Raw genomic sequence first — 61489 nt, 5'->3', positions numbered from 1 at the left:
TGTAATTTGTTTATATGTGGGGCTGCCTTTAAAGACTGTATGGAAACTGAATTTATGTCACATCCACACTGCACGCTTAAAGTACATGCTTCCTTCCCTCACCCAACCCCCGACCACAAAGAATCCCGGAAACTCTCATTTCCCCCTTGCAATGCTACAATTCCCAGCACCTTTAACGAACTACGGTTCCTAGGATTTTGTGTGGGATAAGCCAGCTGCTTTAAATGTATGTGTGGGTGTGACCTTAGTCCAAAATAAAGCTGCAGAGCTGTTAACCCCAACTGGGTGCTATGATCACATTATGCTTTTGCTTCGCCAATTGTACCAGCTGCCGATTAATTTTCAGGTTCAAGATGTTGGTTTTTATGCGAGGCTTGAGGGAGGGAGACTGGAGGGGCTGGTTGCCTCCACAATTGCCTGCCTGCATGCTGAGATCTTCAGCAAAGGCCCTCCTTCAGGTGTCCCCGCCATCTGAAGCGCGGCAAAGAGCTCTGCGTGAAAGGGCCTTCTCGGTGATGACCCCTTGACTATGGAATACTCTCCATGAGGAAGCCCTCCTGATCCCTACCTTGATGTCATTTTAGTAAAGACCTTTCTGTTTTAATGCACTCTATGTTGCTATTATGGGGCTTGGTGTTTGTTTTCAATCTCGTTGAGTCTGACAATCTCTTTGCTGCTCTTTTCTACTGTAGTATTTCAACATTTTATTTTATTGGATTTTTTTTGTAAAGGGAACCTGCTGAAGGGCCAGCTATGAATTTAATAATACAGTGGTACCTCGGGTTAAGTACTTAATTCATTCCAGAGGTCCGTTCTTAACCTGAAACTGTTCTTAACCTGAAGCACCACTTTGGCTAATGGGGCCTCCTGCTGCCGCCACACTGCCAGAGCATGATTTCTGTTTTCATCCTGAAGCAAAGTTCTTAATCTGAAGCACTATTTCTGGGTTAGCAGAGTCTGTAACCTGAAGTGTATGTAACCTGAAGCGTATGTAACCTGAAGCGTATGTAACCTGAGGTATAATAATAATAATAATAATAATAATAATAATAATAGTAAAAAAATGCAGACATACGATTAAAGGGCACACATCCAATGAAGATTTATTCAGTGTTAAAAGCTGTGGAGTCCAGAGGGGCTTTAATGACTCCTTAGGAGGTGTATTTAGGATTATGATCTTACACAGTCGGATTCTTGACAGGTTTTATGTAAACGGAAGTGAAATAATTACCTAAATGCAGTAAGTAAATACTTCTCCTCCCTTTACCTCTACCTGCATTTTATTGCCTTTCCCTTGCTTCCTCTCTTTCCAGATTGAAAGCCCTGTTTGTTGGTTTGTTTGTTTGTTTGTTTATTGCAGGGGTCAGCAACCTTTTTCAGCTATGGGCCGGTCCACCATCCCTCAGACCTTGTGGGGGGCCGGACTATATTTTTTGGGGGGAAATGAACGAATTCCTATGCCCCACAAATAACCCAGAGATGCAATTTAAATAAAAGGACACATTCTACTCATGTAAAAACACGCCGATTCCCAGACTGCCCGTGAGAAGGCCCACGGGTCTTAAGGTTGCCTACCCCTGATTTATTGCATGATTTATTTATCACATTTATACCTCACTTTTCCTTTAAAGAGGAACTTTACATGGTTCTTATGTCATCCTCCCAACAACCTTGTTAAGCAGGATAGGCTGAATGACTGTCTCAAGGTCACCCAGTGAGTTTCATGGCAGAGAGGGGATTTGAACCCTGATCAGCCAGATCCTAGTCTGACACTCTTAACCAGTAGACCACAATTGCTCCCTTGATGCAGTGCCATGTCATCTCCTTGTTTGTAAGGCTCCATGTCCATGGATTATATAATAACCTGGCAAATAGAAGGGGAAGAAATGGAGGCAGTGAGAGATTTTACTTTCTTGGGCTCCATGATCACTGCAGATGGTGACAGCAGTTACGAAATTAAAAGACGCCTGCTTCTTGGGAGAAAAGCAATGACAAACCTAGACAGCATCCTAAAAAGCAGAGGCATCACCTTGCCAACAAAGGTCCGTATAGTTAAAGCTATGGTTTTCCCAGTAGTGATGTATGGAAGTGAGAGCTGGACCATAAAGAAGGCTGATCGCCGAAGAATTGATGCTTTTGAATTATGGTGCTGGAGGAGACTCTTGAGAGTCCCATGGACTACAAGAAGATCAAACCTCTCCATTCTTAGGGAAATCAGCCCTGAGTGCTCACTGGAAGGACAGATCCTGAAGCTGAGGCTCCAATACTTTGGCCACCTCATGAGAAGAGAAGACTCCCTGGAAAAGACCCTGATGTTGGGGAAGATGGAGGGCACAAGGAGAAAGGGACAACAGAGGACAAGGTGGTTGGACAATGTTCTCGAAGCTACTAACATGAGTTCGACCAAACTGCGGGAGGCAGTGGAAGACAGGAGTGCCTGGCGTGCTCTGGTCCATGGGGTCACGAAGAGTCGGACGCGACTAAACGACTAAACAACAACAACAACAAAGAATTCTGGGTACTGTAGTTTATTAAGAGTTGCTGGAAATTGTAATTCTGTAACACACGTTTACTAGTCTTTAAGGTAGGGGATGGGAGGAACAAGCTCCAGTTCCCACCATCACTAACCACCAGGCATGTCACCTGGGGCTGATGGACGTTGAAGATCCGACCATCGTCATCCTCATTTATATCCGGGACTCGAGGCAGCTTACAAAACTTACCACATGCATGCCATAAACCACAAAAAGCTGAAAACATACAAAAGAGAATAGTCAAAAAGTAATTGCATTGTAACAGAACTGAAACAATATTTTTTTTAAAAAACGGAAAGATGTACAAACAGCACAGAAGTAATAAAAACAGAGGTTGTGCTCGAACACAGCAAAGGCTCGTTCCCGCATGCATACAAGGCACTACGCCTACATGCAATACACTTTGCTGGGGATAGACAAGCCTCCAAAGCAGGGCTGGAAGAATGGCAGATGAAGATGATGGATTTTTCGGAGCTAGCCGACCTAACCGGAAGAGTCCGCGCCCAGAAGGAGGAGGAGTATCAGGAAGAGTGGATTAAATTTAATGATTACTTAGTTAAATATGTTAAGTTAAATTAACTGAAAACAGCTTGCAGACACTTAATTGGCTTAGGATATTATCTATGTTAAGTGTCGAATTAATATGTTTAATTTCATAATGTGAAGATCTAAGGATGTTAATGTTTAAGTTAAATTTTATAAGAACTGTGATTTGGAAAACAGTTAAAAGGATATGCAATGAAATTCAACCAAGGGGAAGCGAGGAAGTCACGTAACAACGTTAATAAGTGTCATTTTCAGTAAGGCTATGATTTATGTTTGTTTGTCTTATGTGTTTGTTTGCTTATAATGTTGTGAAAACCAATAAATTTTATTTTTTTAAAAAGCAGGGCTGGAGGAACCTGCCTGGCCTTCCAGCCGTTGCTGAACTGCAACTCCCAGCAACCCCAGCAGCCAGCAACACCCAAAAGGTCGAGGAGGGCATGACGGGAGTTGTAGTCCCGCAACTCGCAAGGCAAAAACATTACCCTCCTTTCCAGGTGGACGCGCGCCTCTTCCTCATTCCTATCTCTGCGGCTCCATTACGCCTCGCCCAACCCACCGCACGTCCGGCGACGCCAGCACACGGCGCGTTCTTACGTCGCCTTCCGTCCCTCCCTCCCTCCCCCATACGTGCCGTACGTGGCGTGCGTATGTGCGTATGCTGGGCGCGCGTCGATCGCGAGCGCAACGGCGACGGCGACGCATGCGCGCCGTCACTCGCCCGTTCGCTCGGAGCAGCTGGCTTCGTCCCTCAGTTCGGGGAAGTGGGGAGACGAGGAGCCGCCGCCGCCGCCAAGACGGACTTCTTGTGGGACAAGCGCACCGGGCTGGCGGCCAAGAGGGTGCGGGAAAGTGCGGGGGGAGGGCTGTTCTGGACGGGGTGGGGCGAGGGGAGTTCGCCCTCCGCCCCTCCCCCCGCTGTGGGGGGCATCTATGGGGCAGGACGGGGGGGGGGGCTCATGAGGGGCAGACCAGGCCCAGGGGATGCTGTGGGAGGGGGGTGACCTGGGGCAGCTCTTCCCTCGGTTGCCTTTCATTCTTATTATTCTTATTAATCACCTCTCATTAATTACCTCTCAGTTAATTACATCACAATAATGGTGGGTCGTGAACAGTTATTGCATTATTATGTATAGTTATTTCGTGAACAGTTATTACATTATTATTATTACTATTATTATGATTATTATTAATTATCTCTCATTAATTACCTTTCAGTTAATTACATCACAGTAATGGGGGTCGTGAACAGTCGCCCCCACAACCACACTTAGGCCTTGGGAACAGCCAGGCGACCCCAACAGGATGGGCCTCTGAGAGAGCCCTACTGGCAGCCTTATTTAGTTTCCTGTATAGGCCGCTCGATTGTAAACACAGGCACCCCTTGGAGTGGCTGGGGGAAAAGACTGGAAAGCAGCGAATAGCTCCGTTGGTAGAGCATAAGGTTCTTAATGCCAGGGTCGGATGGGCAGGAGGTTGTGGGGGGGGTCTAGATGACCCTCGTGGTCCCTTCCAACTCTGCAAGTCTGTTATTCCGTGAAATTGTGAAATTGTCCTCCTGCTGCTGCAGTTGTAGTGGGTCAGGAGGGGCAACTCTTCACTTGGCTCTCTCTTTCTTTGCTCTGGTTGTCGTTTATCGCATTTGTATTCCAGCTTTACTTTGAGGAACTGAAGGTGTTATTGCTGGCTTGTGGGCGCTCTCTCTCCCCCACCATTAATCACCTTCCCTAGCACTACATCATCACCCATTGTTGTTGTAGGGGTGGTGATTAACATCAACCACAACCACACTTAGGCATTGTTTACAGCGCAGTCCTAATGCAGGCAACACCAGGATGTGTGGATTGTGTTGGGCTAAGAGCCCAACGTCAGGGTGTTATTTGTTTCATATAATTTATTATCTGCAGCTTGATTGTAAAAACCAAATAAACCTCAAAAGGGTTTACAAAAAGAGTAAAGCAGTGAAATTATCAGTAAAGAAACCTCAGCTATTTAAAACAAAAAACCAGAACCAGATTAAAATGCATGTCAGCATTCTGCGTATCTGGATATGCTTGTCTAAGCAAGAAAATGTTTTTAGCAGGTGCTGGAAAAAGTACAGCGAAGTTGTGTAGACCTGCTGGAATCGGGAGCTGTGTCTGTTAGGACTCACCCTCTTTTGACTATTTTAAATACTGAATTTTAAACAGAAGAGCCTAAGAAAGGGCCTGTCTAATCCAGCATCCTGTTCTTAACAGTGAGCAATCAGATTTTCACGTTCCTGTGAGAAACCTGCAAATTATTTTAAATTGTTGTAACCCTGTCCTGGGACCTGCAGGTGAAAGACAGGCGATACCAAGAATAAAAATAATATTCAAAACATTTGTATACCACTTAATTATTTGCATTTCTATGTGGTGCCTAGAAATGACAATCCACCGAAAACAGGACAACAAGCAAATTTATCATAAAACCAAACGTTTTATTTATTAGTTGCTTGTTACCGAGGGTGGTTTTCATATACATTCAGAGAGAGAGAGGCCAACTTAAAATCTGTTGACTTCTGTGGGTTTACTCTGAGTAGGACTTGGTTTGATAAAATTCCGTCACTCCAGGGGAGATGGGTGACAAGAGCAGCTCCTTTGGGGTGGCTTTTCATTGCAATAATAATGGCAATGCCACTGTTATTTCTTTATTACATGTATATCTCACCATACCTCCAAGGAGCTAAAGGTGGCATACATGGGTCTCCCCCTCCCCATTTTTATCTTCACAAGAACCCTGTTAGGTAGGTTAGGCTAAGAGACAGCAGCTAGCCCAGGATCACTCACAGCTGAGCGGGGAATTGGACCCAGGTCTCCCAGAGTTCTAGCTCACCACTTGAACTTTTATGTGCCACACTGGCACACTAACATGGTTAACAGCAGTGCTTGTATTTTTTAGGGGGGAAAGGTTCTGGTACTCACCGTGAGATAAAGGCATTTGAAAGCAGCCCTCTATCAGGAAGTCTTCAATGCTTGATGTTTTATTATATTTTTATATTTTGCTGGAAGCTGCCCAGAGTGGCTGGGGAAACACGGCCAGATTCGGGGGGTGGGTGGCATAAATAATAAAATTATTAAAGTAATTATTAATATCATGCCCTTTATATACCCAACACCAGCATTGTAGGGTGACTACTGTAGCTTTTCAGGGGAGGAGGCTGACTTTCTTTTCATTACCATGACTTTGTCATTGAATATGAAGAGTAATGACATTGTTGAGTAATGTGTCTGTAACAGATGCAGCACAATTGTGTGTGAAATGTGTTACACTGACAGCAGGGTAAGAGGCTGGCTCCTGCTAGCATTATTTATTAGTAGTATATGAGTAGTAGTAATAGTAGTAATGACTTAACAACGGTAGCATTGTTAATAGTGTATTTGCAGTATTTTCAACACCATAATTGTACCTGAGGTGGGTGACGAGAGTAGTTTTTCAGTGCAAGTGTTGTTGTTGTTGTTGTTTAATAATGGTGCTTATATTATTCAATCCTGTAATTCATAATATATGTAGCAGCGTCACTGATGGTGGATAGGAAGGACAGATTTTCAAGGGACAGGTTCTGTTTTTAAAATTAGTTTCATTAATATTAATGATAAATTAACAGCAGCTTTGTTAGCAGTGTGTCGTCCCCCCCCCATGGGTGGTCCGGAGGCTGACAAGAGAGCATTGCCTTTTCAGAGGTGGCCCCTGCTTGTGGAATGCTCTTCCCGGGAAGGCTCACGTGGCACCATCTTTATTTCTAGTTGCTAGGCAAAGGCTCTCCTCTTCACCTGCACTTTTGGCCCTTAACTTGAAGGGTTTCAGGCATTTCTGGCCTCTTTGAGTGGGGCAGGATCTGTGAACACTGGCGGAGGAAGAGGAGCATGGGGGGGGGGGGAAGCTCCATGAAGCTTTGCCACTGTCTGTGAGACCCATCTTTTCAAGATGTGGTTTTAAGGCTTTTACCCAATCTGTTTTAATGAAGGTCGCTTTAGATCACTTTTGTGAGGAAAGTGACTAACGAATATAAATAATATTTTTATATGTCATCATTTGTTGGCAAGGCGCCTAATAAATGTGTTCTAGGTGCTGTAAAAAAAGGTGTGGTGTGGATGTGACCTAAGAAACTGATTTAGATACAGACTAAGAAATGGATGTAGATAAATAATTCTGGACTATTTGTATATTGAATTATTTTTATCCTACTGGGTTGTTGTTTTTTAAGTCTGTAATGAATCCTGCTGCCTATGTGTGTCCTAGCTGTCTTATTCTGCTCCTTTTACAGTTCCTTGTTTTTTTAAAGTTTGCTTTGTAAATTGTTAGTCTGAACTGAAAATGGAGCTGCCTTTTTGTGTGTGTCCTTGTTCTTTGTCTCCAGCTCAGCTTTGAGTTTGTTTGTTGTTGGTGCCGTTTTTTCTTTTCTTTTCCTGCAGGGTTTCTAAAATGGTTTTCTTTGTAGTTTTTATCTCTTTCGCATGCTGCTTTGAGTGTGTGGAAAGGTGGTGGGTTGCATAGATTTATGAATCTCAAGCTCTTCTTGGCATGCTCAAACTCTGGAATGTGCTCCCACCTGAGCAGGTATTGAGGGCCGCCTACTTGGATGGCTTCAAGTTTAAAAGAGAATTAGGCAAGGCCATGGAAGAGAAACTTGCACAGCTTCCTGTGTATCAATGAACACAAGGATCTCCTGGCGTAGAGGTGGGCAGAAAGACTGGGGCGTGGGGTGTAATTTGTGACAGATTGGCAAGGATTTGTGATTCTCAGCTGTTTTAACAAGAGCAGTAACGAAAGCTCCCCTCCCACAATGGTGCATTCCATGACCTCTTTTATTTAGGTGTAAGTCCCAGTGTGGCAGTTGGAATTTCCTCCCCAGATTACAATGGCTGTGAATTCAAAGCAAAGGCATGGGCAAGTGCATGCTCTGAGGCACTGGTCAGGAATGGAGGGAACTGTAGCCCTGCAAGATCTGGAAACATACAAGCTCCTCCATCCCCGGGGGATAGGAAGAGCTATTTTAAGAGCAATTTGGAATCTCTGTATGGTCTTTTAAATAGCTCTTGTAAATGGCTCTTGATTGGATGTAACAGCATAATGGCAGGGCTTTTTAAATTAATGAAAACTTTGTATAGATTAGTTTGTGTCAAAACACTATTCTGTTGACTGCTGGGGAAAACCCTTTGTTTCGTTTTTTTGCAATTCAAAACAGGCTCCTTCCCCCCCATTAACGTTTTAATTGCTGCTCACCTGGGTGGCCAGTTTAGGTAGCCCCATTTAACCCTTCCCTCTTTTCCTTGCAGATGCCTCATTCCAGAAGGTTCCGCTCTTCAGAACGCAGCAGCCGGGGCAGCTTCCACGAGCGCTACAGAAGCCGCAAGCACAAGAGGAGGCGGAGTCGCTCGCGGTCGAGCAGCAGCGAGCGGCGCCACCGCAGGGAAGACAGCTATCATGTCCGTTCCCGCAGGTGAGCACGTGAGCAGAAGGTAGCAAGAGCCAGTGCTGGCTGTGGCACCTGAAACAGGACCCTAGAAAAGAGTGGCTGTAGGTTGAATGGCCTAACCTTCCCCAACCTGGCGCCCTCTAGATCAGCCCTCTAGATTCAAACGAAGTGGGTTGCCAAGCCTATGCAAAGTCATTCGTAATTGTATTTATATGCTGCTTTTATGCACCAAAATAATCATGCTCCAAGTGGCTTAAAACAAAGAAAACAGGACCATACGCATTTCAAAATCAAAACAATAGCAAATATAACAACGTACAAAAAGCAACATTTCATTGCTGTAATTTTAACTATAGCATCCTGTAGTAAAAATAGCAAGGGAGCTTGAAAGTTTCACCTTGGTCCTAGAAACAAGCCTCCCATTATGTTGTTGCAAGTTTTATAAGCAAATCCCAAATCTTTATTGCTTGTAATCCTTTAAGTGGCCTTTTTTATTTCGTTGGCCACTTATGATGCTGTGTTGTCAATTGTGGCAATAAATTGGTTGGTCACCATTCCAGGATGCTTTGGACTTGCAGGTCGCCATGCCAAAAAGATTGGGATCCGCTGTTCTAGATGACGTTAGACTCCAGCTCCCATCATCCCTGACCATTGGCTGTGCCTGCTGGGGCTGAAGGGAGTTGGAGTCTGGAAGGCATCAGTTCAGGGAAGGCTGAAGGTCCCTGAAGCTTCGGTCTATATGGTGCGTGTGTGTGTTCGCAATGCCCATTCTTCCACGTTTTTGAGATGTACACCTGGGGGGAAAGAAACATGGTAAGCTCCCTGATGAGGCCTTTTTTGTTTGTTTGTGTATATGCACAGCTGTCAACTTTTCCCTTTTCTTGCGAGGAATCCTATTCGGAATAAGGAAATTCCCTTTAAAAAAGGGAAACGTTGACAGCTATGGTGTGTGCGTTTGTGTATATGTGTGTGTGTGTGTGTGTGTGTGTGTGTGTGTGTATATATATATATATATATATATATATATATATATGGAATTCCAGAGGGGTAGTTGTGTATGATGCAGCGTACATAAAGGAAAGTACTTCTTCACACAGTGCACTGTTAAACTATGTAACTCGCTTCCACAAGGGCCAGGCTGGCCACCAGCTTGGATGGTTTTAAAAGAGGATTAGAACAATTCCTAGACGATGAGGCTATCAATGGCTAATGGCACAATGGCTATGCTCTACCTCTACTGTCAGAGGCAGCAGGCCCCTTGATACCAGGAACTGGGAACCACACATGGATTGAGTTGCTGCTGCCCTGAGGTCCTGCTAGCAGGCGTCTCAATGGGGCATCTAATTGACCCCAGTGAGAACAGGATGCTGGACTAGAGAGGCCATTGGCCTGATCCAGCAGGGCTCTTCTTGTGTTCTTGCTTCCTCTGACACTTTCATAAAAACTGCTTGGTGCACAATGAGTGGCTGAGAAGAGTGAGAACAGTGGCTGAGAACAGATACGTGCACAGCACAAAGGACGGTTGCAAACAGGGGCTGGGGACAACTGTTGATTAAATGCGAGGGGTGTCGCTTGTCACTGAGATGCAACAACTTTGCATGCCGCAGCTCTTACATGTCACAGCGCTTGGGTCCGGGGGGCTGGGCGGGCAACAGGCAGAAGCTGCAGGTCGGGGGGGGGGGCAAGCCTGGCCCAGGCGGCACTGTGAACCAGCCTTGCCCAGTGCCCTTTGCCTCTGCTCCTGGACGCTGGCTGAACTTTGCCATGTGTCTCCCCCTCTGCCCTTCTCCCAGCTACGATGACCACTCCTCCGATCGGCGCGCCTATGACCGGCGCTACTGCGACGGCTATCGGCGAGACGGGTACAGCCGCGAGCGGGGCGACGCCTACTACGAGCCTGACTACCACCACTCCTACGAGTATCAGCGTTCCCGGGACGGCAGCTACCGCAGTTGCAAAAGCAGCCGCCGGAAGCGACGGCGGAGACGCCGCCGCAGCCGCTCCTTCAGCCGCTCCTCATCGGTGAGTAGTTGTTGCGGCCTCCGAGCCTCCAAAGGCAGCCAGAGTTCTTCCGCGAGAAACACAACTGCGTGGTGGATGCTTTCGAGGCCCTGGTGTTAGTCCCGAGCCCCCTTCCCTTCCAGAAACGTCCATGCTGCTTGGAGGCCTGTCCTGCTCTGTTGAGAGTCCTAGATTGCTCCCGCCCTTGTCTTTTGGTAAGGATGGTTACTAGTTACAATGGCTATGCTCTGCCTCCACAGTTGGAGGCAGTAATGCTTCCGAATACCATTCCCAAGAGGGAGAGCGCTGTTTTGCTCAGGCTCAGGGCGCTGGACTCGATGGACCATTAGCCTGATCTGGCAGGGTTCTGCTTGTGCTCTTACGATGGACTGCAAATGCTGCTGCATTAGGGAAGTAAAAAGAGTCCTGTCCCCCCCAGTGGCCAAGCTGGTCCTCCTGTGATGCCATCAATTGGAGCGTGATGGTAATAGTCCTCTCCCTGGCTAATGTTTTCTAGGGGGCAGGCTGCCCCCGATCTCAGAGGTACCTCATATCCGTCATGACAACCAGCCACTGATGTCCTTCCCCACCTCATGAATTTGCCTGCATCCCCTTTTAAGGTCACCTGAGGTGCTCTCAGAGGGCTCAGGCCAGCCAGTGTCAAGGGTGGACTAACGCGTCCCAATCTGAGAGTTTTCAGACTGCTCTAGACACACAGGCAAGGCCTGTGATTTTGTGCTAAGAAGAAGATTCACAGTTTGACTTCTTGCGACAACAGCCTCGCTACGGGTGGGTGTGAATGATTTCAGCCTATCCCTTGCGGTGGGCTTCCTCGGCTTGTTTGCTCCCAGGGGGCTTTCTTCACCTCTACATGCAAGTAGGGAGTAGAGGCCTCTGGAACCCTGCTGGCTCCATAGTCTAAATTTCAGGACCATGGTCCATCTAGCTCAGTATTCCCTACACTGACTGGCAGTGGCTCTCCTGGATTTCATACAGGGGGTCTCTCCCTGTCCTACCTGAAGATGCAGCATCAGCAAAGCAGATGCTGTGCCCCTGAGCTATATGTCTTTCTCCCCACCCTGTTGTAAGCTCAACAGGGATGCCAGACTGGCAACCTGTGAAAGTATGAAATAGGAAACCAACTTTGTATTCCATCTATCTAGCCCAGTCTTTACATAGTCTGACCGGCTGTATCTCTCTAAAGTTTCTTTGGGGCAGAGGACCTTTCCCAGCCCTACAAGGAGGCGCCAGCAACTGAGCAGGGGACCTTTTTTCTACTTGCAAAGGTTGTAGTTCTTTGAATTCTCTGCATATGAAGCTACTGAATACTGAGTCAAACAGCTGGTTCATTTTGCCCAAGACCAGCTCGCTTGATAGAATTTGAAGAGGTTTTTAAAGTGATCAAGCTCTGTGTTATAGGAAGAAAAAACAGGTAGACCTTTTGTATACTCCCAGAACAGTGGGTGCCTGCCAGCTTTTTAACAGTTCTCATGGGGAATCTGTGGCTTTCCTGATACTGCTGGACTACAGCACGACCAGTGATTATGGGAGCTGTTGCCCAGCAACTTCTGGAGGTTGATAGGTTCTCTTGTCGCTTCCGAGGACAGGCAAGGGGCTTTATTGTAGAATTGGTGTGTCCCCAACGTCTGATAGCTGACACACATACCTTTCCCCGAAGTAACAAATGAGGATGTCAACAATTGAGGACACAATTCCTTCTTGCACCTAAAAAAAGGTTGACTTTGAGGTTCTGTAAGAGTATGAGCCAACAACTCCTTTGTTTCCTGTCGTGTGTCTGCTTGTCCTGGTCATACCTCTCGATTGGAAGGCCAGAGCAGTGACTTAGTTCAGAGATGCAAGAGCTCTTGCCTCTCTGTATCAGAAGGAATTGAAATCACCCCATCACACACTGTGCAAGCATGCTGCAAAATTATCTGCTCCCCCCAAAGCAGAGGCTGTTCAGAAGGAGGCATGGCCAGAGCGCCAAATGGTGCAGAGAAACAACAGTCAGGCTCTTCCACTCATGAGTCCTTTGGACTTTTGGGAGCCTTGAACTAGGAAATGTTCTGGTACATGGTGTAGGTACATAACTGACCCAGCTTTTTTGGTTAATGGATAGAGCTCAGCCAAAGTTCCACCTTACGGGGAGCTGTGTGCTTCAACCTAATTTCTCTCGTCTTGGTAACTGGGGAAAATGCGCCCTGAAGTTATAGCTTCTGGGAACATGGGGGATCTTCCTTAGACCAGTTCAGGCCTTTTGCCCATTTAGCCCAGTAGATTCTGACTGTCAGTGCTTCTCCTTGATCTCGGGCAGAGAAAGGTCTTGCCCATCACCAGCTGCCTGGAGTTGCCAGGGACTTAACCCTGGGCCTTCAGTCTACAGAGCATGTGCTCAGCCATCAAAGTCCAGTTCCTTCCCTTCTCTGCATATTGGGGGTAAGCAAGTCTAGGAAGCTGGAAAGGATGAGGTTGACCATGGAGGATTTCCACCCCTTGCCACTGATCGCCTGGTGGGGTCTGCTTCCAGCAAACCCCATCCCTTTCCTGTGGTTGCTGAGCTTCTGGTTGGTGAGCCACGCTCTGTGTGCTCTTCCAGCATATATACCCTATCATGCGAGGACCCAACTTTTCTCTCTGCCCTGTCCTTTTGTACTGACTTGGGTGGGTCTGTTTTGTGGAAGACTTTCTCCATATATATATATATTTATATATTTTACTACTACTTCTTTGATTATACATTTTATTTTTATTTTTTAAAAAGAGAGATTTCCTGAGCTAGTGTGTGTGTTATCTTGACTTTTTTTTCCCTTGCAATATCCCTTATCGTTTATATATATATGCGCCTCTGCGCCGTATGAATTGGCCTGGGAATCGTCCCTCCTTCCTTCCTCAAATCTGCCAACGGGCCTACCTACCATTTCCATGGGTGACGCTTGGCTGGCTGGCTTGCCCCTGCGCTGGTTTGAAAACGCCCCGAATTGGCCGGGTGAATGAATGAATGAAAACACGAAAACCCTCCCCTCTTCCGCCTGTGCCTGCGTTTTTGGGGACCCCCCCGCAGCGGAGTCAGCAAAGCGGCCGGAGAGCCAAGAGCGTGGAAGACGACGACGAAGGCCACCTCGTCTATCGCATCGGCGACTGGCTTCAAGAAAGATGTACAGCCAAATCGTAACATAATCTAGTCTCTAGTTAAGCTCCCGTTGCAGTCGCGCAGTTGCTCTCTTAGATTCCCCCTCCCTCCCTGTTCCTTTTTTATTTTTCTTCGCAGTATTAATTATTGTTGTTATTTTTTTTAAGGGAAAAAAAAAGCCCAGCCCTTCTTCTGTTTCCTTTTCTTTAAAGAGTCTCCCTTCCCAACTCCTTTCTCTGTTATCTTTTCATATTGTTACCCAAAGTGTCAGGGATTGAATTAGTTTGCAGGGGCCTCCCTGTCTTGGCTCTTTGAGCTGGCAAAGGCAGCCTTTGTGATGGTGTGTTATGCACTGTGACCAGACACTGCTTGTTCTCTTACATTCTCTTTCTCTCTTTCTCTGTCTCTCTCTCCTTTCTCAGACGAGATTATTAGCACCCTCGGAGAGGGCACTTTTGGCCGGGTGGTACAGTGTGTGGATCACCGCAGGTGAGTGAGCAGAAGGTGGCAGAAGGAAGCAGCATTTGGGATTCTTGTCTGAGCGGCAGCTGTGCGGGCCACTTGCAGCAAACATAGCAAATGTGTTCTGCTTAAAGGCTTATGGGGCTGAATCTTGCATTGTGGGTTGAAATTGCTTTTCTGTGAGGAACAGCAAAAGCACCTGGGCATCCTCCAGCTTAGAAAAAAGGGGTGACTCAAGGGGTGTGAGGGACGCGGGTGGCGATGTGGGTAAAATCTCAGTGCCTAGGACTTGCTGATCATAAGCTTGGCGGTTCGAATCCCCGCGGCGGGGTGAGCTCCCGCCGTTCGGTCCCAGCTCCTGCCCACCTAGCAGTTCAAAAGCACCTCTAAGTGCAAGTAGATAAATAGGGACCACTTACCTAGCGGGAAGGTAAACGGCGTTTCCGTGTGCGGCGCTGGTGCTGGCTCGCCAGCGCAGCTTAGTCACGCTGGCCACGTGACCTAGAAGTGTCTTCGGACAGCGCCGGCTCCCGGCCTCTAGAGCGAGATGAGCACGCAACTCCAGAGTCGGTCACGACTGGCCCATACGGGCAGGAGTACCTTTACCTTTACAAGGGTTGTGGGGAAGGGCCCTAGCTCACTGCTAGAGCAGCTGCTTTACATGCCGGAGGTCCCAGCCTCAGTCCCCAGCATCTCCAGGTAGGGCTGGGGAAAAGGCTGCTGTCTGAAATCCAGGAAAGTCAGCATAGCCTGTACTGAACAGAGGAGACCCAATGGTCTGACTCAGTAGAAGGCAGGTTCCTAGAGTGTCTCTGTAATGTTTGCTTGATACAGCGGTAGCTCAGTTGGCCATAGGTCAGTTGTAGAGCATCCGATTTGCATACAGGAAGTCCCAGGTTCAAGCTGAAGCATCTCCAGGTAGGGCTGGAAATGTCCCCTGCTTGAAACCCCAGAGAGCCTGTGCCGGTCAGTGTAGACAGTAGTGAGCTAGATGTTCTAATGGTCTGACTAGTACAGGGGTCAGTAATAACCACTTCTGGAGGGCTCCACATGTTCTCTATAGTCAGAAGTTGAGAGGATGAATAGCATTTCAAGCATCTCTCCTCTTCTTCCACCCAAATACCTTGATTCTGAGATACTTCTCCTGCATTCCTCCCAAGGGGCAATACACGGGTGGCTCTAAAAATAATCAAGAATGTGGAAAAGTACAAAGAGGCAGCTCGGCTGGAGATCAACGTGCTGGAGAAAATTAACGAGAAGGATCCGGAGAACAAGAAGTGAGTAGCGCTAACACATCTGGAAATAGGTGTGTGCACCCTCTGCAAAATCTCTTGTCACGGAGAAGAACTCTGGCCCAGCCTTTCCCCCCCTGGTTTGCCTTCCTAGACCAGGTCCAGGAACTCCTGGCTTTCTCCTACAGTGCCACCTAGTGGAGATTACTTATATATCTGTAAAATAACTCAAGGGCAGTGTAGAAATGTTTTTACCAGCGGTAGCTGGTGGCCATTGGCTTAGGCAGGTTAGACTGAGAGACGTAGCAGCCAGCCTATGGCCCACCTAGTAAGCAGAGTTGTTGCAACAGCCAAGGGGGGAGCTGAGCATCGCTGTTCTCCGAGCACAATTCAAAGTGTTGCTGCTGACCTTTAAAGCCCTAAACAGCCTCAGTCCAGTATACCTGAAGGAATGTCTCCACCCCCATTGTTCAGCCCGGACACTGAGGTCCAGCGCTGAGGGCCTTCTGGCGGTTCCCTCGCTGCGAGAAGTGAGGTTACAGGGAACCAGGCAGAGGGCCTTCTCAGTAGTGGCACCCGCCCTGTGGAACGCCCTCCCACCAGATGTCAAAGAGAAAAATAACTACCAGACTTTTAGAAGACATCTGAAGGCAGGGAAGTTCAGGGAAGCTTTTAATGTTTAATAGACTATTGTATTTTAATATTCTGTTGGAAGTCGCCCAGAGTGGCTGGGGAAAACCAGCCAGATGGGCGGAGTATAAATATATTATTATTATTATTATTATTATTATTATTATTATTATTATTATTATTATTATTATTATTTATTTTCTCAGCGGAGGCAATGGAGAGGCCTTGACTTCCCTTCTCTCTCCTGCTTTAACCTGATAAAACGGCTGCAGCTAGTTGAGGGTGGAGGGTTTTTGAAAAGAATAATCTTTTGTTGGATTGTTATATATAATAGCAATTATATAACACGACACACCCCCCCCACCCCTGTAACAGGTATCAGGTTTCACATTAATATGAATGATTCTTATAAATATCTACAAGTTATCTAAATGTCTGGCATGTAACGTTCTGGAGAAAGCACAAAAATTGTGCTATCTGTCCCAGTAATTCCCAAGGAAGAAATATAGTTCAAGCCGTCCTCTTCAGGAGACCAATACATGCAAAGATGCTTTGTGGAGAGTTTTATCTTCAAGACCAGTTTCATTCATATATGGGCCACCATATTGCAACCCTCCCCCCTCCACCCTATTTTATAACTTCTGAGTTATTTTCTCAGTAGTGGCCAATTACTAGACATTTTTGTATTCCGAGTCGTGGGATAGTCCTTGTGTGATGCCCTCAGGGTTTCAGCCATAACTAGCCGAGTGGCCACTAAAAGAATAGGCAATAAATATTTGCGAGTCCCATCACTCTCCTCCTCATGTAGCCTGATAAAACAACTGCAGTGAGTTGCATGGAGGAATCTTCAACTCCCTGTGCCTTTCTCTGTCCTCCAGCCTGTGCGTGCAGATGTACGATTGGTTCGACTATCACGGTCACATGTGCATTTCCTTCGAGCTTCTGGGACTCAGCACCTTTGACTTCCTGAAGGACAACAATTACCTGCCTTACCCCCTCCACCAGATAAGGCACATGGCCTATCAAGTGTGCCTGGCTGTCAAATGTGAGTGCCAAGGGCAGACACGGGCTGGGGTGGGAGGGCAAGTGGGGACAAGACGCTGCAGGAAGACGCAGGCCTGCTGGATCCGGACGGTTTAATGCATTTGTTTATTTAGACCATTTCCGTAAAAAAAAAAAAAAAGGCTGCAGCTCTCGAGTTGCAGCTTCTTGTAGTTTAGAGAAAAGCTGAACAAGAGGTGACATGAAGTTTGTAAAACAGTGCATGGCCTGGAGAAAGTACACAAGAGCCCAGCAGGATCAGGCCAATGGCCCGTCTAGTCCAGCATCCTGTTCTCACAGTGGCCACCAGATGCCTAGAAAGCAGGATCCAAGCAGAAAAATGCAGTTCCCTCTTGCGTGTTTCAGCAGCTGGTATTCAGTAGTATAACTACAAACTTGCCTCATAGGGGAGTTGCAGGGACAGACCCGGAACATGGCGTCTTCCCCCTTCCTGGAATCAAGAACCTGGAGCAGGTTCTTACATTTTGCGTACCCGGAAGGCAGCCACCTGCACAAAGTCGAGAGGTTTTTGCGTCTTCGCAGACACCCCTGCCCCACTCTGTCCTCCATCCTGGCAAGCCAGAGGGATGGTTGCAGTTCAAGGACACGTTCCAGCCACACAAATCCACTTCAGGAGGAGACAGAGCAGGGCTGCTGAGAGGTGTAGTCCGAGGAGCCTCGCAGAGAGACTCAGTGGAGAGGTACCGGAGTCCACATTTGGTCTTCAGTTCCTCACTCACCTCTGCCATAGATCCCTGGAAGGTCAGGCTTGCTTTGCACGAAAAATGTCCACGTTCAAACTTTGAAATCTCCAGTTAAAATAATCCCAGGCAGAAAAGCCAGACAACACTCTGTGTGCCCTTTGATGAGACATTTCTCTCCAGCAGTCTCTCTTTGTAGAAAGCAACTTGGTTATGTTTAGCTGCAGCCAGGAGGGAAGTGTCCCCTAAAAGTGGATGTGTTAATCCTGGAAAGATGAAAATGTTGTCTTTAAAAGGTTTCAGGGGAGAGGGCTTGGATGGGAGGGGTGCTGACCTGTGGCCTGGTTCACGTGGAGAACTTTTAGAGCTGTGCAGGATGAACCAGTACAGCTTTTCCTTTGCAAGTTTTAACATCCTACCTTGTACCCACCTCTCGTGTCAAAATCTGACCTGGTTTCATTCCCTCCCTCCCCCTCCAGTTTTACATGAAAACAAGCTCACGCATACAGACCTCAAGCCCGAAAACATCCTCTTTGTCAACTCTGATTATGAGATGACCTACAACCTGGAAAAGGTGAGTCTGTGTGTTGGATAAATCTGTATTGTACTGCAACAAACAGGCCAGCAGCAGGGATGGCCGAAGCTCTCTTTGCGTTTCGCAGTCTGCGTAGCATTAGCTCCAGGGAGTGACGAGCAGGGCTGCTTGGCAGGATATAGGAAGCTGCTAGGCACCAAATCAAGACCATTGGGCCATCTAGCTCAGTACTGTCTACACTGACTGGCAGCGCCTCTGCAGGGTTTCAGGCAGGGAGTCTCTACCCACCCTACCTGGAGGCGTCAGAGAATGAACCAGGAATCATCTGCATGTAAAGCTGCGTCCTTTCCCCATCCTTGCCTGGGACATCAATCAAGGCGTGGTGAACCTTTTTCAGCCTGAGGGCCACATCCCCTCTTGGGCAATCTTCCAGGGGCCAGAGGCAAAAGTGTGCAGAGCAACAAACGCCAAGTTTCCCCAACATACAGTAGGCTAGTTTCAGTGTTTCCCAAACTTGAGTCTCCAACTGTTAATGGACTACATTCCCATCATCCCTGACCATTGGTCCTGCTAGCTGGGGATGATGGGAGTTGTAGTCTAAAAACAGCTGGAGACCCAAGTTTGGGAAACACTGCTACCCACATTCTAACCCCCCTTCTTGATCTTCCAAGCAAGAGGCATTATGGGAGTCCCAGGGCATACTCCAGCCAAGCAAAACATGCTCAGAAGCCAGGGTGGCAGGTGAAGCAGAGCTGCTGAGGGATGTGGCCTGGGGAAGTGGGGTGTGGCCAGATATAGAGGCCTGGGTGGGGGCTGCACATGGCCCCCAAGCCTGACGCCCCCCTCCACCCTGCATTAACTGCCCCTTCCCCTTCTTTTCTTCCCTTGTCTCCCCCTCCCCACAAGAAGCGAGACGAGCGGAGCGTCAAGAACACGGCCGTCCGGGTGGTTGATTTCGGCAGCGCCACCTTCGACCACGAGCACCACAGCACCATCGTTTCCACGCGGCACTACCGGGCCCCGGAAGTCATCCTGGGTCAGTGTCTTGGCGCCCACTTGATTTGGGGGTTGCTAGTGAGTTTGTGCAGGTGGGCAGGGCAGGAAGATCTGCACAAGACTGGGCTGGTGAGGAGAGGTGGGGCAGCGGTGGGGCTTGGCAACCTACTGAAATTCTTTCTCGGTGTGACAGAGCTCGGTTGGACCCAGCCCTGTGACGTCTGGAGCATCGGCTGCATCATCTTCGAGTACTACATGGGCTTCACTTTGTTCCAGGTGAGCAACTCACAAGGTCTGTAGCACAAATTGCCTGTAGCATCGGTTCTCAAAACTCCGTCCCCAGTACATCTGCAAAGACCTCACTGCAACACTGGCAACCAACTGTCAGGGGCTGGACTGAGGAGGAATGGTGGGAGCCGCTGCCGCCGCTCACCTCTCTCTGCAGCTTCTTGGGGAGAGGAGGACAGTGTAGATTTAGAACGGTGGTTTGCCGAAAGGCATAGTTCAGAGGCTGACGAGGGGGAAAGCTGGGATATACTGGGGAGCAGCAGGAAGGAGCAGCATCAGGGGAGAAACATTTAACAGACTCAGTGTCTCTTGAAAGCATTCCTGATCCTCCCTCTCCCAAAACCAGACGGGCTGTGTGCGCAGCAGAGCAGAAATCTCAGAGGCAGAAAGCACTGACCAGCCGGCGCAGGGGTGATGTATATTAGGAGGGACTGAAGGGGTGGGACTTAGAACAACACCATTATTGTAAAGACAGCGTTCCTTTGCCTCTCTTTGTGAATGCAATCATACCTCGGGTTAAAGTTGCTTCAGGTTGAGTGTTTTCGGGTTGCGCTCTGTGGTGACCCGGAAGTAACGGAATGCATTACTTCTGGGTTTCGCCGCTCGCGCATGCGCAGGCGCTCAAAATGATGTCATGCGCAGAAGCGGCGAATCACGACGTGCAGAAGCGGGGTGCGTTCTCTTCAGGATGTGAACGGGGCTCCGGAATGGATCCCGTTCACATCCAGAGGTACCACTGTACTGAAAAAATTATGTGGTAAGAACTCTTTCGGTCATCTGCCTTTTGACTGCCACTGGGGACGGATCGTAATTCCCTGAAGCCTTGATAGAGCTTTGACACCAACTTCAAAACGAAATGTTATTTTGGCATATGTCTCCAGCAGGGAGACAGCCAGTCACGTTGCCCACCAGCTGCCTCTGGGCTAAAGCTCCCAGCATGGTGCTTCATTCTCTTCCCCCCCCCCTCAAAAAAACCCACCATTTTTCAATCCCAAGCTGTTTTTCTTTCAGACCCATGATAACAGAGAGCATCTGGCAATGATGGAGCGAATCCTGGGTCCCCTTCCATCGAGGATGACCAGGAAGACCAGGTGGGGCCTTTTTGGTGCTCATGTGTGAGATGGGATGGGAAAATCTGAAACGCTTCCTTCCTTTGGGGTTGTTGGGTGGGTGGCTGCTCCCTAACCTCTCCACTCACCTGGCGTTTTGTACTCTGGACCTCACCTGTCCGTTCCTCGTTCACTGCAGGAAGCAGAAATACTTCTACCACGGCCGCCTGGACTGGGACGAGAACACCTCTGCTGGGCGCTATGTTCGAGAGAACTGCAAGCCGCTGAGAGTAAGGCTGCTTTGTGATGGGAGAGGGAGATCTGGAGGGATGTCACAGGGTCTGGGAGAAGGGTTGGGCAAGGCGGGTTGGCTGGCACCAGTGGTAACTCTGGGTAGGAGCGAAGAGCAGCTTTCACCTACGAAGTGGTCATAAGGGAGAGCCTGCTGTATCAGGCCAATGGCCCATCTGGTCCATCATCCTGTCCTCACAGTGGCTGACCAGGTGCCCCAATGCGGAACCCTCAAGCAGGTCCTGAACACAAGAGCAACTCCCCTCTAGCCATGGAATAGCCAATTGGTAGCCTCACCCTCCCCAAATTTTCCCAACTCTCTTAAAGCCATCCAAGCTGTTGGCTGTCACTGCCCCCTGCGGGAGCAAGTTGCATAGTTCAGCTGTGCGCTGCGTGAAGAAGTCCCGTGTTTTATCTGTCCTGAATCTTCCAAGTTCGTATTCCTTAGATGCCCCCAAGTTATAGTGTTTCTGAGTGACGGGGGGAGTCTTTCCCCTCTCCACTTTCTCCAGGCCATACATCTCTCTCATCCCACCTGTTACTCATTTTTTTTCTAAACCAGTAATAAAAGATATATAAGCTAGGTGCCAAATGGCTTCTTAAACCCAGGGTTGCAGACTCCAAAACAGAATGTCTCAGTTGCCATTTGGGGGCCAGGCGGCTCAAAGGTCACATTTTTCAGTACAGTGGTACCTCTGGATACGAATGGGATCTGTTCTGGAGCCGCGTTCACATCTAGAAGCAAACATAACTAGCGATGGCATGTCTGCGCACGCGTGCGTCGCTTTTCGTCGCTTCTGCGCATGCACGTGATGTCATTTTGAGCGCATGCACAAGCGGCGGAATCCGGAAGTAACGTGTTCCATTACTTCCGGGTTGCCGCGGAGTGCAACTCAAATGCGCTCGACCCAAAGCGCATTCAACCCGAGGTATGATTGTACAACTTTTTGCTTCCTGAATTTCGTTCTGATTGTGCAGATAAAATATAATGGATAGAATTCTACAGGGTGGGGTATTAGTGTGTGAAAACAATCCACCAGATCCAAGAATCCCCTGGCATTCATCTCCAGATGGTGGCGATGTCAGGTGCCATCCATGTGCCCAGGCATCTTCACTTGGTCGCATGTGGTCGATAGCCAGGTGCAAAATACGCATGGCAAAATTCGAACGTTGCTCTAAACCTGAGAATCGCCTTTCCTCATGAAGGGGGTTGCTGCATCCCCTTGATCGTTCCGCTTGCCATTTGGAAAACTTTTCCCAGCTCTAGGTAAAGGTAGAGGGACCCCTGACAATTAGGTCCAGTTGTGGCCGACTCTGGGGTTGCGGCGCTCATCTCGCTTTATTGGCCGAGGGAGCCAGCGTACAGCTTCCGGGTCATGTGACCAGCATGACTAAGCCGCTTCTGGCGAACCAGAGCAGCGCACGGAAACGCCGTTTACCTTCCCGCCAGAGCGGTACCTATTTATCTACTTGCACTTTGAGGTGCTTTCGAACTGCTAGGTTGGCAGGAGCAGGGACCAAGCAACAGGAGCTCACCCCGTCACGGGGATTCGAACCGTCGACCTTCTGATCGGCAAGTCCTAGGCTCTGTGGTTTAACCCACAGCGCCACCCGCGTCCCAGCTCTACAATACAGTGATACCTCGGGTTAAGTACTTAATTTGTTCTGGAGGTCCGTACTTAACCTGAAACTGTTCTTAACCTGAAGCACCACTTTAGCTAATGGGGCCTCCTGCTGCTGCCACGCCGCCGGAGCACGATTTCTGTTCTCACCCTGAAGCAAAGTTCTTAACCTGAAGCACTATTTCTGGATCAGTGGAGTCTGTAACCTGAAGCGTATGTAAGCTGAAGCGTATGTAACCCGAGGTACCACTGTATCCCTTTTGTGGTGAGGCTACCAGAACGGCACACAGCATCCCCCTAGGTTTGCCTCCAGCAGCTGGTCTTTCCTTGCGTTCTGACAGCCGCCTTCTCTCCACAGAGGTACCTGGCCTCCGAGGCCGAAGAACACCACCAGCTCTTCGACCTCATCGAGGGCATGCTGGAATACGAGCCGGCCAAGCGGCTGACACTGGCCGAGGCCCTGAAGCACCCCTTCTTTGACTCCCTGAAGCTGCAGCCTGGCCCCAAAGCCTGGGACTCCAGCCGTGACATCAGCCGGTGACCAGCGTAGTTCCTCATCCTTGACTCATCCCGCCCCACCCCCCGATACCTTCCCGCACATTCGGCCCCTGTGGAGGCTCGTGCAGGTTACGCTCATGCATTTTGGTGCTTTAAAAATAATAATAACCGGGACGACGATAATACAGACTACGTCCTGATTGACCACAGGCTCCCTTTTTTGTTATCATGTAAAGCTTGTTAATATGTGAGATAGTGTGTGTGTATATATATATAAATATAAATATCTATAAATATATATATATATATAAACATGCAGGGAATCTTGTGGCATTTCCCACCTGCCCCCATTCCTGTAAATAATGTGACTCTCCCTCTGAATCGGTGCCCTCTTCTCCTCTCCTGCTCCTGCTGTACATAATTCCAGCCCCCTCTCTCCCCTCTGCAGAGTGTTCTCCACGTCCCCATGTAAGTTATAAGGCTGGTGGGATCCCCTTTGGGGAATTATTTTTGGATACTAAACCATAGCCCATTCCAATGCCAGGATTTTATATGGATTTTGTACAGTCTTTGTGGGAAAATGAAATAAAATCTGACATGAATTAATGCTATAAGGACTGCTGTTTGGGATGCTGGTTGTATCCGTCTCCTTCCTTCTCTGTTTCGTTGGCCCACCTCGGTCCTGACAGTGGTTAATAGGATTCCAATGGGAAGTGGAATGTCTTAATAGTCCGCTGCCCCAACTATCATTTGAAGTTTGGTAAACTTAAAATGGGTGGTATAGTGGTTGGAGCAGGAGGCTAGCACCTGGGAGACCAGGTTTCAAATCCTCACTCAGCCGTGTTGAGATTCCTGCATTCCAGGGGGCTGGACTAGATGAGACTCGAGGTCCCTTCCAACTCTACAATTCTATGAAGCTCTCGCTGCGTAGCCTCGGGCCAGTCACTGCCTCAAAAGACACACAACACCACCAATTTGTGGAGGGCAGGGTTGCGTCCAAGTCAATCATAAAGTAGACCCATTGGGAATTAACCAGGCAGCACTAGGCATGTCCATTCAGGTCACTGGGTCTAATTTGAGTAGTTCCACTACTCCTCAAGCTTGGGTGGTGGCAGCCCAGGACAGGGCCTTCTCGTTGGCAGCCCCTCAGTTGTGGACTTCCCTCCCACAGAGGTCCACCTGGTACCTTCGCTAGACACCTTTTGGTGAATACTGAAGATGCACCTCTTTGCCCTGGGCTTTGACACCTGAGATGTCTGTTTTCAGGGCTCGCACCCTTGTTCCTGTGACTAATCTGTTTTAACTTTTTAAAATTTTAAATAGTTGTTGGACCCTGCCTTGGGACCTGCGGATTGGGCAATAAATTTAATGATGATACAGAGATTTGTATTTAAATAGGTTCCCGTAAGATTTCCTACCACCATCAACTTTTCCTATAAGGTCCCCAAAATTAGAATAATATACCGTTACGAAAGATGGCGAGGAAAATGTTTTAGCAACTATAAAATGAGTAAACCCAGTTGAAGTGGAACAGAGCAGTATAAATTCATTAAAACAAAATGCCTTTAGTTGTCAAATGCCAGGCTGAAGTGTCGCATCTTCATTATACTGAAGCGAGTGTCGCAATTTGGGGCCACTGCTGAGAAACGTAAGCATTTCTAAGCACATTTTACCCTAAAATGGGCGTCTTTTTACTCACCTGGGTATGTTGTGCTGAAAAATACATTGTGTAATCTGGAGACAAGCAAGCATCGATGGGTAATTACGGGGTTTATCCAGTGTTAGTCCTACTCAAAGTAGACTCGTTGAAATGGTTTTGTTTATTACTTTCGGTGGGTCTACTAATGCTGGAAAAAAACCCAATGTTCTGATCTGTGCACGATTATCAGGTGACACGAATTAGGTCAGAGGCGGATCGTGGTGTTGGCGTCACGGTGTGTTTTGAGTTCTTTTTTTAAAAGCATGTGTCCAGGGAGCTGGAATCCTTCCAGCTTTGCAAGTCAGTGGGGCTGGGCCATCCCTGCAGGCTTAAATGACAAAGTCACGAGGGCTGACCCATGGCTGATCCCCGTTGGCTATTCTTGCTCTTGATCCCTCTCGCGGATCCGTTCTAGAGGGCTAGTGTGTTAATCTGTTAAAACAAGCGCAAAGTCTTAAAGTACAAACAACCCTTAAACCTACTTTAATGTAAACTGCAAAAACAGAAATATGACTTTCTGGAGGTGGGTATTAAAATGCCCCACAGCAAGCCATGTGTGTGTTGGAAGATGGGGGTTTAGTTCTGCTTCCCTGAATCAGGGTTTTCATGGGACGGGGTCCCAGTACTTCTCACTGACTTGTGTAAAATGTGTGTGTGTGTGTGTAGTTACGAGTTTTTTTGGGGGGGGTTTCAGTCTGGATGGAGGTCCAGATGAGTTTGTGGGGTCAGCCTAGGTCCCCTTCCAGAACCTGCCATCTTGCATCTGTGAGGTTAGAATGTATAAGGGGAATCTTGCCAAACCAGTTTCTATGTTACCATAATGCCTTTGTTTGCCTAGTCCAGGGGTAGGCAGCCTAAGGCCCGGGGGCCGGATGCGGCCCAATGACCTTCTCAATCCAGCCTGCAGACAGTCAGGGAATCAGCGTGTTTTTACATGAGTAGAATGTGTCCTTTTATTTAAAATGCATCTATGGGTTATTTGTGGGGCATAGGAATTTGTTCATTCCCCCCCCCCCAAAAAAAATAGCCCGGCCCCCCACATGGTCTGAGGGACGGTAGATTGGCCCACGGCTGAAACAAGGTTGCTGACCCCTGGGCTAGTCCAAAGAGGTTGCCGTAGAAACAAATGGATAGGCCTTTCCTCATGGCCTGTTGAGCCTCTACAATCCATGTTCGGGTTATATATATTTATAACTAGGACTTCCAGATGAAGATGGCGACAAGTAAGGCTGCTTGTCCTTGAGCTCTGTGGTCTGTTCTAGTTTTGTGTATATAGATATAGATATATGTCAGGGAACTGCCATCGGAGCATCAGGTGGTGGAGGGACTCAGGGAGGAAGAAAGAGACTCAACAGCTGAAGCAGGGACCAGCAGGGGGAGGAGTGGGTCTCTGAGGGAATGCGAGCAGGAGGGAGGGCTCAGGGAAGCTTCCAGCGAGAACAGTGGGGAGGTATCTGAGTCTCCCATAGGGAGACCCACACCTCGCCGGAAACTGTCACGCCGTGAGTCCAGGAGACGCGTTTCCGTTAAGGAGCTCCTTTGCTGGAAACGCTTCCGCAGACAGCCACTGTCGGACACTACTAGTGACTAGAGCAGACATGTCTGAGGAGCTCCGTCACACACGGAGGTTTGTGGGGTCGCACAAACTCTGAGGGAGCACGTTTTTACGCACAAGCAGCTAATCAATCCCTAACAATATAGATATAGATATAGATATAGATATAGATATAGATATAGATATAGATATAGATATAGAAACACATACAAAAAATACAGTAAAAGCAATAAGTGTGACCCATCAAATGCATACAAAGATGAAATGAAAATACAATGAAAGCAACTGAGGATCTCTCTCATATATATATATATATATATATATATATATATATATATATATATATATATGCTTTCGTAGATTTTCACGGGTACAGGAATGCAGGTTTTGGTGTCTTCGGGTGTCTTCCCGTGTAAGAGTTGGGGTGTCTAGGCGACGTTTCGACGAGGTCTCACTCGTCATCTTCAGGCTGGTGCTTCCGGCTTCTTGTTACTGGAACAGAGCAGGATCTCAGTGTTTGAGTTCCTATAAATACTGTTGAGGGGGTGTGGTGTATAGCCTCTGACGTTATGGGCAGAGAGGAAGTTCCCAGGTTAGTGTGACTTTTCTTCTTTTGTTCCTTAATTACTTGAGGGATATCTTGAGTGATTTCTTGAGTGATATTCTGAGTACCACTTAGGAGGGTAATTAAGTGTGGATACTCAGAATATCACTCAAGAAATCACTCAAGATATCCCTCAAGTAATTAAGGAACAAAAGAAGAAAAGGCACACTAACCTGGGAACCTCCTCTCTGCCCAGAACGTTGGAGGCTATACACCACACCCCCTCAACAGTATTTATAGGAACTCAAACACTGAGATCCTGCTCTGTTCCAGTAACAAGAAGCCGAAAGCACCAGCCTGAAGATGACGAGTGAGACCTCGTCGAAACGTCGCCTAGACACCCCAACTCTTACACGGGAAGACACCCGAAGACACCAAAACCTGCATATATATATATATATATATATATATATGCTTTCGTAGATTTTCACGGGTACAGGAATGCAGGTTTTGGTGTCTTCGGGTGTCTTCCCGTGTAAGAGTTGGGGTGTCTAGGCGACGTTTCGACGAGGTCTCACTCGTCATCTTCAGGCTGGTGCTTTCGGCTTCTTGTTACTGGAACAGAGCAGGATCTCAGTGTTTGAGTTCCTATAAATACTGTTGAGGGGGTGTGGTGTATAGCCTCCGACGTTCTGGGCAGAGAGGAGGTTCCCAGGTTAGTGTGCCTTTTCTTCTTTTGTTCCTTAATTACTTGAGGGATATCTTGAGTGATTTCTTGAGTGATATTCTGAGTACCACTTAGGTGGGTCATTAGGTGTGGATTAGTTGCTAAAGCATATGGGGTGAGTCAATTTGGTTCTTGACAAAGCCTCTTCACATGTTTATCTATAGAACAGGGGGTTTAGTGGGCCTAGTTTTTATCCTGAATAGTTTTACAATCAGTTGGTTCAGCAGTTCATGCTAATTGCTACATACAGGCAAGGGACATGCCCGTTTTATTTCTATGTGGGCTCAAAAGCCATATATTTTAACTGGAGGATAGGAGCTGGGAGAGCAGCTGTTTTGGCTTGGCATTCTTAACTGATACGAAAGGCTTAGAAGACCATCTTGACCGAAGGATTCTCTGCAGTTTTAACGTGGCTTCAGTTAAAGCGCCCAGAACTCCATTGCTAAATTTAGCCCAGAAATCTATGCTGGACTATTGTGACTCAGCCAAGGGAAAGCTAACTGCAAAGCAGTATGTAATTAATATGTCTTGCAGCCTTTGCCCTTTACATGTCGAGTGTTCAAGTACTGCGGCTGGAGATACTTTATTCCAAGTAATAGGTATTGCCACGTTTTCCTCTGATGGAAGTATAGGTCTATTGATCCGGGCTTGTTAGAAGCCGGCATATACTGTACATAGGCTCCCAGGCTCCCTTATCTTCCTCCATATAACGAAACCTCGACTAGGCATGAGAGTCTTGGCATAATAGACTCTGCCACAACAAGAGACTGCAGCTCCCTTGGCGTGGGAAATTTTGCATGATCAATGTCTCCCCTCTAAACGAACAGCAGAGGGAATCTTTAGCAGAACTGATGCACTGGAAAAGGAAGTTGAAATGTTGGAGGGTACGTCTCCGGGACATAGGAAATGTCCTCCTGCTACTGATGTGGGTCGCGTGCCCCCCGTATTCTCTGCCCACAGCCTGGCTCCCAAGTCGACGCATTTGCTGTAGGCTTTCCTGTCTAAAGCAATCCATCAAGCGAGGAGCTTCAGAGCAGATTGACGCACCAGTTGGGTTTTAGGCCGCGCTAAACAGATTGCAGCGCGATGAGCTGGGGGACTCTCCGGCCAAGGACAAGCCCTGGCAGGTGGTAGGACCCAGACCTGGGTTATACTTAAGCGGCTTAGAGCAAAAGGAGAGAAGGGGAGATGTCTGAGTAACCTGGGCGGGAAGGGGGTATCATGCGATTCACTTGGCGTAATACAGAAACACGGAGGTATTTCTGCCTGGAAGTGGGTGATGGGAGCCCAAACTGTCCATTGGTGCAGAATTGAGAGCCCTACAAATTGCAGCTCTCTTAAAAATAAAAAGTTCATTGGTCTCTTGCAAAAGAAAAGCTTGTGAAGTCTTCTTGTGGTCGCATGGGATTTGCAGTCCCAAGTCTCTGGAGGGCACCGGGTTGGCAAAGAGCGTAAGGCACAGGAGAGTCATCAGCAATATGCAATGGTTGAGATGCGACTCAGAGGCAATGATCCTGCGCATTGGCGTCAAGGCATTTGCAAGCCGAGTCCCTGTTTTTTGTCCATGAGACATTCAAGGCTAATATATTAGAAATAAATAATGCAATCCGTATGGATAGGTTTGATCATGGATAGAAGAACGTTTTCCTTGGAAACTGATTTTATTCTTGGCTTGTTGACAATTTTTGTATATTGCCCAATAACTGATATTCTCCAGTTTAAACAGCATTGTTTAAAAGCCATAGATAGTTCATTTTGTGACATTGTACAAGACAGTTTTCAGTCCACAATCCTCGATCTTAGAATTTTTGTGCGTGAAATTTAAAAACCTGGTACTTTATGAACCAGGGAGCACCGTGAAAGCCAGTTAAAAGTTGTGTTTCTAAAAGCCCTGTTTTTAAAAATACATTTCACCCAATAAAGCCTTAATGCTAGCACCATTCCTTCATTTAACACTTTGAAATATACATTTTTTATATGTAAAAAAGGTATAAAAAGGTGGTACTTTTTTTTTAATCAGGCGAAGATACTTCCTGCAGGTATTCCTTGACCCACCAGTCCTCAACAGGTGAAAGACAGTAAGATGTCTTCTTAATATGGGGGTTGAGGGATAGCTCATTTGGTAGAGCATGAGACAAACTGAGGGTCGTGGGTTTCAGCCCCACATTGGGCAAAAGACCCCTGCATTGCAGGGGGTTGGAATAGATTACCCTTGTGGTCTCTCCCAAATCTACAAGTCTGTGATTCTGTGAATTCTTGAATAATACAATTCAATTACTGAAGTGACATTCAAGCAAACGAATTAAAAAAAGGTAAGTTAAAATTTGGAAGAGTGATGTGGCCAGATGTGTTTTGACCATATATAAACTAGAACAGTGTCTCCCAAACTTGGGTCTCCAGCTGTTTTTGGATTACAATTCCCATCATCCCTGACCTTGCTAGCTATGGATGATGAGAGTTGTAGTCCAAAAACAGCTGGAGACCCAAGTTTGGGAAACGCTGAACTAGAAATACAAATGTGCCGGGTTTGTACTGATATCAGTTCTTGGCAATTGCTTTGTTTGCCTCTTTTGGAGCAAGCAATGAGGACTAGGAACTTGCAATTTGGAAAACAAAACAAAAACGAAGCTAATTCCTCTATCCCCCAGCAAGCTGTTTGAGATACCTTGGAAATGGAGCAGTGTGTCACAGGCTGCCAGCACGTGCCGGGTGTCCCACACGGCAAACCAGCGGATGTTTTGCTCAAGGTGCCATCTGGATGGCCTGACTGTCACCCAGGTGGATCAGAGACAGCTTGGCGTCAACCGGAGTCTTTGCGTCGCTTCTGATCCCTGTTTAAATAGCTTGAGCTACCCACAAATTCTAATCTTCTTTCTGGGGCACTTGGAGAGAGAAGACCAGCAAGCTACCTATGCCTGACAGAAGCACAAAAGACTCCCAGGTTCCCAGGTGAGTTTACGGAACGGGGCAATATTCAGGTGAGAAGATGCCAGCAGGAGCTGGGGTGTGCCTGTACGTTTCTGGCTTCCAGAGGCTGATTCCTTGGGTTTTGTCCGTACTTTCCTGAGAGTCAAGCCTGCACAAAAACCAGACCCTCCAAATGTCCCTATTTTCCAGCGACGGTCACCAATTTACAGAAGCCGTCCCGGTTTCTGATTTGATCCTGTAATGTCCCGCTTAACCTTAGGTCAGGACACCCCTGTTATCATTGGAGAAATGTTGGAGGGTCTGGAATAATGTGCTAAGGAGATAAGTAATCAGTGCTTTTTTAAAATGTTATTGAGTAATTTTGCCCTAGGGAAATCACCATTTTATAGTTCAAATCAGGGGAAATAAATACAGTAAATGGACAAAAGTACACAGATTCAAAAAATGTTTAGGGCTATGCGTACCCCCAGAAAAAAGCACTGTAAGTAACTATACAACATTTACAAGACAGCTGAAGGTAGCCCTGTATTTTTTAAATTCATGGGTAGGCAAACTAAGGCCCGGCGGCCGGATCCGGCCCAATCGCCTTCTAAATCCGGCCCGCAGACAGTCCGGGAATCAGTGTGTTTTTACATGAGTAGAATGTGTGCTTTTATTTAGAATGCATCTCTGGGTTATTTGTGGGGCATAGGAATTCGCTCATTATTATTTTTCAAAATATAGTCCAGCCCCCCACAAGATCTGAGGGACAGTGGACCGGCCCCCTGCTGAAAATGTTTGCTGACCCCTGTTTTAAATGTTTCATGTTTTATTATGTTGTTATATACATTGGGAGCCGCTCAGAGTAGCTGGAACAACTCAGTCAGATGTGTGAGGTACTGTATAAATAATAAAATTATTATTAGGGAATAGGACATCCCTATTTTCATCGGAGAAATGTTGGAGGATATGAAAGACTGAGAATTCTTAATATGTGGTGAAATTTGAAGCAGGGTGATCTTTATCCCAGATTAGTTGTCCTGGAATATTTTTGCATCTCTGGCTCCAACCATCATTGGGTCTGACTCGCTCCCAGCATGAGGCCCTTAAAAGATTATTCCTGAGGGAACGCGGCCCTCGATGGGGAAAAAGTAGCCCACCTAGGGCTTGGGTGAGAGCATGTCAGAAGATCCTTGGTGGACTGGGAAGCCCAGTGTCTACTGGGTGAGATCTGGCGAAGTCACATGCCAAGCAGGCTCCTAGAAATCAGTGGATTTAAACTGATTTCAATGGGTCTCCTCCAAGTATGGATCTCATAGTTGGATACAGTAATGCTTTTGAATCCTACTTGATGGGAACTGCAGGTGAGGAGAGTTGCTCTTGTGTTTGAATCTTGATTGAGGGTTTACCTCAGGCATCTGGTGGGCCACTGTGAGAACAGAATGCTGGACTTGATGGGCAACTGGCCTGATCCAGCAACCAGGCGGGTCTTATGTTCTTCTAGGGACCTGCGAATGCCTGCTCACTGTAGAGAAATGGCAGCTTCATGGTTCCTCCTCCTCTGCTTTCTGTGAGGGGGTATGTGTCTTGATCTTCAAACAGGATTTGGACCAGAAGGATCTTCAAACAGAGCAGTCTTTGCTGAGTCATATGATTTGGGCTACGGAATATGTCAGAGACTATTCCATGGGGAAACTGCCTGGCCCCCACACTTCATATTACAAATAACATTCTTAATTTCTCCCACCTGTGACGGTTTTGCAAGAGTTTCCTTTTTGCTGCAAATATCGTTGAGAGGAAACTAACTGGGATAGATTCTCTCACACACACCCCGCAGATTCTCAGCCCAAAGGGCCCTTTATCCTCCTTAAGGTAAAGGTAAAGGACCCCTGAAAGCTAAATCCAGTCACGAACGACTCTGGGGAGTCGTTCTCGCTTTACTGGCTGAGGGAGCCGACGTTTGTCCGCAGACAGTTTTTCTGGGTCATGCGGCTAGCAGGACTAAGCCGCTTCCGGCAAAACCAGAGCAGCGCACGGAAACACCATTTACCTTCCTGCTGGAGCGGTACCTATTTATCTACTTGAACTTTGATGTGTTTTCGAACTGCTAGGTTGGCAGGAGCAGGGACCGAGCAACCGGAGCTCACCCCGTCTTGGGGATTCGAACCGCTGACCTTCTGATCAGCAAGTCCTAGGCTCAGGGGTTTAGACCACAGCGCCACCCACGTCCCCCCCTTATCCTCCTTATATAGCTTCAAATAATATTTCTGAAACTCTGTGTGAGTGGGGCACTGGTTTTCTCTCCTTGTACTACGATGGAGAGCTTATACAGATAAAATAGCTGCTCTTCTCCTGCAGACAACAAATTGCGCCCCCTAGGACTGGGCGATATCTGGTTTCCAACATCGTGATATATGACCAGCTAAACATTGCCATATACCGATATATCATGATGTCTGAAATAAGGATGGAGTTACGTGTAAGTAGAGGCATTGGCCGACTTCATGGGTTTTCCTGCATCATAATTTTTGCATAGCACACAAATACACACACACACTGACCCCACGATTCACAATATATTGCCATGTCAGAAATTATGAAACCGTTATCACGATATGGACTTCAAACCAGTTTTGGATGATAGATTGCCCAGCCTTAGCACCCAGGAAAGCTTGATCCTAATCTGCATTCGTGACAGAGAGCGGAATGGAATCAAGGACTGAATGGCCCTTTATCCAGGGCGCTTAATCTGAAATAAACTGGAATCGTCATTAAAACACATTTAATCCTTTTAAAGACAGTGGTACTCAGGTTAAGAACTTAATTCGTTCTGGAGGTCCGTTCTTAACCTGAAACTGTTCTTAACCTGAGGTACCACTTTAGCTAATGGGGCCTCCCGCCGCGGCGGCACGATTTCTGTTCTCATCCTGAAGCAAAGTTCTTAACCCGAGGTACTATTTCTGGGTTAGCGGAGTCTGTAACCTGAAGCGTCTGTAACCTGAAGTGTCTGTAACCCGAGGTACCACTGTATTGTTTTAGTCATCTGGCAAAGGAATTCTGACAGGTTCCCCACAAAATGCTCATTTAAAAAAAAAAAGATTGTGGATTTCGCATTGTGAGCCGCCATGTTCATCCTTGCTCCCTCCCTTTTCTCTGCCCTGCATTCCAGCAGTCCTCCCTATGGAGTCCGCAGTGAAATCGGCGTTTGGAGTGCCGGCCAGACAGCTGCTGTGCTGTGTCTCGGCCGACTTCCCCAGGGAGAAGGGCATCAGCTCCCAAAGGTGCCACAGCAAGAACCGAGCGCAGCCTCTGGCTCGGAAGACGCCAATCAACGAAAAGCACAAGTAAGAGTCCTTTCCTGACCGAGGATCTCAAAACCCTAAGCCAGGAGGTTCAACTCGAGGGCCACATTCCCTTCTGGGCAACCTCTCGGGGGCCGCATGCAGGTGGTGGGCGGGGCCAGAGGCCAAAGTAGGCGGGGCAACAGATGTAAATTTCACTTTTTGCTAGTTTCCACACATGCTCAGAAATGGCCCTCTCTGTCCTCCAACCAGACATGGTCAGAGGTCAGGGACATATTCCAGCACCCTAGGAGGGTGAAAAGTAAGACTGGGTGTGGCCCAGAGGTGCTAATCTGAATAAAATATTTGGGGGCAGGTAAGCCCCGCCCTGCATAATTTATCACAATACATGGTACTCACCCACCATTGGAATGGCAATGCCCATCAACTTGGGCGGGGGGCTGGCCCCCTCAAATATTTTATTGGGGGGGCAAGGGACCTCAGCCCCTAGGAGTTTGCCTACCCTTTCGTCCATAAGGGCTAGTAACCCGTTTTTAAAAATTGAAGATGATGCTAAGATTTCTCCGGAATTCTCAAGGTTTCCCTACTACCCAATTCTGCGTGTGCTAATTCTGCGCTTGACCGCAATGGTGGAAAACACACGGCTGAAGTCTAGCACCCACACAAAAGCTCCTGCAGTTGCTCGTCCAAACTTTTAACAAATTCCACAAAGGAGGTGAGCCCACCTCTTCCAGAAGCATCTCATTCCCGTGCTTGAGTGGCTCATCTGGATTCTCTTTTTCCTCCAGGAGCAAACGGGACGCAGCCTTTGCTCAACAGAAGGCTGAGCGAGCCACCATGAGGGCCCACCTCCGGCAGAAATACCAGCTGCCCAAGGTAAGGCTTGCCTTCTCCCTGACACATCTTGCCCTGTCTGTCTCCAATGGGGCCTTCCTTGGTCTCCATATCCAGAGATTAAACAACTGACTGCAGGGGAAGGGGCTTCTTGGTGGTGGAGTCCCAACTGTGGCATTCCAAACTCCATTTCCCCATAGTTAGTGACCTAAATCATCGCTTGCTAAACCATGGTTTGCTAAACCATGGCTTGCTAAAGCATGGTTTGCTAAACCATGGCTTGCTAAACCACAGTTTGCTGAACCATGGCTTGCTAAACCACAGTTTAGTGTTATATATGAGCCCAGCTCCCCAGCTAACTACTGTTTACTGACTATGGCTAACAGTCTCTTGTAGACCAAGGTTTGCAGTTGGTTCCTTCCTACACCTACTGTTGGGCTCCTTGCCTTCCGTCCTACCAGTCCCAAAGGGTGACAGCCACGGTCCAGCATTAATTTCACCCTGCACCCCTTTTCTTCCTCTCCCAGAACCGGACAGATAAGAAGCAGCTGGAAGCGGTTGGGAACAAGACGAAACTCCCCCAGGACCTCCTGGCTATTGTGAAGCCCAAAGCTACAACAGATCCCAGCTCCATCTTCTCCAGCTTCGGTGGTCTGGATTTCAGCGCCTTGCGGGTGACGGCAGCGAGCGCCGTGCAATCGCTGCAGCGCCCGGTGCAGTGCCCCGTCATGTGAGTGAGCCCCCTTCCAAGGACCCTCACTCCAGCGGACACAGGAGTTGTTATTCACCGGGATGCGCGACTGCGGATCGCTGGACCTCAAAGCCCCTCCACGGTCTTGACGTGGGCCCAGCGTCCACCAAACTTAAGGCTGTAGCCCAGGACTTGTGGGTTGGATGGGGGTGTCCTGGTGGGTCTCGTGAAGCCCGTAAGACAGAGCTTTCCTGCCGCTGCTGTAGGAGAATTTCTGGCTTTCTGATGGGACAAGTGGTTGGGCGCCATCAAGGATGATGCCACCTGGAACCGGCTGCATGGCCACTGTTTACGTTCTTCTGGGAGGTTCCCTAAGATGGCTCCTTCCATACAGCCTGGTTGCCCTTGCCAATGTTAGGTCCTTCAAGATCTTTGCATCAAAAGTCTGTTGAAGAAGAAAATCCATGGTACCACTTTGAAGGCGGCTGCTCTGAAGCGGCCACAAGTAGAACTCAGCTGGCCAGTGGCAGAGGACATCAACGGCGTGCACAAGGCCCACGGTTCAGTCCCCGTGTCTTTGGGTGCTGGGATTTTGGGTAGTGTGGGAGGAGAAGGATCTGTGCTTGGGGCTTTGGGGAGCGGCCACCAGCCAGGTTGGGTGATCTCGGGCAAGATGGTCCATCTCCTGACAGTCCACGTTCCTGCTGTCTTTGGGGTGATGTTGTGGGTTCAGAGTCCCTTGTCTCAATAAAACAGTTGATCTTTTGCTCTTGTCGTCATTCTTGCTATTGGTAACAATAAGAATTATGATCTGAAGAGGGGCTCTTGCTAATTCTCCATTACAAGGAGATTTGACCCAGGCTGTTGTTCATTGCGTGTCAAAACCCCTCCCCCAGAAAGAAAGACACAGGACACGATGTTTAAGTTTAATGGGCATGAAATGGCCACAACTTTATTGATTAGAGAATTGAAGGTATTGGCCCTAGGCATTGGCTCCTATCCGCTACCCGGCATGATGTCCGGGAAGGGTTAACACTAACCGTGGGAGGCCCCCGTTGGAGTACGCCAACTAGGATCCCACGGGTGTCACCGCTTGGGGCGTGCCGGGGGCCCTTACCTAGGTAGGTTTCGGACAAGACAACGCCCCTCGGAGTCCTGTACCGGACTACCCCATTTCCTGGGGGAAGGTGATGGCGTTCCTTCCCCCCCATCCATTTGCATAACAATTGTACCCCAGCCAATGCCTAACCGCCAATACAGGGAAAGTTGTGACGTTTTGCTACGAGGTAGGCGAAAAAACCAACTGGCGGAAGATCGCCAACTTGGAAAAATTCCTACCAGGCCCCTTGCGGCGACCAACCGAAGTCCATAGCAAGGTCATGACTACCTACGGCTACCTAAGCGTCTAAGGGTGGGTGGGATGGGAAAACCTCTCAGCTGGTCGGGAGTGAAGAGGGCGGACCCTGTGCGTGCCCGGCTTAAAATACCTTAAGCCACGCCTCCCCCCAGCCCGCCAGGGATTCCCCCAACTCTTGCGGGGGCCAAGGTTAGCCCCCGCGCTTGGGGAGGAGGGGCTAGACCGCAACCCCCTCTCCTCCCCATGGTCGGAAATGGCTTTCTTGGAGCTTCATAAAGCTTGTGGGGATAATCAGAAACGTGGAGGGTGGAGCTGTAGGAGAGAGGCAGCTGGGAGGAAACAGGGCAGGAAGGAGAGAGAGAGAAAGAGTCAGAGGTGAATTGTTTGAAAAGGCAGCACAGTCCCAGAGCCCTACCCAGTAATCTGACAGCTCCAGCTTGCAGCTCAAAAGCAAGACCAGGAATGCTTCCAAACTCCTGCTATTTTGCTGGGGTAGGGATTGATTCCATTGAATGCCTGCAAATTCAGGTTGCTCACTTAAAGTAGATCTGGTGCTCTTACAGCACAACACTCCCCACAACACACACACATATACGTGCACCAGATTTTGTGCAATAAAATTAATACTTAATAAGCAGCTGGCATTGTACAGTTGCCCTACAAAAAATTGTGCAAGAAATCAGAATGAACGCTCAACAAATTGGTCACCTGGAGGCCATCACTGATCTAAGTAGCCATTTCTGGAAACTTAGGCTGCGCCTATGTCAGACATTTAAAGCACACGGCTTCCCCTGGGAAAACCTGGGAACTGCAGTTCCCAGAGCTACAATTCCCAGCATCCTTCAAAAACTACAATTCCCAGGATTTTGTGGAGGTGCCATGTGCTTAGCAACGTGCGTAGGGCACGGAATCTGTTGCTGGACTCCAACTCCCACCAGCCCCAACATGCACAGCCAATGGCTACGGACGATGGGAGTGGTAATCCAGCAACTACAACTCCCATCAAGCCTAGCCGCCGGCCATTCTGGCTGGGGCTGATGGGAGTTGGAGTCCATCAGCTCCCTGTTGCCTAACCCCTGGTGCGGAGCATGACTGATACCCTTTTCGTTGCACTTCAGCACCTTCCTCCGTATCCTATATGGGACTACAGCCCCCAGCATGTCCTGCGCCCAGTCCCCTCTAAACTCAAGCTCTGTAGAGAACTACATCTCCCATCATCCCCCGCGCGGGTGACATCTCCCTTTGGGCGTCACGGCTCCACTTCCCCCGTTTCCTCTCAGTCACGTGCGTAGGAATCCCCTCCCTCTCTGCGGGTGACGCGCAGAACCTCGGCAGCCAATGGGCGTTGAGCATCGCAGGCGAGGCGACGCAGTCGAACGCTCGGCGGAGGGAGGGCAGGACGGGCAGGCATGGCCCTGAACGGCGGGGGAAACCCCTTCGAGGGGGAGACGGGGAATCCCTTCCAGGTGCGTCTGGCGGGGGGGGGGGCGCGGCTTCTCCTCCCCTCCCCCGGGGTGGTGATACCCATTCCGGGGTAAAAGGGGCTCTTTACCCGGATACGGACCGGGGACTCGGGGAGGGAGCAGGATTTCCCCTGGGGCGTTGAACTCGACCCCCTGCCCGTTGTCTTGAGGTGAGGGGGGGCGTCCTCGTAGCCCTCCAGTCCCTCCGAGGGGTGAGCAGAGGGGTTTTCACCTCCCACTACCCTCCCGTGGTAGGTCCGAAGTTGGGAGTAAGTCGGGTTTCTTGGCTCTCCGTTTTGGGTTTGCTTTTGCCCCTGGTACAGTGGTACCTCGGGTTACAGACGCTTCAGGTTACAGACTCTGCTAACCCAGAAATAGTAACTCGGGTTAAGAACTTGGCTTCAGGATGAGAACAGAAATCGTGCAGCGGCGGCAGCAGGAGGCCCCATTAGCTAAAGTGGTGCTTCAGGTTAAGAACAGTTTCAGGTTAAGAACGGACCTCCAGAACGAATACCCGAGGTACCGCTGTACTGGGATTGTGGGGTTCTGGTCTCTCTCCCATCCCCAACCACTGTCTCCCCCCCCCACTTATAACATACCAACTTGAATATAATATTGGAGGGGCAGGTAAGCCCCTCCCCACATAATCGATCCCAAGACGCAGCGCACGCATACTATTTGAATGGCAGTGCCCATCAACTTGGGGGGCGGGGCGGGTGGCCTCGCCCCCTCAGATATTTTATTGGGGAGAGGCGTAAGGGACCTCGGGCCCCTAGGAGTTGGCTCCTAGGAACCAACGTCTGCTGCTTCCCCCATCCCGACCCTTCAGAAGCGACTCTTCCTTCTGGCGACTGCTGGCAGAGCGAGAGCGAGATGTCAGTCAATTGTTGTTGTCGTTTGCTGCTGCTTTGAATCTGGTGGTCAATGGATCCTTTGTAGCCGAGCCTGTAGGGCAGGCTTAATTTTTTTAAATTACCCTTTATTAGTGGAGTGAGGGCCTCTCTCCACTCCTGTCTCATCAGTTGGGGTAAGAAACACTTGATCTGGCTAGATTTGGCTTCCTTTGCTGTCCCCATCTCTGTTTAGTCAACCATACTATTCTAGAACGCTGCAGTGTTTGTGCCTGCCCTGCCTTAAAAATAAATTAAAAATCCTCAGGAATAACTGGAGGCTGCCTGTTACGAGCCCTAGAATAACTGAGGGGCTTTACACATACAGCTACTACTTCAAATGCTATTTCCCGTGATGCCTTCGTTTATCTTCACCTCCTGAGAATTGCTGCATTCTGTCCTGTCTCTGGATTAAATAAACCTAGTTGCTCGCCCAGCCCAGATCTCTTTGGATAATTGGCCGCTTGGCTTCATTCTAATTGCCTCTTCCGCCTTTCAACTCCAAGGCTGTGAAACTCTTAAGGTTTGGCCTGGTCCACTGCGTCACTTATCTCTCCTAGAGATAACCAGGATCTGAGGTGGGGTAAACTATTGTCAACTCGATAAGGTTATTAACCTTGGGATTTTATCTTGTGGGACCCCAAGCACGTGGTTCCTTCAAAGCTGTAGGCCTGTTGTTGACTATCTTTTCAAGTGTGGTCGTTTTTTATTGTCAAATAGTGTCTTCTCCGGACTGGGAAATATTTCTGATACGTTGGTCATCTTGCACATTGTCTTCCTGTCCCTTCTACTGCTCTTTGGGCCCAACCCAACTTTTGTAAGCAAAATGGGTTGCCTGACCTCCATAGGCAATGAGTAACTGCCTGGGTCAATATTTATCCTTTGGTCAAAAGAGGGAGGTGTGAACAGTGCTTGGAGGTCTTGCTTTCCACAAGCCTTTTTCTTTAGGGAAGTTTTTAATGTCTGAAGTTTTATTGTATTTTTTTTATTTTGTTGGAAGCTGCCCAAAGTGGCTGGGGAAACCCAGCCAGATGGGCGGGGTATCAGTTATTATTATTATTAATCATCATTATCAAGCCTTTGTGTGGGTGCTATCTGTGGGTGCTCAGAGGTACTCTTGGCCAGTGTTAGAAATTCAGATATATACAGTGGTACCTTGGGTTACCTACGCTTCAGGTTACATACGCTTCAGGTGACAGACTCCGCTAACCCAGAAATAGTACCTCGGGTTAAGTGCTTTGCTTCAGGATGAGAACAGAAATCGTGCTCCGGCGGCAGCAGGAGGCCCCATTAGCTAAAGTGGTATTCGGGTTAAGAACAGTTTCAGGTTAAGAACGGACCTGCAGAACAAATTAAGTACTTAACCCTAGGTATCACTGTAAACTAAGCGCCAAATAGCTCCTTAAACCAAGGGTACAGTCACCAAAACAGAAGGTCTAGTTGCCATTTTGGGGCAAGACGGCTCTCAAGTCTTATTTTTCAAATAATGGACTGACTGTGATTGATTCTCAGTTAAACATCTGGCTAGTTCAGATGACAGCCTTGAGCTCGGTTAAGAAGAACTGAAAGAAGCAAAGTCACTTGACCCAGGGACAGTCCACATGTATATTGGCTTATTTCGACCTCTTTTTCTTAATGGCGACACGGGCCATTCATAACGCTGGGATATTCTTCACAACCGTGATCAGGGCAGCTGGGTGGGCTAAGTGAAGACAAGCGACAACAATTCACTAGAAGGTTATTCGCTGTTCCTGCCCAGGCTGGCACAGAGAAAAGGCATTGTGGTTCCAGAAATGCTTTCTGGTTGTGCAGGGAAAAATATAACTGACAGAATTTTACAGGATGGGTTATTAGTGTGCGGAAACAGTCCAGGTCCGATAATTCCCAGATGGCAGAGATGTCAGGCCCCCTCCTGGCCCCCAGACAGCCTCACTTGGTCGCAAGTGGCCAATAGCTTGGTGCAAAATGCGCCTAGCTCATTTTGAACACTGTGCACTAGCAGAGGTCTACCGCACTAAGGGCCTGCTAGTATATGTCCCAGAAGGCAACTGGTTGTAGAATCATAGAATTGGGAAGAGGCCGCAAGGGACCTCTGTGTGCTGGGCCTGGGGGTAACCCGTGAAACCCAGTTCAGGACCAGTCCAGAATCCGAAGGTTCTGCTAGGAGTCAGTCCGACAGGGCCAAGGTGGGACACGAGGCAGGACACCAGGCAAGGACAGGTACAGGATCTCAGGCAGGATCTAGCACGCAGCAATGTTGCTCCCGCAACCTGGGGCGGGGTCCAATAGCCTTTTATCTTTGTCGGGGTATTGGCCAGTCCTGATCCCCCAGCGACTCACCTCCCTGTCTCGCCCGAAGGCGAGCACTCCTCCTGCAAGTACTCAGGTCTCTCCTTCTCTCAGACCTCAGTTTCTGCAGCTCAGGAGACGTCAGTGGGTTACTAGACCCAGGGGCCGCCTCAGCCTCCCCTGACCCAACCGGTAGTGGAGCAGCTGTAAGTGATGGCCCAGCTGAAGGCAGTGAGGTACGGTAATCCCTGCAGGCCCCTGACTCGGCCCAGCTGGTGTTTGTTGCAGGGGAACCTGTGCAGACTGGGACTCTTCAGGATCAGGCCCCAGACTTGGTTCAGATGATGCCTGAGGCAAAGGATCTGGTGCAGACTTGAGTCTCCTCTGGTTCCGAGTCCGAGTCCCAGGCCATCACACTCTAGTCCTGCAATGCAAGGAATCACAGCTAAAGGATCCCTGCAAGATGGCCAGCCGAGCTCTGTTTACAAACCTCCAATGAAGGGGTGTCTGTTCCACTGGTTGGCCTCTGTAAGAATAGGATGTTGGACTTAGACGAGCCATTAGGCTCAATCCAGAAAAACTGTTGACAGAGGCAGAGAGTTCGAACATTCTCCTCCACATCCTGCCCACAAGCCGCCCTCTTCATACAGGCTCCGAAGGCAAGCTTCAAATCAAAACATGTAGCTTTAGAGCGCTCCATTTCAATGCTCCTTTCCCACAAGGTTTCCCCCCCCCCCTGCAGTTACAATAACAGCAACTGGCCAGCATATAAGCGATTAAAACACAGGGCCTGCTTTGCGAAATCAGACCCTAAAGCCCATCTGCTTCAACATCCTGTTTCCAACAACAGCTGGCCGGAAGCTTCCAGAAAGCCGACAAGCAGAGTGTGTGTGTGGGGGGAGAGCACACCCTCCCTTCTCCGCCCTCCCAGCACACAGAGTATTCGGAGGTAGACTGCACCAGAAGATGGGGGCTCCATTCAGCTGCTATCACAGCGAACAGCAAAAAGATATTCGGATTGAAAGTGCTGGCGTATTTTGTTCCTAAAAGTTTTTGCAAACCACAAAAGAAACATAGAAGGCAGCGTACAAGGGAATCCTTAAAGCATCACAAACATTTAAGATTATGAAATTCAGAATGAATGAATCATATTAATTCTCGCTGGGTGAAGCAGAAATGTTTTCTGCAGAATTGCAGGTGCCTCTCTGCTTTCAACAGGAAAAAGCCTTCCAGAGAACTGGCAAGAAAAGCTTTGATTCATGTAGGCACTACTAGATGAATACGACTTAACTGTGCAGAGGTCAGGTGGTTTCTTGGGATGATCTCAAGCGATCAGGGGGTGATAGCCATGCCACACATTCAAAGCACTCCCCACCCCCTTCCTTTATGTGGAATTGGCAGGGCACAATATGCCTCCCGTTGACCACCTTTGCATCCAGTGGAGTTGTGTCACGAAGCATGAGACGATTAGACAAATTTGCAGAGGATAACTTTTCCAGTGGCTACTGGTCCCTAGGGCTGGGCGATGTCAGATACCGTCGTAGTTCTAACCATAAGCAGTGCTAACTAGCAATCCGGCGGCATAATAATAATAATAATAATAATAATAATAATAATACAGTGGTACCTCGGGTTACAGATGCTTCAGGTTACAGATGCTTTAGGTTACAGACTCCGCTAACCTAGAAATAGTAACTCGGGTTAAGAACTTTGCTTCAGGATAAGAACAGAAATCGGGCTCCGGCGGCACGGCGGCAGCAGGAGGCCCCATTAGCTAAAGTGGTGCTTCAGGTTAAGAACAGTTTCAGGTTAAGAACGGACCTCCGGAACGAATCAAGTACCGTATTTTTTGCTCTATAAGAGTCACTTTTTCCCTCCTAAAAAGTAAGGGGAAATGTGTGTGTGTCTTATGGAGCGAATGCAGGCTGCGCAGCTATCCCAGAAGCCAGAACAGCAAGAGGGATTGCTGCTTTCACTGCGCAGCGATCCCTCTTGCTGTTTTGGCTTCTGAGATTCAGAATTTTTTTTACTTGTTTTCGTTCTCCAAAAACTAGGTGCGTCTTGTGGTCTGGTGCGTCTTATAGAGCGAAAAATACGGTACTTAACCCAAGGTACCACTGTAAACATCACGATGTATCACCAACCAAACATCGCTATCTGGGGATACAGCATGATGTTGAAACAAGAAGCTGGATTGGCCCTGTGGGAGCTGAGACACTTTCACCCCACTGCCTCGCGAGCAGGGACAACACAGCTTGTTTGCACTGCTCAGCTGGGAGGGGAACACTAAACTGCGAGCCCTGCATTTTGCACCTGGCTATTGGCCACTTGCGACTGAGTGAGGAGGCCTGGGTGCCAGGATGACGTCTGACATCCCCACCATCTGGAGGTGCATAACATTCCCAGTTTGGGTTCCCCAGTAACTGCCATTCAGAGGCCTGTTGTCTCAGATTCAGCAGCCAGACTGCTGGCTGGGAGCGGCCGCCGAGACCATATTACATTGGTCCTTAAAGACCTACATTGGATCCCAGTACATTTCGGAGCACAATTCAGAGTGTTGGTGCTGACCTTTAAAGCCCTAAACGGCCTCGGTCCAGTATACCTGAAGGAGCGTCTCCACCTCCATCGTTCTGCCCGGACACTGAGGTCCAGCGCCAAGGGCCTTCTGGCGGTTCCCTTCCTGCGAGAAGCAAAGTTACAGGGAACCAGGCAGAGGGCCTTCTCGGTAGTGGCACCCGCCATGTGGAACGCCCTCCCATCAGATGTCAAGGCAACATCTGAAGGCAGTCCTGTTTAGGGAAGCTTTTAATATTTGATGAATTATTGTATTTTAATATTTTGCTGGAAGCCGCCCAGAGTGCCTGGGGAAACCCAGCCAGATGGGCGGGGTATAAATAAGTTATTACAGTGGACCCTCTGGATACGAACTTAATTCATCCCGGGGGGCCGTACTTATCCTGAAAAGTCTGTATCCGGAGGTGCTGCTTCTGCGCATGCTCGTGGCGCAATAGAGTGTTTCTGTGCATGTGTGTGCGCGGCGAAACCCGGAAGTATTTTCCACGTTCGTAACTCGAAATTACGTTACCCGAAGGTACCGTAACCCAAGGTACCACTGTATTATTATTATTAATAATAATACTATGAGCTACTGAGAGCCAGTTCCCAACTTTGGGTCTTTGGGTGTTGTTGGACTACAATTCCCATCATGGCACAGTGACCAGGGATTATGGGAATTGTAGTCCACCTATATCTGGGGATCCAAAGTCAGGGAAGGCTAGCCTGCCACATCAGAGACTGCCTCCGGAGGCGGCAGCCATCGCAACACCTACACCAGTTCTCAAATCTAAACGCAACTTCTTTTGTCTTCTCAGGACCCCGCCATCGTACAGCACAGGCCGACGTCGGATTATGCCACCTTGGATGTCTACAACCCTTTTGACAACACAGCGGTAGGAGGGCTATTCTTTTATTACACCAGTTTCGCTGTTGCTTCTTTTTACAGGAAGGTCTCCGAGGCCTAGTTTGCAGCTAGGCTGAGATTGCACTCGGCGTATGGGGTGCTGAGGGGAAACTCTCCAGAACTGGTGTGCCTGTGAGAGAAATTGCGGTGTCTCTCGGGCGCAGGCCGGCAGGACAGCATGTAGGGAGCCCAAAAGCATGTTAAACTATGGAACTCCCTGCCACAGGAAACTGTGATGGCTGCCGTCTCGGATGGCTTTGAAAGAGGATGAGGCAGTTTTTAGCTAATTGCTAAAAACTGGAAAAAAGAAACTGGGCCATGGAACGGCAAGACAAACAGTTAGAGTATATTGAACTGGCTATTAGAGGCAATTAGAGATCACACTAGACAAGAGTTTCAAAAAGCATGGGGGAAATGCAGAGAATACTTCACAAAACAGTGCCCTAAAATACAGTGGTGCCTCGCAAGACGAAATTAATTCGTTCCGCGAGTTTTGTCGTCTTGCGAAGCACGGTGTCGGGAAAGCTTTGGAAAAGCTTCAAAAATCACCAAAGTCTTTAAAAACCTCAAAAAAGGCTACCACACCGCGTTCTATGAGTTGCTCCTCGAAGTCAAGTCGCAACTGTATTAACGGTGTTAAGAAAAAAGAAACAAACTTGCAAGACGTTTCCGTCTTGCGAAGCAAGCCCATAGGGAAAGTCGTCTTGCGAAGCAGCTCAAAAAACCCTTTCGTCTTGTGAGTTTTTTGTCTTGCGAGGCATTCGTCTTGCGGGGCATCACTGTACATACCTGGACTTGTTTCGATTAATGTCCGCAGGAGACTTTGTGGATATTTAAGTTATAATTAGAAAAATCTTAATAATTATTCATAAAGGAAACAGCTTATAAGAAGTAAATAAGGAGGCCAGGTACAGGATAAAGGAAGTCTTTTATTTGGTTGTTTGTATTGTTGTACGTTATGCTCACTGTATGTTATGTTCATGTTTAATAAGGGTGGATTTCTGTATTGGGGTGGGTGGGGTGTTTTATGTTATTTATGTTGTAAATAAAATTTCCAATAAAAAATAATACCGTATTTTTTGCTCTATAAGACTCATTTTTTCCCTCCTAAAAAGTAAGGGTAAATGTGTGTGCATCTTATGGAGCGAATGCAGGCTGCGCAGCTATCCCAGAAGCCAGAACAGCAAGAGGGATCGCTGCTTTCACTGCGCAGCGATCCCTCTTGCTGTTCTGGCTTCTGAGATTCAGAATATTTTTTTTCCTTGTTTTCCTCCTCCAAAAACTAGGTGCGTCTTGTAGTCTGGTGCGTCTTATAGAGCAAAAAATATGGTAAATAAAAGAGGATGTGGCAAAGAGGTTGAGGGGAAGGCTGCCAGTACCCTAACTAGCCATGGCGGCTATTCTCTGCCTCAACAGTTGGACGCAGGAATGCTTTTGAATCCCAGTTGCTGGGAACCGCAGGCTGGGAGCGTGCTCTTGTGTTCGAATCCTGCTTGAGAGTTTTCCATTGGGGCATCTGGTTGGCCGCGGGGTGAATAGGATGCTGGACTAAGTGGGCCATTGGCCTGATCCAGCAATCAGGCGCATCTTATGTTCTTACGTTCTCCCCTCCGCAGCAGCTGCCCCCTCCGTACGCTGCCCCTCCCTTGGCTTCACCGGCCCCCCTTGCGGCACCACCAGCTCCTGCCTCGCAGCCCGCCAAGAAGCCAAGCCCCACCGAGCCCAAGAATTACGGCTCCTATGGCACTCAGGTAAGGGGGAAGCGCCTGCGTTTAAACGCTCCTGGGTTCGAAACTATAAATCCAGGGTTGGTCGCTTTTTATTTTACGTTCTTATTTCCGTTTCTTGAATCCTCCAAAACGGCTTCTGTTTTCTGCACGAGTTCAGATGAATCGGTTTGTTTCCTCGCTGCATGGCTTTTGTGACGGAAGTCACAAAAGAGGAATTTAAATACAGTGGTACCTTGGGTTACGTACGCTTCGGGTTACAGACTCCGCTAACCCAGAAATAGTGCTTCAGGTTAAGAACTTCGCTTTAGGATGAGAACAGAAACAGGACATAGTTGCTGTTACATTCCTGGGCAGTGCAAATTTCAGCGCCAGTCAGAACTTGTTATCGCTTGGAGCTCTGCGCTTCTAACATCTACAGTTTCCACTTTTGAAAAGGAGAAAAATCGGCGTTCTGCAAGGTAATCTAGATTCTGCGCCAAAAGGGAATCAGAAGCTGTGTGCGCACTATATAGTTAAAGCTCTGCTCCCAAAGAATGCTGGGAAATGTAGTTTTTTAAGGGTGTCAAGGATTGTCACTCCACGAGGGGGAGACTACAGTTCCCAGGATCCTTTGGCAGGTGAGGAATGAACTTTAAATGTATGTACACAGCCTCAGAGTTAAATATTATGTTAGAATTGATTCTAAAGTTGGTAGGAATGGATATTAAGGACCCCCTCTCCCCATATGAACCGACATGGAGTCTGCGTTAGTCATCTGAGGCCATTATTTGTGTTCTTCCTCCATAAGAGGTCTGGAGGGGGGGGACACACAAAAGGGCCTTTTCGGTGGTGGCTCCATGTTTGTGGAATGGTCTCCCCAGGGAGGTTTGCCTGGTGCCTTCATTATATATTTTTAAGTGTCAGGCAAAAGCATTCCTCTTCTCTCAGGCCTTTAAACAATCTATGGCCTTTTAAACGGGGGGGGGGGGGGTATTTTTGTTTTGTTTTGTTACTATGTTATGTATTTTTGCGTTTTTATATAGTAAACTGCCCTGTGATCTTTGTTTATATATGTGTGTGTGTGTGTGTATATAATTAAATTTTCATATTTTTCCATCGTCGCATTCATATCAAATCATATCATCAAATACAGCTTTGCTCATACTGAGCATCGACTTCCCCCACTCCCTGGCTTTCTTAAGCAATCACAATCACCTTAGCATTTCTATATCACCCTATTTACCTTCTTACTATACTTAAAAAAAAATTACTTTAGTATTTGTAAATCAGTTTCAAAAATTATCATTATAAAATATTTAAAATCAAACCTGCAAACGTTCTCAAATGTTTACAGTGTTCTTTCATATATTGTATAAATTTACTCCTGTCCTTTTCAAGCAGTTCGTCACGCTGGTTTCGGATTTTCCGAAATCCGAAAAGGGGGGAAATTGCCCTGTGATCTTTGGACGAAGGGTGGTATAGAAAATAATAATAATAATAATAATAATAATAATAATAATAATAATAATAATAATAGAAGAAACGGTGGTGAAACCTGCACTCTTCGATTCCCCAAGAATGCTACTCATCTGCTCTTTTCAGCTTCTGAGTTTCTTTGTTTTTTTTTGCTCGTCTTCCTTCAAGCCAGTCTTCAGGACTAGCAACTTGTCATTGTGTGGGTTTTTAAAAATAAATAAATAAATAAACTGGTATTCTTATAATGCTCCTTTCTGAGGCCATTGCCACTTTCTGTGATTACGTGATGTTGCGCCGGACAAGGCTTTCTTAACCGGAATGATGGTTCTCTGAAGCTTGGCTTCTTTTTTTTAACAAAGATCTATTTTGATTCACTGGCAAACTTCATTTACATCAAACAGAAGGCTGCTTTTTACAGACTGTACAGAAAAAAGGAAATGAACGAGCGGAGAAAAAGAAACCCAGTTGCTTTCACTTCTCAGAAGACTCATCGAGTGGGAGTTAACCTCAGAGAGATATCAGACCTCTCTCCCTGTAACACTCCCAAACCACTTCCCTTAAAGAAACAGCGCACCGTTTCCATAGATGGGTCACAGTGCACCTGCTTCGGCCAATTAGAGACCTTCTGATGTACCACAGGCAGAAATCGTTTGTTTGTTTGTTTGTTTTCAATGCAAAATCACAACAAAAATTACAAACATAAAATCCAAAAAACAAACAAAAACAAAGCAAAACAAACAGAAACCAAAAATGAAAAAAACCACACCTACAAAGAAAACTATGCCATCATAATAATCTTCACGTATGTAGGCAGGAATAATTTTCTCATTTTCCCTTTGGAGCAATAGTTTTAAGGCTCTTTTTCCAGGGCTCTTAAACAAGACTGCCTTTCTGTGCGTGGATGCTCTGCAGTTAGAGTGGGACCTTGGTTCTCAAACTTAATCTGTTCTAGAAGTCCGTTCCAAAACCAAAGCGTTCCAAAACCAAGGCACGCTTTCCCATAGAAAGTAATGCAAAACGGATTAATCCGTTCCAGACTTTTAAAAACAACCCGTAAAACAGCAATTTAACATGAATTTTACTGCCTAACAAGACCATTGATCCACAAAATGAATGCAATAATCAATGTACTGTACTATAAAATAAATAAAACAGTATTGTAGATGATAAAAATAAAAATAAAAATTCTTACCTGCACTGATGTTAGTCGTTGTTTGGATGGGGGGCTTTTATCCATTTACGCCGTCACACAGTCAGTCAATCGATCAGTAGCTGAGCTGGGATTCACACAGTCACAAAAACAAATTAACTGAAAAAGCCTCAAAACAAAAAACGCAAAATAAATAGCAAAAACAAAAGCACCAAATATCAGCTCCAAATATCAGCTTAAAACACTGCGATCAGAAACGGAAGGCTTGAATTACAATGGGTGGACGCAAATTAGCAGTGCAACAGGAAGCACAGCGGGACTCAAAACGGAGCTCATTCAGCTTCCGAAATAAAGTTCAAAAACCGGAACACCTACTTCCAGTTTTGCAGTGTTTGGGTTCCAAGGTGTTTGGGTACCAAGGCGTTTGAGAACCAAGGCACCACTGTATTGATACGCATTTTACGGTTTCCTTGTGAGCTGCTTTGAGCATATACATATGGAAAAGTGGCATAGAAATTTAAATGATAATTTAAAAAAATCAGTTGGATGAAAAATATACATGGGGAAGGACTGTCCCTCCTCTTTCTCTCCTGCTGATTTTACTCTTGCTTTCCCCCTAGGAGTCGACTGCGGCAGCCGCGGCGGAACTGTTGAAACGGCAAGAGGAGCTGAACCGCAAAGCTGAGGAACTGGACCGGCGGGAGCGGGAACTGCAGAACGCTGCTCTGAGTGGCGGAGCAGGTATAGCCCACCCTGGCAGTAAGAAAAACCCTGACCTCACTCTGGGGGTATAGTGATCTGGGGCCGTGGGGAGGCTGTGCCAAAGGCCACGACTGTTTCCTGCAGCAGGGTCTGTCGCAGAGTTGCCCAGTCAGCAAGAAAGGGGAGCTTTTTAGCCACACGCTCTGGTTGAAGCCCGTCAGAGTGAAAGGAGGGGAATCAGCCTCTGAGGATGGGCTCCTGGGCTCAGTCTGGAGAAAAAAGAGGAGGTTGTTTTGTAGGCTGCAAAGCGAAGTGTTTAGGAACACTGAAACCAAGAGAAAGACATGCGAGTTCTGTTACGTACAGTGGTACCTCTGGTTGCGAACGGGATCCATTCCAGAGGCCCGTTTGCAACATGAACGCAACCTGCAGCGGCGCGTCTGCGCATGCACAGGTTGCAATGTGCCGCTTCTGCGCATTACATCATTTTGCATGCATGCGCGAGTGGCGAAACCCGGAAGTAACCTTTCCGGTACTTCCGGGTCGCCGTGGGATGTAACCTTAAAAAACGTAACATGAAGTAGACGTAACATGAGGTTTGACTTTACAATGGAAAAGTCTACTTTTTCGTGGGACCAAGACAGTCGATCGCACGCACATCGACGGAGCAACCAATCGTCTGAACGCTTGCCGACAACAAACGGCAATTGCCCGCCCAATTGCCGCAGCAGCCAATAGTCTGTGGAACTTGTTGCAACAACAAATCACCCGTCAAAACACTACTGAAGAAGAAGAAGAACAGTTTGGATTTGATATCCCGCTTTATCACTACCCAAAGGAGTCTCAAAGCGGCTAACATTCTCCTTTCCCTTCCTCCCCCACAACAAACACTCTGTGAGGTGAGTGGGGCTGAGAGACTTCAGAGAAGTGTGACTGGCCCAAGGTCACCCAGCAGCTGCATGTGGAGGAGCGGAGACGCGAACCCGGTTCACCAGATTACGAGACTACCGCTCTTAACCACTACACCACACTGGCTCTCACTGACAATCTCCAGCTTGCGGCAGCCACCAATCGCCTGTCCGACCACATCCATGTATAAGATGACCCCAATTTTTAAGCTTAGTTTTTGAAGAAAAAAAAAACCCTAGTCTTATAAATGGAAAAATACAGTAAGTTACTCTGAAAAAAAGACATTTGCCCCCATGTAGGTGCGCAGAAAATAGTAGATCTAATTGATCTGCATGGTGGAGATCTTCATGGATCGTTGTGATGTATTATTAGAGTATTATTACATAATCTTAGAGGGGGCTTGGCTGTGAGTATCGTGAAAGGACCCTGAATTTGCCACTTGCCTCACTCTTGTTTTTCTGCTTTTGGGATTTGCAGCCCATCAAAACAACTGGCCTCCGTTGCCTTCCTTCTGTCCGGTGAAGCCGTGTTTCTATCAGGATATCCCTGTGGAGATCCCCGTGGAATCACAGAAAACGGTCACGACCATGTACTACCTCTGGATGGGTAAGTCCTTGAAGCACAGCACAGCGGCAGAGGAGCCCATGTCTTGCAGGTAGAAGGTTGAGTCCCCAGCAGCCCCAGGGGGAATTTAGAGCAGAAGGTCTTTATCCTGCTGGATCAAGTCAAAGGCCCATCATTGTTCAGCGTCCTCTTTCTCACAAGGGGACTTGAGGGCAACAACAACTGTAAATCTCAAAACACTATATACCACTGGGACAGAGTTGATCATAAGGAAATAATAATAATAATAATAATAATAATAATAATAATAATAATAATAATAATAATAATAATTATTATTATTATTATTATTTATTATTTGTACCCCGCCCATCTGGCTGGGCTTCCCCAGCCACTCTGGGTGGCTTCCAACAAAGATTAAAAATACCATTAAAATGTCACACATTAAAAACTTCCCTGAACAGGGCTGCCTTCAGATGTCTTCTAAATGTCAGGTAGTTATTTTTCTCTTTGACATCTAGTGGGAGGACGTTCCACAGGGCAGGTGCCACTACCGAGAAGGCCCTCCACCTGGTTCCCTGTAACTTGGCTTCTCGCAGTGAGGGAACCGCCAGAAGGCCCTCGGCGCTGGACCTCAGCGCCAGGGCAGGATAAAGGTCTGAAGTAGAGGATATAAAGTGCAACACAAAAATTTGAAAATTAAAAACCGGTTGAAGGGGTGGAGGGAAGTCACGAGCTCAGTAGAGCAAAGAATTTATTTGTTTTGTTTTTGGTATGCTGAAATATTGTGTTAAAAAAATAAGTTAATAAAAATAATATTAAAAACAAACAACTCTCCCCACTTGAGGTTCCTGGCAACTGGTAATTCAGAGGCATGCTGCCTCTGACAGCGCAGGGAGAACGTAGATAAACTAGCCTAAGGCCACTGTGTCGATGGGGATCCTTCTCACATGCTTTAGTTAATTTGCAGGTTCAAAATAGGAAACAAACAGCCACCTGAAGAAGCGTTCTGTGTGCCCTGCAAGCTTACACTCACGGCATAAGTACAAATTAACTGGGAAACACAAGCCATATCATTTTGTGTGTGTGTGCTTTTAAACGCTTTTAGGTGTTTTCACTGAATAGGGGGTACTGATTTGTTTTTTAAAATATTTATATTGATTGTGGGGTGTTTTGGTTTTTTTAGTTGTATCTTTTCAAATTTCTCCTCTGTGCTGCCTTGGGTTCCGCACTGTGGGAGAAAGGCAGGGCAGTAAACGAATCCAAGCCACAAATAAATAAACGAGCAACCTTTGATTGCACAGCTGAATTAAAAAGAATGGTTAGTCTTAACTCTGTACAGGGCAGAGAGAGGGGTCACAGCTGCGTCCCGACGGAGGGCTTTAGCTTTCGCCCCCCCACCCTGTGACTGCAGTTTGTGGGGGCCGCCTTTGCCCCTCTCTCTCCGCTTCCTCAAGATCAGCTAACCCATGTCGCCTTTCTCATCCCCACAGCCGGCATTGTGACCCTCTTCTTCAACTTCCTGGCTTCCCTGGCCTTTTTCTGCGTGGATTCTGGGGGCGGCTCAGGCTTTGGCCTCTCAATCCTCTGGGCCTTGATTTTCACGCCCTGCTCCTTCCTCTGCTGGTATCGGCCCATGTACAAGGCCTTCAGGTACGGCGGGAAAATGGGTGTGCGGCTGCGAGGCCCGATGCTGCCATGGAGCGGGGTAACTTGACGGCAGGCAAATTGGGCAGGGATATTTGGGGAGTTGGTTTCTGCCGCCTAAGGAATGAGGGAACCTTTGGCCCCACCTGAATGTTAACTGGGCTCACAACTCCCTTCAGTCCCAGCCAGCCTAGTCAGGGGAACGCCACATTTTGAAGAGCAAAAACGATGCTACGACGACTCTCATTTTTAAATAGCTCTACTACACAGAGCCTAGGACTTGCCGATCAGAACGTTGGTGGTTCGAATCCCCGCGACGGGGTGAGCTCCCGTTCCTCGGTCCCTGCTCCTGCCAACCTAGCAGTTTGAAAGCATATCAAAGTGCAAGTAGATAAATAGGTACCACTCTGGTGGGAAGGTAAATGGCGTTTCCGTGCTTCTCTGGTTCTCCAGAAGCGGCTTAGTCATGCTGGCCACATGACCCTGAAGCTGTACGCCGGCTCCCTCGGCCAATAAAGCGAGATGAGCACCGCAACCCCAGAGTCGGTCACGACTGGACCTAATGGTCAGGGGTCCCTTTACCTTTACCTTTACTATATGTAGGCTATAGAAGCTGTGATCTGTTGCTGAGGGGAGGCAGGAGAAAAGAAAAAAGCAAGTCTTCATCCACCTGTTATGTCTATGTCTCATCCAGAAGTTATAGCCAGAGACAATTTGGCAAATATTTTAAAAATCCACCCAGACAGAATTTTTACCCCTGTAAAAGAGGATGTGTCCTGGAAAAAGGGGACACTGTTGGGATACTGCCAGGGAGACAAAGTCCATCATGGCCCCAAGCCGTCTGCCCGACGATCCATCGATCTCCCGTAGGCACGCAGTATCAGCAATTAGCGACATGAGTTTCTAGAAAATATCTTGCCACATTCCAGAGCTCATGCACACTCTATCAGCAGATAATGCACAGCAAAAGTCGCACTCAGGAGAGCATTATTTACAAGTTTTATTCAGCGTTGATCAGAACAAAGAAAGACATGACTGCCTGCGTCAGTGTCTCCAGACACAGAGAGAAACAAAAGCAACAGAAACAAACATCCTGTGAACAGGAAATACGCAGACTCTGACTCACAAAGCCTGCTCCCTTTTAAGGTGGAACGGAAATATCCTAACAGACACATGGTAACCCTGATCAGCAACATTTGAAGGGTCAACAATTCCCCATTCTTGTGGACAGAGTTTTATGTGGATATTTTTTACTGTCTGGTTTTACGTATGACTAATGTGAACCACTCTGACATTTATTTATTTCAATGGAACAGCAGTATCTAAATATTCTTATAAATAGACACAGCCCAGTTACAGCAATAGGGTCCTAACTCTTCCTTTCTCTCCTCTTTCAGGAGTGACAGCTCTTTCAACTTCTTTGTCTTCTTCTTCATTTTCTTTGCGCAAGATGTGGTGTACGTTCTCCAGGCCATTGGCATCCCAGGCTGGGGGTTCAGGTAAGGGCTCCCTGTTCTTGCTGTCTCGGTGGCCTGCAGTCTTGAGACTTTAATTTATTACCTGCACATCGCCATAAGGTCCCAGGGCAAGCTATAAACAAATTAAACACTTATGTTGAAAACAGTTTAAATCAACTGGCGATCACAGAAATAAGGCGGATCCTAGAAATATATGTCTCGGGCGTCAAAAGTGTTGGGATTTTATATCTCACCAGCTGCAAAGAGCAGCTAGATTGTTGACCTGTGATGTCTCTGAGCGTGAGACAGGAAGTCTCTGCCAGTTCTCTTGTAATCGGAGAGTTACTTTCGCTTCTGAGTCGAAGTGTGAGTCGAGTCGGAGACTCTTGTGTTTGCTGCTCAAGAGAGCAGTTATGCTTGTAAGAGCTGCTTATACAGTCTTAATAAAGCAGTGAGTAGACTACGGACTGTCTCTTCTGTGATGGGATGCCAGAAGATTAGTGTGCTCCTCTCAGGATGGAGGGGTCACTTATTACCGGTCTCTCTGGACTGAGGGAGGATTTCAGCCAGAGAGTGACCACTGGAGAGAAGCCCCGGTGTCTTGGGAAGTTGGCACCCTTCTCGGATTTTTTCCAACAAAAAATCCAGGGATATAAAGGAGGCACACCTTCAGCACTCGTGGAAAGCTGTACAATGAAGGTACTGGGTTGCGTCTCTGTGGGGAAGGAACTTCACAGCTTAAGGGCAGGGCCACAGATTTGCCCACAGCTGAGGAGGGTGCCTTCTCTTTTTAAAAAAATCTATTTTATTAAAGGTTTTCAGCTGAATATACCATGAAATTCAAACTAAGCGAAAAAGAATAAGAGAAAACAATATATCAAACAGGAAAAAAACACCAAAGAGGAAAAGAAATGTACATTAATAATAATCCTCATATGATCCTCAGGCAGTCGTAACTTGGTTGTCAAACTTAATCCGTTCCAGCAGTCCGTTTGACTCCTGAAATGTTTCAAAAACCAAGGCGCGGCTTCCAAGTGGCTACAGGAGCTTGCTGCACTCAATCGGAAGCCACGCCAGACATTCAGCTTCCGAAAAACATTTGCAAACTGGAACACTCGCTTCTGGGCGGGTTTGCGGCGTTTGGGAGCCAAAACGTCCCAGTACCAAGGCGTTTGACAACCAAAGTACAGCTGTATAACACAAAATTATAAATATATCTGTGTGGCCCTCGGTTACCATTTTATCTTAATCTCCACACATACAGAGAGCTGAATTCTCCCATCTGGGAGAGCTTCCCTTTCCTCAGCCTCCCACCCTGAGAAAACCCTCTCTGACTGGCCTCTCATACAGGCCCCTTCCCCGTCTTTCTGTCAGCTCAGAAGGGCGCCTTCTCAAAGCCTGGTTGAGCCGGCTTCGGGAAGGAGGCACGAGGGCCTGACAGGGTCCTGTCTCCTTCCCAAAACCGGACAAACATTTTCCAGGCTTTGGGAAGGAGTTACGGCATGGGTAGGCAAACTAAGGCCCGGGGGCCAGATCTGGCCCTTTCGCCTTCTAAATCCGGCCCGCGGACGGTCCGGAAATCAGTGTGTTTTTACATGAGTAGAATGTGTCATTTTATTTAAAATGCATCTCTGGGTTATTTGTGGGGCCTGCCTGGTGTTTTTACATGAGTAGAATGTGTGCTTCTATTTAAAATGCATCTCTAGGTTATTTGTGGGGCATAGGAATTCGTTCATTCCCCCCCCCCACAACCCAATGGTTTGCAAGTTGCTTTGTGCGGGGGGGAATTTAAATAATAATTACGTTTTGTGGCTGTTTTTAGGGGAGATTTTCTTTATGCCTAAAATTGCCGGGTTGCACACAGTTATCAATTGCCGCCCCCTTACTCATGGGCCCTGATCCTTCTTTCCCCCCTCTCAACTGCAGTGGTTGGATCGTCAGCCTCACAGCGCTGAAGCTGAACACTGGGGTGGCCATTCTCATGATGCTGGTGGCCACACTCTTCACGGTTGTCGCCGGACTCGGCATCATCATGCTGAAGCGGGTGAGTATGGCAGCTTCAGGTTGCTGAGCTCCCAGTCTGTTTCTCCTTCCTTCCTTCCTTCCTTCCTTCCTTCCTTCCTTCCTTGAATGAATTTATTATTTCAGTCACAGACCAGTTCCAGCCCACATACAATATCAAGGAAGGGTACATTTGAATTCGCAATTAGGTATAACACAGATATAGCAACAGTTAAAAAATATATAAATTAAAACTTAATCATTAACATATAACCTAAAATTATCATTTAAAACCTTGATCATTATGGTAGATGTCAGGGAACTGACATCAGAGCGAGAGGCGAAGGGGAGGCTCCTAGATGATGCTGGCGAAGGACCCAGCAGCAGGGGGAGAAACAGCTCAGTAGAGGGGGAAGCTAATCAGCGCAACACCAGGGAGAAAGGGGGGCAGATGGGGGAATCGGAGAGAGGGCTCCAGGACTCTTCACTGGATATCAGTGAGGAGAGCCCAGGTCCTCCGCTGCCCACGCCCTCCCTGCGCAGAAGACTCCCGCGCAGTGAGAGGAGGAGGAGACTGGGTGTCAAACAACTTTTATGTTGGAAGACGTTCAAGAAACGCCCACTGACGGATTCTGCCAGCGACTGAGGCAGCCGCGATGAGAAGGGGCTGCGCAGTCAGAAAGGTTTAACAAGGCAAATTAGCCTAGAGAGGCACCAGTTTACGCACGAGTAACTCATAGCCATTACAGTAGCACAGCTTGTTCCCTCCCTCCCTTCCTTCCTTCCTTCCTTCCTTCCTTCCTTCCTTCCGTGGCAACTGGCCATAGATTTCTTGTGGTTTTGTGGCCACATTTGCACCACATTACAGGACACCAATACCTCAAGGACCGCTTCTTTCCCTATGAACCTACCTGGACCCTGAGATTATCTTCTCAGTCCCTTCTTTGTGTGCCTCCTTTATGAGATGTTCTGAGGGTGGCAACACAAGAACGGGGCCTTCTCTGCAGTGGCTCCCCGCCTGTGGAATGCTCTCCCCAGAGAAGTTCGCCTTCATTACACACTTTTTAGGCGCCAGGCAAAAACGTTCCTTTTTAATCAGGCCTTTGGTTGATCTGATTTACATCCTATGCCCTTTTAAAATGGGTTTCTTTGTGGGGAGGGGCCTATTGGGTTGTTGGTTTTTTATTATGTATTTTGTGGTTTTATATGTTGATTTTTTCTGTGAACCGCCCTGAGACCCCCGGGTATAGGGCTGTATATAAATTCAATAAATAGTGCTCACCTGAGGATCTTAGCACCTGTGCAGGTAGAATGGTAGAGTTGGAAAGGGACCCTGAGGGACATCTAGTCCAACCCCCTGCAATGTGGGAATCCTGTCCGCAGCCATCTGTGGGTGGGCTCGAACCACCAACTTTCTTGTTGTGTGGAGGGAGTTAATGTCCATCACCTGGCCGACACCATCTAGGGCAGGCACAGGCAAACTCCAGCCCTCCAGATGTTTGGGACTACAATTCCCATCATCCCTGACCCCTGGTAGGGATGATGGGAATTGTAGTCCCAAGCACCTGGAGGGCTGGAGTTTTGCCTATGCCTGACATAGGGCTGGCACAGCCAGCACTTTGAACAACCAGCACGATCTCTGGTCTATCTCTCCCCACAGATCCACTCTCTCTACCGCCGCACGGGCGCCAGCTTCCAGAAAGCCCAGGAGGAGTTTGCCGCCGGCGTCTTCTCCAACCAAGCAGTGCGCACGGCGGCCGCCAACGCAGCGACCGGGGCGGCGAGCAACGCTTTCCGGCCTTCGTAAAGCCGTGCGTGCGTGCGTGTGTGTGTGCGCGCGCGCATGTGTTAGAAATCTGCCGCTGCTCTTCCTCTTCCGGCCCCCTTCCCGACCTGGGTGGGGGCAGCTTCGACCGACAAGCCGAGTTGCACTTTCTCTCTCCTTCTCTCCCTCGTCGGAAGTCCTTCCTGTGTGTGCTGATTTTAGAAGGCTGTGCTCTCCCTCCCTCCCTGCCCGCCCGCCCCTGTCCTTTCACTCCTCCCCCCCCCATCGCACCACCACCACCACCCAGCATGGAATCGGCAACTGCGCCTCATCTCCTGCAACCGCAACCGTTCTGCGAGAAGTTTTGAACCTCTTCGCCTCGGCGCCGGAGATTGCAGCAGGGGACCTCTCTGCCTTTTCTCCCAAGGCCGCGTGGAGGATGAAGGCCTTGCTAGGAGCGACTCTTCAACTGCTGAAGCCTCTTCACGTGCCCCCACCCCTCCTTCAGCTTAGCCCAGGTGGGGTGAGGCGAGGGCACTTCCCCAAGTTCCCCAAATTCCTTCCTTTGAGCTGCAACCATGGGCTGCCGGATTCTCGCATCTCCCACAATTCTCTCTGCCTCCCTTGCTTCCTGATTGGCCGCCCCCCTTAAATGGCAAGGCGCTCTGATGCCTCGAACGTCTTCCCTGCTGGTGGAAAACAGAGCAGGGAGAACTACACTGGCAGTATAAGGTGTCCTCCTCCTCCTGTTTGGTGCAGAGGGGTGCTTCCTGAACTCGTGTGTGTGTGTGTGTGTGTGTGTGTGTGTGTGTGTGTTTGTGGCCCCCTCTGCACTATGCATTTAAAGCAGCATCACACCGCTTTATAAACAGTCATGGCTTCCCTCCCAAAGGATCCTGGGAAACTAGTCTGTCAACGGCGCCAAGCAGGCCTTCTTTCCCCTCACACAGTTATTAGAGGGGTTCAGCGATCGGTCCCTCTTCCCAGGGAACTGTGGGAATTGTAGTCCTCTCGTGGCATAGCAGCTCCTGGTACGCTTAACAAACTACGGCTCCCAGGATTCCTTGGGGGAAGCCAAACTAGCTGCTTAAAGCGGTATGGCACAAATGTAAAATGTATATAGTGCAGATTGGGGGCCTGTGATTGTGGGTCCGTCTGTGGGAGAAGAGGCGCTTGGCTCTTTCTGCGGTGCCCTCTGTATTAGCTAACTGCTGCGCTCCGAGCGGCCATTGCTGCTGCTGCTGCGCTCCCTTTCTAGGCTCTCTCCTCCACCAAGTTTATAAGGCTTTTTCTTGCCGGTGCTGGCCACTGGAGGGTGGTGTTGGCCTACACAGTCATCTGTTTTATTTTAGTAAATAGAACAGTACTGGGTTATTTCCCCACCCCCCCCACCCTTGTCGTTGTTGAGCTGAACTCTTGTGGGCGATGCCACATAATTTCATCTCCATGACTTCTGTTTTCCCCACATGGCCCGTAGGTGGGGAGCTCTGTGCCCCAAATCTTTGTACCCCAACTCTCCCTTTTCATCCATTACAGCCCTGCCTTATCTTTCATGTTGCGTGTCTTCATTTTTTAAAGTGGGGGTGGGGGGCTGATATAAATAGGTATCTGTTTTGGGTTTGGCACCCTTTTAGAGGTTCCCCAGCACTCCCCGTTCCTTCTCTGCCTCCAGATCTGAGGGGGGAGCCTGCACCCCACTATCCGAAATCCGCTTAAAATGGTCTATTCCTTCTTTTCGTCCCCATCTGCGCTCACCTTATTCTCCTGAACCATGGCTTAAGGAAAGGAAACAGGTGAGGGTTGGGGGTCTGAGGCCCAGCCAGGTCCCCTTCCTCTCCCTGTGCCTCGAAGGCCTGCTTTTGTGGCCTGGGATGCTCTGAATAGCAAAGGGCACCTGCCGATTCTTCTCCCCCTGATCTCGGTTTCACACCTGTGCTCTTTCTGTCTCTCTTTCTCTCAGCTCCTGCCGGTTCCAGGTCTCGGCCCAGAGGCTTTAGATTCTCTCTTCCGTGGCTCATTCCGTTTGTTTGACCCCTGAAGGCAGACCGCCCTTCTCCTTTTCCCTGCGTCTGAAATTACCGGGTCTGTGCCGCGTAGCCAATGTTTCCCTGACTCACTCGATGCCCTTCCTCTCCCCCCATGTTGGACTTTCTTGTCCATGCGTGCGTGGTTCTTCCTCCACCCCGACTTTTTTATTATTTATTTTGCTGTGCCAAATGCAAGATGACTTAACGGAACTTTATTTAAGGAATAAACTACATTTTAACTCGCTGGTCTCCTGGACTGATGTATAAGGGGCTTCAGGGGACGGGGGACCATATTGCTTTAGCTTTCCTGATTGTAACGCCAGCGCTTCTGTCCTGCCACCCTAACAACAACAACAACAATTTTATTATTTATACCCCACCCATCTGCCTGGGTTTTCCCAGCTGGGTGGCTTACCGTACAGCAAGTTGTTTCTCTGCAGAAACCCAAGAAGCCATTTTTATCTGTTCTCTTAAGCATCCTTTGTTTGTTTGCTAAGACGCCAAATGCACGTTCAGGAAGTTTTCAGTTTCAACAACTTGAGTTCATCTGACGAACAATCTTCTGAGTATGTGAGCCCACCTAGAGATCTGCATTGATCGTTGCAGTACAGTGGTACCTCAGGTTAAGAACTTAATTCGTTCTGGAGGTCCGTTCTTAACCTGAAACTGTTCTTAACCTGAAGCACCACTTTAGCTAATGGGGGCCTCCCACTACTGCTGCGCTGCTGCTGCAAGGTTTCTATTCCATAGCTGTCACCCTTCCCTTGTTTTGCGGGAAACTCCCTTATTCCAGCGCTGTTTCCTGCTGCTATCCTGGATTGTTAGATATCCCGTAGACTGTCCCCAGGACAGGTGAGGCTGCTGATCCCTTATTTTCAAATCTGAAAGTTGACAGCTATGTTCTGTTCTCATCCTGAAGCAAAATTCTTAACCCGAGGTACTATTTCTGGGATGGTGGAGTCTGTAACCTGAAGCATCTGTAACCCGAGGTACCACTGTACATCCCTGGCGACTATTATTGCATACAGTGGTGCCTCGCAAGACGAAAATAATCCGTTCCGCTAGCGGTTTTTTCGTCTTGCGAAGCAACCCTATTAGCGGATTTGCGCTATTAGCGGTTTAGCGGCTATTAAAGGCTTAGCGGCTTAGCGGCTAAAAGGCTATTAGCAGCTTAGCGGCTTAGAAAAAGGGGGGGAGCGAAAAAAATCGCAAGACTTGCAAGACGTTTTCGTCTTGCGAAGCAAGCCCATAGGGAAATTCGTCTTGCGAAGCGCATCGAAAAACGGAAAACCCTTTCGTCTAGCGGGTTTTTCGTCTTGCGAGGCATTCGTCTTGCAGGGCACCACTGTAATTCTAAGATTTAATGTGTAA

At 48.1% G+C, this 61489-nt stretch overlaps 3 protein-coding genes across 20 annotated transcripts; all 3 read left to right on the top strand.

Moving 5' to 3' along the window:
* The first annotated feature begins 3760 nt into the window (after positions 1–3760).
* On the top strand, positions 3761–23607 carry CLK2 (CDC like kinase 2). Of its 4 annotated transcripts, none has more exons than XM_083477616.1 (13): positions 3761–3919; positions 8378–8541; positions 10311–10539; positions 13580–13673; positions 14071–14137; positions 15271–15387; positions 16851–17017; positions 18194–18288; positions 19156–19285; positions 19439–19521; positions 20545–20624; positions 20782–20872; positions 22854–23607. In XM_083477616.1, the coding sequence occupies exons 2-13, from the start codon at positions 8378–8380 to the stop codon at positions 23034–23036; spliced, it is 1500 nt and encodes a 499-aa protein (XP_083333742.1). In that variant the 5' UTR covers positions 3761–3919; the 3' UTR covers positions 23037–23607. The 4 variants fall into 4 exon arrangements, with proteins under 4 accessions (XP_083333742.1, XP_083333741.1, XP_083333740.1 ...); XM_083477615.1 differs by having other exon boundaries at positions 3771–3919; positions 19159–19285; XM_083477614.1 differs by lacking the exon at positions 3761–3919 and adding an exon at positions 6366–6512.
* Positions 23608–25457: 1850 nt separating this feature from the next.
* On the top strand, positions 25458–36018 carry LOC310694130 (complexin-3-like). Of its 13 annotated transcripts, none has more exons than XM_083476904.1 (5): positions 25458–25630; positions 30171–30467; positions 33598–33769; positions 34516–34603; positions 35089–36018. In XM_083476904.1, the coding sequence occupies exons 3-5, from the start codon at positions 33606–33608 to the stop codon at positions 35293–35295; spliced, it is 459 nt and encodes a 152-aa protein (XP_083333030.1). In that variant the 5' UTR covers positions 25458–25630; positions 30171–30467; positions 33598–33605; the 3' UTR covers positions 35296–36018. The 13 variants fall into 13 exon arrangements, with proteins under 13 accessions (XP_083333030.1, XP_083333024.1, XP_083333019.1 ...); XM_083476898.1 differs by having other exon boundaries at positions 25459–25630; positions 33595–33769; XM_083476900.1 differs by lacking the exon at positions 25458–25630 and adding an exon at positions 25793–25915 and having other exon boundaries at positions 30167–30467; positions 33595–33769.
* A 1906-nt stretch (positions 36019–37924) lies between these two features.
* Positions 37925–60360, top strand: SCAMP3 (secretory carrier membrane protein 3). 3 transcript variants are annotated; one of them, XR_014519731.1, is made up of 10 exons: positions 37925–38075; positions 44623–44700; positions 46331–46462; positions 49667–49787; positions 51135–51263; positions 52715–52874; positions 54266–54367; positions 56252–56369; positions 57987–58609; positions 60052–60360. XR_014519731.1 is itself a non-coding variant. In XM_083477643.1 (10 exons), the coding sequence occupies exons 1-9, from the start codon at positions 38019–38021 to the stop codon at positions 58131–58133; spliced, it is 1047 nt and encodes a 348-aa protein (XP_083333769.1). In that variant the 5' UTR covers positions 37925–38018; the 3' UTR covers positions 58134–58137; positions 60052–60360. The 3 variants fall into 3 exon arrangements, 1 of the variants encoding a protein (XP_083333769.1); XR_014519732.1 differs by having other exon boundaries at positions 46328–46462; XM_083477643.1 differs by having other exon boundaries at positions 46328–46462; positions 57987–58137.
* The last annotated feature ends 1129 nt before the right edge of the window (positions 60361–61489 follow it).

Source organism: Podarcis liolepis (genome assembly GCF_965112155.1).
Source record: "Podarcis liolepis genome assembly, chromosome: 15".
NCBI classification, from domain to species: domain Eukaryota; kingdom Metazoa; phylum Chordata; class Lepidosauria; order Squamata; family Lacertidae; genus Podarcis; species Podarcis liolepis.
The sequence above is the reverse complement of the archived record's forward strand: the minus strand, read 5'-3'. Positions and strand labels throughout refer to the sequence as shown.

Coding starts and splice junctions, on each gene's coding strand:
- CLK2 (XM_083477616.1), top strand. CDS start 8,378: ATGCCTCATTCCAGAAGGTTCCGCTCTTCAGAACGCAGCAGCCGGGGC. Junction 15,388..16,850: donor AAGGATCCGGAGAACAAGAA/GTGAGTAGCGCT, acceptor TCTGTCCTCCAG/CCTGTGCGTGCAGATGTACG. Junction 19,522..20,544: donor TGGGCTTCACTTTGTTCCAG/GTGAGCAACTCA, acceptor TTTTTCTTTCAG/ACCCATGATAACAGAGAGCA.
- LOC310694130 (XM_083476893.1), top strand. Junction 33,770..34,515: donor CCAATCAACGAAAAGCACAA/GTAAGAGTCCTT, acceptor TTTTTCCTCCAG/GAGCAAACGGGACGCAGCCT. Junction 34,604..35,088: donor AGAAATACCAGCTGCCCAAG/GTAAGGCTTGCC, acceptor TTCCTCTCCCAG/AACCGGACAGATAAGAAGCA.
- SCAMP3 (XM_083477643.1), top strand. CDS start 38,019: ATGGCCCTGAACGGCGGGGGAAACCCCTTCGAGGGGGAGACGGGGAAT. Junction 54,368..56,251: donor ATCCCAGGCTGGGGGTTCAG/GTAAGGGCTCCC, acceptor TCTCAACTGCAG/TGGTTGGATCGTCAGCCTCA. Junction 56,370..57,986: donor GCATCATCATGCTGAAGCGG/GTGAGTATGGCA, acceptor CTCTCCCCACAG/ATCCACTCTCTCTACCGCCG.